Consider the following 72,089-nt stretch of genomic DNA (forward strand, 5'->3'; position numbering starts at 1 on the left):
CAAGGCATCCCAAGCCAAATTCAAGGACACCAAAAAGCCTAAGCTTGGGGATACCCCGGGAAGGCATCCCCTCTTTCGTCTTCAATCCATCGGTAACATTACTTGGAGCTATATTTTTATTCACCACATGATATGTGTTTTGCTTGGAGCGTCTTGTATCGTAGGAGTCTTTTCTTTTTGTTGTGTCACAATCATCCTTGCTGCACACCTTTATAGAGAGGCATGCACTCATCATGATTTTGCTAGAATGCTCATAGTGCTTCACTTATATCTTTTGAGCTAGATAATTTTGCTCTATGTGCTTCACTTAGATCTTTTAGAGCACGGCGGTGCGTGACTTGGTAGTTGGCTTATGCTATGAAAGTAATCCCAAAGGTGATAGGTAGCCAAAGAGGATACAAAAACCTCCATCTTCATGTGCATTGAGTAGAAAGAGAAATTTTGGTTCCTCTCAATTAGTTTTGAGACGTGGATTTGGTAATATTAAGAACTAAGTTAGTAGGGTGTTGTGAATCTAGAAATACTTGTGTTGAAGTTAGTGATTCCCATAGCATGCACGTATGGTGAACCACTATGTTAGGAAGTCGGAGCTTAATTGATCTATTGATTGTCATCCATTGTGTTGAGGTCGGGATCGCGCAATGGTTTAAACCTACCAACCCTTCTCCTAGGAGTATGCGTTTAGCACTTTGTTTCAATTACTAATAAAAACTTTCGCAACAAGTATGTGAGTTCTTCATGACTAATGTGAGTCCATGGTATAGATGCACTTTCACCTTTCACCATTTCTAGCCTCTCTAGTGCCGCGCAACTTTCGCCGGTACACAAACCCACTATATGCCTTCCTCAAAACAGCCACCATACCTACCTACTATGGCATTTTTATAGCCATTCCGAGATATATTGCCATGCAACTCCCACCGTTCCGTCTCATGGCTTGTGTCGTCACTCCCATATTGCCATTGCATGATCGTAAGATAGCTAGCGAGATGCTTCAACGTCATACGCCAAGCTAGATATTTGCACATCCCGGTACACTCCGGAGGCATTTCCTATAGAGTCAGCATCGTTCTAAGCTTTGAGCTGTGAGTAAATAAAAGTGTGATGATCATCATTATTAGAGCATTGTCCCATGTGAGGAATGATACGTCTCAAACGTATCTATGTTTTTTGATGGTTTCACGTTGTTATCTTGTCAACTTTGGATGTTTTATATACCTTCTTAATTCAGTGCCAAGTGCCAGTTCCTGTTTTTTCTATGTTTTTGACTCTTTTTAGATCTGATTTTCGAACGGAGTCCAAACGGAATAAAATCCCCAAAATAAATTTTTCGAGAACAGAAGAAGATCGGGAGGCTTGAGGGCCAAGGTAGGGGGCCCACAGGGAGCCCACAAGCCATGTTGCCGCGGCCAGGGGGGCCCGCGGCAACCAGGCTTGTGGCCTCCCTGGCGCTGCCCTGCCCTAGCTCTTTGGCCGATACATTCCCTAAAATCGCAGAAAAAATCAGGGCATCCACGAAAACACTTTTCCGCCGCCGCAAGCTTCCGTTTCCGCGAGATCTCATCTGGAGACCCTTCCCGGTGCCCTGCCGGAGGGGACTTTGGAGTTGGAGGGCTTCTACATCAATATCATCGCCTCTCCAATGACTCGTGAGTAGTCCACTTCAGACCTACGGGTTCGTAGTTAGTAGCTAGATGGCTTCTTCTCTCTCTTGGATCTTCAATACAAAGTTCTCCATGATCTTCATGGAGATCTGACTAGCACTCTCTAGCAATAGCTAGACGAATGTTGTTCTCGATTGCTCAACAATTAGAAATTGTCTTGCAATAACCCACCAGCGCGTGGGATCGAGGCAGTTTTCGAGGGTAGAGTATTCAACCCAAATTTGTTGATTCGCCGATTGGAAGTGAGAGGATATTCTCAAGTATTAGCAGCTGAATGTGTCAGACTCAACCACACCTGAAAGATTAATATCTGCAAGCAAAGTATCAATAACAAAGTAGTGTGATAACAACGGTGTCAGAAACGATCTGTTGACGGCAGACTATTCCTAACGATTGTATCAATGGCGCCAGAAGTTGCCCGTTGACGGAAATTGTCTTTTCCTGTCGATGACCAGCGAATCAAAATTGTAGCAGGTAACAGCAGTGTAACGAGTTGCGGCAGTGGCAAGGAACAACAGTAGTGACAACAGTATCAAGTAGCAACAGTAGCAAGTAACAACAGTGGCAAGTAACAGCAGCAGCAACAGTAGTAACAGCACCAGAGCAAAACAAGTAACAGCAGCAGTAGGACAAACTCGTAGGCAATGGGTCGGTGATTTGTTTGGATGATATTCATCATGCAACAGTTATAACACGGAGAGATATGTGGCTAGCTCCCGTTCGTCAATGTGATGTAGGCATGCATTCCGTGTGTCGTCATACGTGCTTAGAGAAAAGAACTTGCATAACATCTATTGTCCATTCCTCCCGTGGCAGCGGGGTCCAAATGGAAACTATGGGATATTAAGGTTCTCCTTTTAATAAAGAACCGGACCAACACATTAGCACTTGGTGAACACATGAACTCCTCAAACTATGGTCATCACTGGGAGTGGTTCCGGTTATTGTCACTCCGGGATTGCCGGGTCATAACACATAGTAGGTAACTACAACTTGCAAGATCGGATCTAAAACACACATATATTGGTGACAACATAATAATTTCAGATCTGAAATCATGGCACTCGGGCCCTAGTGACAAGCATTAAGCATGGCAAAGTAGTAGCAACATCAATCTCAGAACATAGTGGATACTAGGGATCAATCCCCGTCAAAACTAACTCGATTACATGATAGATCTCATCCTACTCATCACCGCCCAGCGATGCTACGAATAGATTACTCACGAACGACGAAGATCTTCATGGAATTGGAGAGGGAAGAAGGTTGATGATGACGATGGCGACGATTTTCCCTCTCCGGAGCCCAAAACGGACTCCAGATCTGCCCTCCAGATGAAGAACAGGATGTGGCGGCGCCTCCGTATCGCAAATGCGACGAAATATTCTCTCTTGATTTTTTCTGGGACGAAAGTGAATTTATAGAGCTGTGATTGGGGGCGGCAGAGCCACGTGGGCCCCACAAGCTTGCTCGGCGCCACCAGGGGGTGGCAGCTACAGGGCTTGTGGCCCACTGGCCCATCCCCTCCGATGGATCTTTGCGTAGGTATTTTTCATATTTTCTAGAAATATTCTCCGTAAATTTCCAGGACGTTCTGAGAACTTTCATTTCTGCACAAAAGGAACACCAAGGCAATTTTGCTGAAAACAGCGTCAGCCCAAGTTAGTTCCATTCAAATCATGCAAATTAGAGTCCAAAAAAAGGGCAAAAGAGTTTGGAAAAGTAGATACGATGGAGACGTATCAACTCCCCCAAGCTTAAAACCTTGCTTGTCCTCAAGCAACTCAGTTGACAAACTGAGAGAGAAAGAAAAACTTTGACAATCTCTGTTTGATCTTGTTGTTGCAACTATGTCTAACTCATAACCAGAATTTCAGCAAGATCACAACTTAACCACATAAGCAAGTGACACAAAGGTCTCACGGTAAACTAATAACAATGTCATAATCAGCTAACGAGCAAATAATAATGAGTTTCAAATACCAACACTTCAATCAAAACAAGCATGAAGCAATATGAATAGGTGGTATCTCGCTAGCTCTTTCTGAGACCGCAAAACATAAATGCAGAGCACTTTCAAAGATCAAGGGCTAACTAAACATTGTAATTCATAGCAACGAAGATCCAGTCATAGTCATACTCAATATCAATCAAAAGCAAAGCATAAAAATTACAGAGGTGATCTCTAATTGGTGCTTATATAAGAGGAGGATGACTCAACAGGAAAATAAATAGACAGGCCCTTCGGAGAGGGAAGCATTGATTTGCAGAGGTGCCAGAGCTCAAGCTTTGAAAACAGAGATAATAATTTTGGGTGGCGTGCTTTCATTGTCAACGCAATGACCAAGAGTTCTCAATATCTTCCATGCTACTCATGCTATAGGCGGTTCCCAAACAGAAAAGTAAAGTTTTAACTCCCCCACCACCAATCAATCACACTCCACGGCTAGCCGAATCCTCGGGTACCGTCCATACTAACATCAATCCGGGGGAGTCTTGTTTTACACTTATGTTTTCGATTTAAGCGTGGAACTGGGCATTCCAATTACCGGCCCCTTTCTCGTGAAAGACAGTGAATAAACACATGTCGAGGATAACACTCCTAGCATGGAAGATACCAATAGCCCCCTGTCACCACATGAGCGGTTCGGGCATGCAAAACAAATTATTTCTTGAAGGTTTAGAGAGTGGCACATGCAAATTTACTTGGAACTGTATGTAGATACCACAAATAGGTAGGTATGGTGGACTGTCATGGAAAAACTTTTGGATTTATGGAAGTGGATGCACAAGCAGTATTCCGCTTAGTACAAGTGAAGGCTAGCAAAAGAGTGGGAAGCGACCAACTAGAGAGCGACAACAGTCATCAAGATGCAATGAGTTTGACTAACATTGAATGCAAGCATGAACAAGATATAAATCACCATGAACACGAACATCATAGAGGCTATGTTGATTTTGTTTCAACTACATGCATGAACATGCGCCAAGTCAAGCCACTTGAATCATTCAAAGGAGAATACCATCCTATCATACTACATCATAGTCATCTCAAAATCTATGTTGGCATTCAAGACAAACCATTATAAGCTCTCAGCTAGTTAAGCATGGCATCAGAAACTATGATCTCTAAGTTGTCATTGAAAACATGGTTCTCTCACAACAAAGCTAAATCTGGGTCGACAAGCTAGTCATATTTACAAAAACAAAATAGATAGAGTTCATACCAGTTTTTCAGTCTCAATCACTTCATCATATATCATCATTATTGCCTTTCATTTGCACGATCAAACGATGTGAACAATAATAAGAGCGCTCGTGCATTGGACTAAGCTGAATCTGTAGGCAAACACAAAGGAGAAGACAAAGTAATATGGCTCTTTGAAAGCTAAACAGGTATGCATGCAAGAGCCACTAAACATTGTAACCAATATCTTCTACCTTGACCCAAATGAAAAGAAAACTATTTACACGGGAAAGCTCCCAACAAGCAAAAGAAGAAAGAAAAATCTTTTTGGGTTTTCTCAAAAGGACACAAAACAAGAAAACGAAAATAAACTAGCATGGATAATACAGTGGCAAAGTGTAAACGCCGGCTAACAAAGTGAAAGCATAGGCATGAATGTAAGGTCGGTGAGAACACGTACTCCCCCAAGCTTAGGCTTTTGTCCTATCTTGGTCTACTCCCAAGGATGGTCCTGGCGAAACCCAAAATCATAATGGGTGTTATACGGGAGTGTTGCAGCCACTGCATGAATAGCTGCCTCATGTAGTCGAGCAGCCGTCGCCTCCCTCTCATACTCCTCTGCCCCTCCTATGGTCATGTAGTATCTTCGTTTTACCTAAAAGTCAAAGAAAGCAGGAGCAGGAAGGGTAATATGGAAAACACGCTGCCGGTTAAATATCAAGCGGTATAGGAGGGATCCATGATCCCTCTCAAGGAACTGGTAGCGTGTTAGAGCGACACGATCAAGGTAGGCTGTACGGAGAGGAGGGTCTTCTAAACGGATGGATACTCCAAGAAAATTTGCTAAGCGTGTAGCATAAATTCCACCAAAGAAATCCTCCTCAATGGCATTATTATTCAGCCTCCTTGCTATTATAGCTCCCATATTGAAGTTCATGTCACCTGTTACTGCGCTCTTAAGGATACTAAGGTCGGAAGCGCATAGGTGACAATGTGCACCCTTGCCGTTAATGCACCTACCTATGAAGAGGGCAAAGTAGTGCAAGGCAGGGAAATGGATGCTTCCTATGGTGGCTTGCGTGATATCTCTGGTTTCTCCAACAGTTATACTGGAGACAAAGTCTTTGACCAAAGACTTAGAAGGATCATTAATACTACCCCCATCGGGTATCTTGCAAATCCTATTGAAATCCTCCAAATCCATGGTGTAGGATTTATCGTACAGATCAAACAGTATGGATGAGTCACGGCCAACTGAAAATTTAAATCTACGACGAAAGAGGCAGTGAGCATAGCATACTGTTCACATTTATCCGAGAGGAATTCTTCTAATCCGGCATTGCGGACAAGTGTATCAAACTCATCCTTGAAACCTGCTTCGATCATGAACTCATCGGAAGGCCATTCACATGGTTGTACCAGTGCGTCCCTTAGTTGATAAGGTTTGGGCTCCCAAAAAGAAAGACGGGGACCCTTCTTACTTGAGGAACCACCATGAAACTTTCTCCTGAACATAATTCCCTTTTGCTGAAATTTTTTGAAGTTCAAGAGAAAAGTGAATGAAGGCCAACCACACCTTGTAGCAACTACTCTTACTAGTGCCTAGAGACCGTATCACGTGCTAAAACTACTTGGGACCAGCTAAATCAACATGTCTAGCTCAAGAACAGGATCACTAAGGTAGCAAGAATACGTGAAGGATAAAGCACTAGAGCAAAAACTAATTGGACAAATGGAGGAGTCACTTACCAAGGAGTAATTTTCCCAAAATGGTTCGGAGAATGGTGCTTTAAGCAAGGAGATCGAAAATCACAGCCAAATGAGCAAGAACACGGGTTTGAGCTGCGAAACAATTTTTCCTGGAGGTGGAAGAAGAGGATGGGAGCTGGAATGAGTGGAGGGGCCCCTGTGGGCCCCACAAGCTTGCTAGCCGCCACCAGGGGGGCTGTAGGGCTTGAGGCCCACTGGTCTGGCCCCCAGGCCAGCTCTCAGGCCCAGTATTTTTCAAATATTCCAGAAAAAATCATACTAGATTTTCAGTACCATCGGAGAACTTTTATTTTCGGGGTATTTTTCTCTGGGACGCTAAAATAGAAAACAGGAAAAGCTAAACTAATTCTATCATTCTTCTTCTAAGCAACAGGAAATGAAAGCTCAAAACAGAGGTATGTGACTCTTTGATTCATCCATTTCATGGTCATCGAAAGAAATCCGTCATTGGGGTTGATCAATTCCTCATGACAAAACCTTCTCGAATCGCAAGAGAGAATGGAGAATTTTCGAATAGCCACTAAGTCACCTCAATGGGGATATGTATCTCCCCAACAAGCAAATCATACTTCATCTTGACACGAGGAATAGGGCATTCAAAGCTCTCAATAAGAACCGATGAAGTCTTTCCGATAGCATTGATGCAATGTACTTGATATCGTTTCTTCGGAAAGTGCACTGTGTGCTCATTACCGTTGACATGGAAAGTGACATTGCCTTCGTTGCAATCTATAACAGCCCCTGTCGTGTTTTAAAAGGGTCTTCCAAGGATGACAGCCATGGCATCGTCCTCAGGAATATCCAAGATAACAAAGTCTCTTAAGATAGTGGTGTTAGCAACCACAACAGGCACATCCTCGCAAATGCCGATAGGGAAAGCAGTTGATTTGTCGGCCATTTGCAGAGAAATTTTAGTGGGTGTCAACTTATCCAATTGAAGTCTACGATAAAGAGAGAGCAGCATAACACTAACACCGGCTCCAAGGTCACATAAGGCAGTTCTTACGTAGTTTCCTTTAATGGAACAAGGTATAGTGGGCACTCCGGGATCACAAAGTTTCTTAGGAGTTCCACCTTTGAAAGTGTAATTGGCAAGCATGATGGAGATCTCAAGATCTGGTATCTTCGGTTTATTAGTCACGATATCTTTCATGTACTTGGAATATGGAGACATTTTAAGCACATCAGTTAACCGCATCTGCATAAAGATGGGTCTTATCATCTCAACGAAGCGCTCAAAATCCTCATCATCCTTTTTCTTGGATGGCTTAGGAGGAAAGGGAATAGATCTCTGAACCCATGGCTCCCTTTCTTTACCATGCTTCCTAGCAGTGAAGTCATTCTTATCGTATCTCTTAGGTTGTGGGTTATCAGGATTAACCTTAGGTTCAATCTCCACATCCTCATCATTGCTAGGTTGAGCATTATTATGAACATCACTGTCCATATTGTCACCAGGTTCATGTTCATCACCAGATTGTGTTTCTGCATGAGACACAGAAATATCATTAGGTTCTTCAGGTGTGACAATATTTGGTGAACTGGCATGTAGGTTTCTATCATCCTTCTAATTCTCCTTAGGTTGACTAGGTGTATCAGCATTAATTCCTTGAGAATCTTGATCAATTCTCTTAGGATGACCTTGAGGATACAAAGGTTCCTGAGTCATTTTGCCTCCTCTAGTAATGACTCTGACAGAGTTGTCATTTAATTCATTGAGCAAGTCATTCTGAGCTTTAAGTACTTGTTCTACCTGAGTAGTAATCATAGAGGCATGTTTACTCAGAAGCTTCAGATCATTGACATTTCTGTCTACACAAGCACTTAAATGACTAAGCATAAGAGTACTTTGTTCCAAATGTCTGCTAACATAATCATTGAAACTCTGTTGTTTGGCAACAAAGTTGTCAAATTCATCAAAGCATAGGCTAGCAGGTTTGTCAAAAGGAATATCACTCTCATCAAACCTACGCAGAGAATTCACTTCTACTACTTGTATCGAGTTATCGAGACAATGGATCTCTTAAATAGGTGGTATATTTTTGACATCTTCAGACCTAATGCCTATCTCTTGCATAGATTTCTTGGCTTCTTGCATATCTTCGGGGCTGAGGAATAGAATACCTCTTTTCTTAAGAGTTGGCTTAGGAGGTGGTTCGGGAATAGTCCAAGCATTATCATTGATCAAGATGTTATTCAGTAGGATCTCAGCTTGTTCTATAGTTCGTTCCCTAAAAACACAACCGGCACAACTATCTAGGTGGTCTCTAGAAGCATCGGTAAGTTTGTTATAGAAGATATCAAGTATCTCGTTCTTCTTAAGAGGGTGATCAGGCAAAGCATTATGTAGCTGGACGAGCCTCCCCCATGCTTGTGGGAGACTCTCTTCTTGGAGTTGAGCAAAGTTGTATATTTCCTGGAAGGCAGCTTTCTTCTTATGGGCAGGGAAATATTTCTCACAGAAGTAATAGACCATATCCTGGGGACTACTCACACATCCAGGAGCAAGAGAGGTGAACCAGGCTTTAGCATCATCCTTTAGAGAGAAAGGAAACATCATAAGGATGTAGTAGTGGCGGATCTTCTCCTCACTAGTGAAAAGGGTGCCTATATCGTGTAGTTTGGTAAGATGGGCTACGACCGTCTCAGACTCATAACCGTGGAAAGGATCAGATTCGACTAGAGAGATTATCTCAGGATCGACAAAGAATTCATAATCCTTATCGGTGATAAAGATAGGTGAAGTGGCAAACTTCGGGTCGTTTTTCATCCTAGCTTTCAGAGATTTTTCCTTCCACTTGAGAAGTAATTTCTTAGCGTCATAGCCATCCTTACACGCAAGAAAATCCTCAGATATCTCTCCTTCCATAACGTAACCCTCAGGTATATCAGGCAATTCATATCTAGGAGAGCTAGATCTAATAGGAGCAAAAGCAGGTTCTATCTCAATAGTATCGGTAGTTTCATAAGTATCACAAGCATTGGCAGTAACTCTAGCGATATGAGCATCAAGGAACACGCCTAGTGGAACATCAGGCAAAGTAGTATCTCTAGCAGTATCAAGCATAGCATCATTAGGCATAATAGCATCTCTAGCATCATCAGGCAAAGCAGTATCAGGCATAGATTCTCTAGCATCATCAGGCATAGCATCTCTACTAGTATCACGCAAAGCATCTCTAGCAGTATCAGGCAAAGTAGTATCATAAGCATCATCAAGCATAGGTGACATATCAAGATTTCTAGCAGGAGGTGATGTCGCAAACTTACTCATAACTGAAGGTGAATCAAGTGCAGAGCTAGATGACAATTCCTTACCTCCCCTCGTAGTTGAGGGCAAGACTTTGGTTTTTGGATCCTTCAGATTCTTCATAGTGATCAGCAGATATAAATCCCAAGTGACTCAGAGAATATAGCAATACCTCTCCGGCAACGGCGCCAGAAAAATGCTGACTAGCACTCTCTGGGAATAGCTAGACGAATGCTATTCTCGATTGCTCAACAATTAGAAATTGTCTTGCAATAACCCACCAGCACGTGGGATCGAGGCAATTTTTGAGGGTAGAGTATTCAACCCAAATTTGTTGATTCGCCAATATGAAGTGAGAGGATATTCTCAAGTATTAGCAGCTGAATGTGTCGGACTCAACCACATCTGAAAGATTAATATCTGCAAGCAAAGTATCAACAGCAAAGTAGTATGATAACAACGGTGTCAGAAACGATCTGTTGACGGCAGACTATTCCTAACGATTGTATCAATGGCGCCAGAAGTTGCCCGTTGACGGAATTTGTCTTTTCCCGTCAACGACCAGCGAATCAAAATTGTAGCAGGTAACAACAGTGTAACGAGTAGTGGCAGTGGCAAGGAACAACAGTAGTGACAACAGTAGCAAGTAACAGCAGTAGCAAGTAGCAACAGTAGCAAGTAACGGTGCCAGCAACAGTAGTAACAGCAGCAGAGCAAAACAAGTAACAACAGCAGTAGGACAAACTCGTAGGAAATGGGTCGGTGATTTTGTTTGGATGATATTCATCATGCAATAGTTATAACACGGAGAGATATGTGGCTAGCTCTCGTTCGTCAATGTGATGTAGGCATGCATTCCGTGTGTCGACATACGTGCTTAGGGAAAAGAACTTGCATGACATCTATTGTCCATCCCTCCCGTGGCAGCGGGGTCCAAAAGGAAACTATGGGATATTAAGGTTCTCCTTTTAATAAATACCCGGACCAACGCATTAGCACTTGGTGAACACATGAACTCCTCAAACTATTGTCATCATCAGGAGTGGTTCCCGTTATTGTCACACCGGGGTTGCCGGGTCATAACACATAATAGGTAACTACAACTTGCAAGATCGGATCTAAAACACACATATATTGGTGACAACATAATAATTTCAGATGTGAAATCATGGCACTCGGGCCCTAGTGACAAGCATTAAGCATGGCAAAGTAGTAGCAACATCAATCTCAGAACATAGTGGATACTAGGGATCAATCCCCGTCAAAACTAACTCGATTACATGATAGATCTCATCCTACTCATCACCGCCCAGCGAGCCTAGGAATAGATTACTCACGAATGACGAAGAGCTTCATGGAATTGGAGAGCGAAGAAGGTTGATGATGACGATGGCGACGATTTCCCCTCTCCGGAGCCCAAAACGGACTCCAGATCTGCCCTCTAGATGAAGAACAGGATGTGGCGGTGCCTCCGTATCGCAAACACGACGAAATCTTCTCTCTTGATTTTTTCTGGGACCAAAGTGAATTTATAGAGCTGATATTGGGGGCGGCAGAGCCACGTGGGCCCCACAAGCTTGCTAGCCGCCACCAGGGGGTGGCGGCTATAGGGCTTGTGGCCCACTGGCCCGTCCCCTCCGGTGGATCTTTGCGCAGGTATTTTTAATATTTTCCAGAAATATTCTCCATATATTTTCAGGACGTTCTGAGAACTTTCATTTCTCCACAAAAACAACACCAAGGCAATTCTGCTGAAAACAACGTCAGTCCAAGTTAGTTCCATTCAAATCATTCAAATTAGAGTCCAAAACAAGGGCAAAAGAGTTTGGAAAAGTAGATACGATGGAGACGTATCAAGATCTATCCGATGTAATCCTCTTTGGCGGTGTGTTTGTCGAGATCCGGTGAATTGTGGTTTTGTGATCAGATTATTTTTGAATTATATCTGAGTCTTTGCTGATTTTTTTATATGCATGATTTGATATCCTTGGAAGTCTCTCCGAGTCTTGGGTTTTGTTTGGCCAACTAGATCTATGATTCTTGCAATGGGAGAAGTGCTTGGTTTTGGGTTCATACCGTGTGGTGACCTTTCCCAGTGACAGAAGGGGCAACAAGGCACACATCGTGTTGTTTCAATCAAGGGTAACAAGATGGGCTTTTATCGTAGATATGAGATTGTCCATCTACACCATGTCATCTTGCTTAAGGCGTTACTCTGTTCTTTTGGACTTAATACACTAGATGCATGCTGGATAGCGGTCGACGTGTGGAGTAATAGTAGTAGATGCAGAAAGTATCGGTCTACTTGTTTTGGACGTGATCCCTATAGATACAATCGTTGCCTTAGATAACGTCACGACTTTGCGTGGTTCTATCAATTGCTCGACGATAATTCGTTCACCCACCGTCTACTTGCTTTCATGAGAGAAGCCACTAGTGAACACTACGGCCCCCGGGTCTATTCACAACTATCGTCTCCACTTTCACTTTTACTTTGCTTTGTTTAATTTTTGCTTTCATTTCTCACTTTGCAAACAATGTATAAGGGATTGACAACCCCTTCATAGCGTTGGGTGCAAGCTCTTTGTGTTTGTGCAGGTACTTGTGACTTGAACGCTCCTCCTACTGGATTGATACCTTGGTTCTCAAACTGAGGGAAATACTTATCGCCGCTGTGCTACATCACCCTTTCCTCTTCAAGGGAACACCAACACAAGGCTCCAAGGCTGCAGGGAAATCCTTTGCATATTTGCCAAGGAAGTCCCTATATGCATAGCCGTAGCAGCATGATTCCTGGCGCCGTTGCCAGGGAAGGTTTGTTGTCGCAGTAGCAGAAGGATTTCTGGCGCCGTTGCCGAGGAGGAGAGATCAAGTCAAGATCTATCCAAGTAGGTGTCACAAACTCATCTCTTGCATTTACCTTTTTTGCGAGTTTCCTCTCGTTTTCCTCTCCCCCACTTCGCATTTTGTCGTTTTCATTTGCATTTCTCCCTTGCCGTTTTCATTTGCCTTTTTGCCTTTCTCCTTTGCCATTTCCTTTTGCATTTTTGTCGTTCTCTTTTGCCCGCTTCACTCGCTTACTTCCTGCTCGTTTGTGTGTGGGATAGTCCATCAATGGCTAGACCCACTACTCCAAACGATACCCCTGAGAACGAAGTTCTCAATTTCGGGCAAAATGAGGAAGAAAATTTAAAGGACGCTTGGTACAGGATTTGCAATGCTCAAAGTAGATCTACTCGTAAGCAATCCACTACCGTTCTTCTTCGCAGTTTTTTATGTTGGAATCTCTCCTTGGAATAGGTATATCCTTGATACCATCGTAGGCGGGAATTTTTTGGGGAGCCATACTATTGACTCCTATGGAGCTATCATGAATTTGGTAGGCTCACCCCCGCTCATGGTTAATGGAACTACCTTGACCTTGGAACACGTGATGCAAAGGCTTGACGCTATTGAAAACAAAATTGCCACAATTGAACTTATTGAGGGTTTGGACATAAAGATCCACAGTCAAATTACTCAGTACGGATCCAATGTGGGAATGGTCTTGAAAAATTTAAGGGAGAAGGAACCTATAGTTAATGATTCCTCTAGAATTGGCAAACTAGAAGATGTCATAACCAACTTGGGTTCCGCTTTTGCCGTTGTGCAAAATAATCCAAATCTCACTCTCAAAAAGACCGTCAAGTCTGTTTTTGCTCCTAAAGCTAGTGGTGGGTCATCCAATAAAGATGAAGATCTTAAGATGATAAATGATCATGCTACTTATGGTTTGAGCACCAAAGATGACTATACGTGATTCCATCACCTTTTGCCTAGCTAAGGGTGTTAAACAATAGCGCTTGTTTGGAGGCAACACAACGAATCTATCCATTTTCTTTCTGTTTTGTGTTTTCCACACTTTCATAATTCTGTTATGATTGTGTTTTTTGTGTTTCTTTTTGCGTTTGTGCCAAGCAAAACGGTTATGATTAGTCTTGGGGATGATTGTTTGGTCATGCTGGAAAAGACAGAAACTTTCTGCTCACGAAACGAATTTTCATTTTTTCTGTAAGATCTTTTGAGATTATTCTTTTTGCTGCTTATTGCTACGCAAATTCTTCAGAATGTAGTAATTTTTCAGAATTTTCGAAGTACCAGAAGTATACGAAGTATACAGATTGCTACAGACTGGTCTGTTGTTAACATATTCTGTTTTTGTTGAGTTGGTTGCTTATTTTGATGAAACTATGGATAGTATCGGGGGGTATTAGCCATGGAAGATTGCAAATACAGTAACCCAACATCAACATGAGTAGAATTTAAATTTGCTACAGTACCTAAGGAAGTGGTGGTTTGCTTTCTTATACTAATGTTATCACGAGTATCTGTTTAAGTTTCGTGTTGTGAAGTTTTCAAGTTTTGGGTGAAGTTCTTATGGACAAAAAGATAAAGAGTGGCAAGATCTCAAGCTTGGGGATTCCCAAGGCACCCCAAGTTGATTCAAGGATGTCGTAAAAGCCTAAGCTTGGGGATGCCCCAGGAAGGCATCCCCTCTTTCGTCTTCAATCCATCGGTAACGTTACTTGGGGCTATATTTTTATTCACCACATGTTATGTGTTTTGCTTGGAGCATCTCGTATTGTAGGAGTCTTTTTTTTGTTGTTGTGTCACAATCTTCCTTGCTGCACACCTAGATAGAGAGACATGCACTCACCGTGATTTTGTCGAGCTTCACTTATATCCTTTGGTTAGACAATTCAGCTCACATGTGTTTCACTTATATCTTTTGAGCTAGTTCATTTTGCTCTATGTGCTTCACTTATATCTTTTAGGGCACAGCGGTGCGTGGCTTGGTAGTTTATCTATGCTTTGATAGTAGTATCAAAAGGGGTAGTTATCCAAAGGGATATGAAAACTTCTACCTTCATGTGCATTGAATAGTTAGAGAAATTTGATTCATCTCAATTAGTTTTAAGTTGTGGTTGTGGTAATATTGAAGTTATATTAGTAAGGTATTGTGGATCTAGAAATACTTGTGTTGAAGTTAGTGATTCCCGTAGCATGCAAGTATGGTGAACCGCTATGTGATGAAGTCTGAGCATGATTAGTCTATTGATTGTCATCCTTTGTGTGGCGGTCGGGATAGCGCGATGGTTTATACCTACCAACCCTTCCCCTAGGAGTATGCGTTGAATGCTTTGTTTCGATTACTACTAAAACTTTCGCAACAAGTATGTGAGTTCTTCATGACTAATGTTGAGTCCATGGTTTAGATGCACTTTCACCTTCCACTATCACTATCTTCTTTAGTGCCGTGCAACTTTCGCCGGTGGACAAATCCACCCATATAGCCTCCCTCAAAACAGCCACCATACCTACCTACTATGGCTTTTTCAAAGCTATTCCGAGATATATTGACATACGACTACCACCATGACATGTGCCACCACTTCTACATTGCCATTGCATGATCGTAAGATCTTCTCTACAGTAATTCGTTCACCCACCGTCTACTTGCTTTCATGAGAGAAGCCACTAGTGAACACTACGGCCCCCGGGTGTATTCACAACTATCGTCTCCACTTTCACTTTTACTTTGCTTTGTTTACTTTTTGCTTTCAGTTCTCACTTTGCAAACAATCTATAAGGGATTGACAACCCCTTCATAGTGCTGGGTGCAAGCTCTTTGTGTTTGTGCAGGTACTTGTGACTTGAACGCTCCTCCTACTGGATTGATACCTTGGTTCTCAAACTGAGGAAAATACTTACTGCCGCTGTGCTACATCACCCTTTCCTCTTCAAGGGAACACCAACGCAAGGCTCCAAGGCCGCGGGGAAATCCTTTGCAAATTTGCCAAGGAAGTCCCTATAGGCGTAGCCGTAGCAGCAGGGTTCCTGGCGCCATTGCCAGGGAAGGTCTGTTGTTGCAGTACCAAGGAAATAAAAAAGAGAGGCCAAAGAGCCCAAAAATAAAAAAAATAAAAGAGAAAAAAAGAGGCCTAAGAGCCCAAATAAAAAAAAGAGAGAAAGAGAGAGAAGGGACAATGCTACTATCCTTTTCCACATTTGTGCTTCATAATAGCACCATGTTCTTCATGATTGAGAGGTTCTTCCTTTGTCACTATCATATCCTAGTGGGAATCTTTATCATATAACTTGGCTTGTATATTCCAATGATGGTCTTCCTCAAAATTGCCCTAGGTCTTCGTGAGCAAGCAAGTTGGATGCACACCCACTAGTTCTACTTTTGAGCTTTCACATACTTATAGCTCTAGCGCATCCCTTGTATGGCAATCCCTACTCATTCACATTGATATCTATTAATGGACATCTCCATAACCCTTTGATACACCGAGTCAATTTGACCATCTTCTCCTTTTTGTCTCACAACCACCACCACACTCTATTCCACCTATAGTGCTATATCCATGGCTCACGTTCATGTATTGCGTGATAGTTATAATTTTTTTGAGAAAGTAAGAGTGCGAAAACAATTACTTGGCCAATACCGGGGTTGTGTATGATTTACATTAGTTGTGTGAGGATGATGGAGCATAGCCAGACTATATGCTTTTGTAGGGATAACTTTCCTTGGCCTTGTTATTTTGAAAGTTCATGATTACCTTGCTAGTTTGCTTGAAGTATTATTGTCTTCATGTCAATAGCAAACTATTGTTTTGGATCTCACGGATCTGAACACTCATGTCACATGAAAGAAGTTGCAAACGACAACTATGCTAGGTAGCACTCCACATCGAAAATTCATTTTTATCACTTCCCTACTCGAGGATCAGGAGTTAAGCTTGGGGATGCTTGATACGTCTCCAACGTATCTATAATTTTTTATGGTTTCATGCTATTATCTTGTCAAACTTTGGATGTTTTGCATGCCTTTTATATATTTTTTGGGACTAACTTATTAACTCACTGCCAAGTGTCAGTTCCTGTTTTTTTCCATGTTTTTGACCCCTTTCAGAGGAGGATTTTGAACGGAGTCCAAACGGAAAGAAACTGCCAAAAAGATTTTTTTCCGAAATAGAAAAAGATCGAGAAGCTTGCGAATCAGGGCAGGGGGCCTGCAAGGACCCCACAAGGCCCCTAGCCACGGCCAGGGGGGCCCGCGCCTCCCTGGCTTGTGGGCTCCCTAGGCCACCTCTGCCCTAGGACTTTCGCCTATAAATTCCCTTAAATCACAGAAAAAATCAGGAGATCATCAGAAGTACTTTTCTGCCGCCGCAAGCTTCTGTCTCCGCAAGATCCCATCTGGGGCACGTTCTGGTGCCCTGCCGGAGGGTAGATGCGGACACGAAGGGCTTCTTCATCAACACCATGACCTCTCCAATGATGCGTGAGTAGTTCACCATAGACCAACGGGTCCATAGCTAGTAGCTAGATGCCTTCTTCTCTCTCTTGGATCTTCAATACAAAGTTCTCCATGATCTTCATGGAGATCTATCCGATGTAATCTTCTTTTGCGGTGTGTTTGTCGAGATCTGATGAATTGTGGATTTATGATCAAATTATCTATGAATCTTATTTGAGTTTCTTCTTATCTCTCTTATGCATGATTTCATATCCTTGTAATTCTCTTCGAGTTGTGGGTTTTGTCTGGCCAACTAGATCTATGATTCTTGCAATGGGAGAAGTGCTTCGTTTTGGGTTCATACCGTGCGGTGACCTCACCCAGTGACAGAAGGGGTAGAGAGGCACGCATCATGCTGTTGCCATCAAGGGTAAAAAGATGGGGTTTTCATCATTGATTTGAGATTATTCCTCTACATCATGTCATCTTTCTTAAGGCATTACTCTATTCGTCATGAACTCAATACACTAGATGCATGCTGGATAGCGATCGATGTGTGGAGTAATAGTAGTAGATGCAGAAAGTATCGGTCTACTTGTCTCGGACGTGATGCCTATATGTACGATCATTGCCTTAGATATCGTCATGACTTTGTGCGGTTCTATCAATTGCTCGAGGTTCTATCAATTGCTCGACAGTAATTTGTTCACCCACCACAATATTTTCTATTTTGAGCGAAGCCTCTAGTGAACACTATGGCCCCCGGGTCTACTCCACACCATATTTTCAGCCTACACTTTTCCTTCATTGCACTTTACGCCTTCAGATCTCACTTTGCAATCAATCTTGAAGGGATTGACAACCCGTTTATAGCGTTGGGTGCAAGCTCTTTATGTTTGTGCACGTACTCTGGACTTGACGAGATTCTCCTACTGGATTGATACCTTGGTTCTCAAACTGAGGGAAATACATACTGCTCCTGTGCTCCATCACCCTTTCCTCTTCAAGGGAAAAACCGACGCAAGCAAGTCTCCGTCAACGTGCCAATTTTTGGCGTTGTTGTTTGAGAAGTAGCAAGAAGAATTTTTGGCGCCGTTGCCGGGGAAGAATTTTTGTTGCCATAGCAAGTACCAATACGATTGTAGAAGTCAGGCGTCTTTTCAGTTCCTGAAAACTATGGTTGCATTGATGGGTCCAATCAAACTTTTTATCTTTCTTGAGGAGTTTAGTGAGAGGCTTTCTAGCCTTAGAGAAATTCTTGACAAAGCATCGACAATAGCTCGCTAAACCAAGAAAACTCCTGACTTGCTTAACCGATTCAGGTTGAGTCCAATCTAGGACAACTTGAACTCTCTCGGGATTGACAACAATACCCTTACCAAAGATTACGTGGCCTAGATAGGTCACTTCTGGCAACCAGAATTCACATTTAGAAAATTTGGCATAAAGACGATGCTCTTGAAGTTTCGTCAATACCAGCCTTAAATGCTCATCGTATTCTTGTTCATTCTTCGATTAAATGAGTATATCATCTAGGTAAACCACTATGGATTTATCCAGGTACTCCATAAAGGTCAAATTCATCAAGCGAGAGAAGGTGGCTAGGGCATTGATCAAACGGAAGGACATGAGGGTATACTCGTATTGGCCATAACGAGTGACAAAGGCCATTTTTGGAATGTTCCCTGTTCTTGAGCTTGATTTGATGGTATACCAACCTCAAATTAATTTTGGAAAAGATTGAGGATCCATCAAGCTGATCATAGAGGTCGTTGATCCTAGGGAGTGGATACTTGTTCTTTATGGTTAGCAGATTAACTAGTCGATAATCTACAACCATCCGATCGGTTCCATCCTTCTTCTTGACGAATAGGATGTGACAAGCCCAAGGAGAAGAGCTAGGACAAATAAAACCCTTATTCAACACCTCATCGAATTGTTTCTTAAGTTCGGCTAGCTCTAGGAGTGCCATCTTACAGGGTCTTCTAGCTATTGGGACAGTTCCTTGGACAAGGTCTATCACAAACTCTACATCTGTGTCAGGTGGAATGGCTTACAGTTCTTCTAGAAAGACATTCGAGAAGTCACGGACTAACGGGATATCTTCTAGCTATGGAAGAGGACCAACATAGAGAGAATAGAGTTGGCAATTGGCAACTCGACTTGAGACATTAACTATCCCACCCTATGAATGTGTAAGATGAACATTCCTAGTGTGAGTATCAATCTTGTCCTAATGAGTTGACATCGAGTCCATACCCAAGATGATATTAGTATCTGAAGATTTAAGGGCTATCAAAGAATCTAGGAAGATTAGCCCATCCACAAGAATTTCATTTTCATGGCTCACTCTAGAAGTTTGTCATTTGGATCCAGGAGTATGAACTACTAATGGAGTGGCCATATCATAAAATGACATGTTATGCAACTGTGCATAACTTTCAGAAATGAATGAATGAGATGCCCCAATGTAAAAAAGAACAGATGTTGGATGCTAATTGACAAGAAGCGGACCGAGGATGACTCGGGATAATCAGAAGCTTCTTCGTCTGAGACGTGATTCACACATCCATGTGCGGGGGTTGGCGTCACATAAAATGCCTTGCCTGATTTTCCACGGCCAACACACTTCCCAGGTTTGTTGGAAGCATTGTTCTGCATGCGCTCACGAGAGTAGTGACCTGGCTATCCACATTTGTAACAAATCGCTAGATTGGTGCGAGGTGGAGCATTGATAGCTCGACCACCATAAGTCTTGGCTGTAGGGTTGGTCTGATTTGCGTGAGGCGCCTCATAGGATGGACTCGAGGTATACCTTGATGGCAGAGAAGTGTTCAGGACCCACACCCTGTGCTTTTGAGTTTGAGAGCCGGATGAGGAACCGAAGTCATTAAACTAAATTTAACCGGAGCCTCACCCCACGTGTAAGTGACCCAAGGGGGTCAAACACGTGGTCAATAGGGGTTGGCTCACCGGCGTTGAGCCGCCGGCGACCACAGACATGTTGGAGGGGCCTCAGGTTTCTCCTATAGGTGACCAAATCTGCGGCGAAGAGCATCTACAGAATGGCCACACATGCGCACATCCATCTATGGCGTGGGGTGGCCGCGGGACTGTCGGAAACTACACCAGCATCGAGCTACGCGACGGCCGACGGTCGGGCGTCATAGGGATCGATGATGCAAGGCACAAAATGGCACGGGCTTAACACCTACATCATCTATGGAACCTCACGGAGCTAGCGGTAGTCTCAGGTGGACCCGAGGAGCACCGTAGCATCGCCGGATGATACGTCTCCAACGTATCTATAATTTTTGATTGTTCCATGCTATTATATTATCTGTTTTGGATGTTTTATATGCATTGATATGATGTTTTATTTTATTTTTGGGACAAACCTATTAATCGAGAGCCTAGTGCCAGTTTCTGTTTTTTCCATGTTTTTGAGTATTGCAGATAAGGAATATTAAACGGAGTACAAATGGAATAAAATCTCTGAAATGATTTTTCTTGGACCAGAAGAAACACATAAGACTTGGAGTAGGGGGAAGGGCACCTGCTGGGAGGCCAAAAGCCTACAGGGCGCGCCCTAGGGGGGCGCCCCCTGGCTTGTGGGTCCCCTACAGGTCTCCTAACACTATTCTTCGGCCTATAAATTTCCAAATATTCCCTCATCGCTAAAAGGAGCCACGAAAATACTTTCCGCCGCCGGGAGCCTCTGTTCCCGTGATATCCAATCTGGGAGCCTTTTTCGGTAATCTGCCGGAGAGGGAATTGATCATGGAGGGCATCTACATCAACTCCATTGCCCCTCCGATGATGCGTGGGTAGTTCACCACAGACCTACGGGTCCATAGCAAGTAGCTAGATGGCTTCTTCTCTCTCTTTGATCCTCAATACCATGTTCATCACAATCTTCATGGAGATCTATTCGATGTAATGTTCTTTTGCGGTGTGTTTCTCGAGAACCCATGAATTTTGAGTTTATGTTTAGATTATCTATGAATATTATTTGAATCTCTTCTAAATTCGTATATGCATAATTTCATATCTTAGCAAGTCTCTTCGAGTTATTGGTTTGGTTTGGCCAACTAGATTGGTAATTCTTGCAATGGGAGAAGTGCTTAGTTTTGGGTTCAATCTTGCGGTGTCATCACCCAATGACATAGTAGGGGTAGCGAGGCACGTATTGTATTGTTGCCATCGAGGATAAAAAGATGGGGATTTCTTCATATTGCTTGAGTTTATCCCTCTACATCATGTCCTCTTACTTAATGCGTTACTCTGTTCTTCGTGAACTTAATACCCTAGATGCAGGCATGAGTCGGTCGATGTGTGGAGTAATAGTAGTAGATGCAGAATCGTTTCGGTCTACTTGACACAGACGTGATGCCCATATGCATAATCATTGCCTTAAATATATTCATAATTATTCGCTTCTCTATCAATTGCTCGACAATTATTTGTTCACCCATCTTATTATTTTCCTTTATGGGAGAAGCCTCTAGTGAAACCTATGGCCCCGGGGTCTATTTTCCATATTATACTTTCCGATCTATAAACCAAAAATACCAAAAATATCTTGTTGCAATTTATTTACTTTTGTTTCCACAATCTTTTATATCTATCTCTATCAGATCTCATCCTTGCAAATAACTCTGAAGGGATTGACAACCCCTTTTTAGCGTTGGGTGCAAGAGTTTGATTATTTGTGTAGGTACTACGATTGGGGCCTTGCTTGTTCCTCCTAATGGATTGATACCTTGGTTCTCAACAAACCGAGGTAAATACTTATCTACTTCGCTGCATCACCCTTTCCTCTTCAAGGGAAAACCAATGCAATCTCAAGAGGTAGCAAGAAGGATTTCTAGCGCCGTTGCCGGGGAGGATACATAGCAAGATCAATCCTACCAAGTACCCATCACAAACTCATCCCTTGCATTTACATTATTTGCATCTCGTTTTCCTCTCCCCCACTTCTAAAATGATTTTGGGAAAATACCAAAAAGTTTTGCCGTTTTATTCGCCTTTTTTCTCGCCGGATCTCTTTTTGTCTAATTTTGCTACCATGTGCCTTCTATTTGCTTGCATCTTTTCTTGCTAAAAATCTATTGAGATGGATCCTCGTCCACTTGCTAATCTTTTCAAGAGGTCCAATTATGATGAACCAATTGCTAGTGAGTTGAGTGTACTTGATTATCTCTATGAAGTTTTGCTTGAGATTCCTGAATCTGAAAATTGTGATGAAGTGATTCACGATGTCTCCTTCATTGAAAAGCATGATTGTAGTGATGTTACTATAAATTCTATTAATGTCAATTATGCTAATGATATGCAAAACTGCAAGCTTGGGGATGATAATTTTGTCATGTTCACTACTTATTGTAATGATCATGATTGGGGTGATGCTTCTCATGATCTTAAAAATTTATTTAATCCTCATGATGAATATGTTATTGATAATAAGGTTTGAAATAGTATCGAAAGTGGGCTTGGAAGAGTGTCAACTTTAGGTAAAAAGAGTCCCACATATTTGGAGAGTGTTCAATCTTATGAATTTTTTTATAAAAGTGGGTTTGGAGAGGTCATGACTTTAGTAAATATTAATCCCACTATCTTGGAAGATTGTAAGACTTTTATGCATGTGGATCGTGGAAATAATTCTTTATGTGATAGTTATATTGTTGAATTTATTCATGATGCTACTGAAAGTTACTATGAGAGAGGAACATATGCTTTTACATATTGCAATAATATCCCGTTTCTTCTCTATGTGTTGGAAATTTTGAAGTTATACTTGTTTTGCCTTCCTATGCCAATTGATTCGTGTTCCCATAATTTGTTTGCTCATGAAATACCTATGCATGGGAAGTGGGATAGACTTAAATATGCTTGCCATGTGATTCATGACGCTCTATTTATGTTTCAATTCTTTACCTTTATGCGAGCATCATTGAAATCATCATGCCTAGCTAGGGGCGTTAAACAATAGCGCTTGTTGGGAGGCAATCCAATTTTATTTTTATGATTTTGTTTTTTGCTTCCGTTTTTGAGTGCTTCACACATTATTACCCGTGTAATAATTGTGATTTCTTGTTTTAATTAGTGTTTGAGCCAAGTAAGGCCTTTGGGATGGTCTATGGTGTTTGCAAGTTGATTTTGCTGAAAAACGGAAACTTTCGCTCTCAGTCTAGGAATTTTCTAAATTCACTTGAACATGCTTTTGATATGAATTTTGAAAAAAATATTTATTTACAAATTTCCCAGATTTTCCTAATTTTTTAGAATTTTTGCAGTTACATAAGTATTAGAAGTAAATAGATTTCTACACACTGTTCTCTTTCTGACAGATTCTATTTTCTTTGTGTTGTTTGCTTATTTTGATGAATCTATGGGTTGTATCGGGGGGTATGAACCATGGAGAAGTTGGAATACATTAAATATTACATAAATATAGATAAATAATGAGTTTACAACAGTACCTAAAGTGGTGATTTATTTTCTTATACTAACGGATCTCATGAGTTTTTTGTTGAGTTTTGTGTTGTGAAGTTTTGGGTAAAGATTTGATGGACTATGGAATAAGGAGTGGAAAGAGCATAATCTTGGGGATTCCCAAGGAACCCCAAACCATATTCAGGGATACCAAAGAGCCTAAGCTTGGGGATGCCCCGGAAGGCATCCCTTTCGTCTTCGATCCATCGGTAAATTTACTTGAGGCTATATTTTTATTCACCACATGATATGTGTTTTGCTTGGAGCGTCTTGTATGATATGCGTCTTTACTTTTTAGTTTGCCACAATCATCCTTGCTGCACACATATTTTTAGAGATACACGCTGAATCATCAATTTATTAGAATACTCTTTGTGCTTCACTTATATCTTTTGACCTAGGCAATGTTGCTCTAGTGCTTCACTTATATCTTTTAGAGCACGGCGGTGTTGTGTTTTATAGAAATTATTAAACTCTCGTTATTCATTTATATTATTTTGAGAGTTCTTTAAACAGCATGGTAAAAGGTTTAGGTTATGAATTTAGTCCTAATATAATGGGCATCCAAGAGGGATATAATAAAAACTTTCATATTAAGTGCCTTGAATATGATGAGAAGTTTAATTCCTTGCATATAGTTTTGGGATATGAAGATGGTAATATGAGAGTCATGCTAGTAAGTAATTGTGAATTAGAATAAATACTTGTGTTAAAGCTTGTGATTCCCGTAGCATGCATGTATGGTGAACCATCATGTGATGAAGTCGGAGCATGATTTGTTTAATGATTGTCAACCTTTGTATGGAGGTCGGGATCGCGTGATGGTTAACTCCTACCAACCCTTCCTCTAGGAGCATGCATCTAATACTTTTCTTCGATAACTAATAGGATTTTGCAATAAGTATGTGAGTTCTTTATGACTAATGTTGAGTTCATGGATTATACACACTCTCACTCTTCCACCTTTGCAAGCCTCTCTAGTACCGCGCAACTCTTGCCGGTACATTAAACCCACCTTCCTCAAAATAGACACCATATATTTTACTCAAAACAGCCACCATATCAACATATTATGGCATTTTCATAGCCATTCCGAGATATATTGCCATGCAACACCAACATCCCATTTTTATGACTCGCACCATCACTTTCATATTACTTATAGAGTCATATATTGTTCTAGATATCGAGTTGTAATCTTTGAGTTGTAAGTAAATAAAAGTGTGATGATTTGCATTATTAGAGCATTGTCCTCTATGAGAAAAGGATGATGGAAGCTATGATTCCCTCACAAGTTGGGATGAGTCTCCGGACTTTACAAAAAATAAAAGAGGCCAAATAAGCCCACCAAAAAAAGAAAAAAAGAGAAAAATAATGAGAGAAAGAGAGAAGGGACACTGATACTATCTTTTTTCACACTTGTGCTTCAAAGTAGCACCATGTTCTTCGTAGAGAGTCTCCTAGTTCGTCACTTTCATATAACTAGTGGAATTACATGTTTTGCACAACCACTTAGTTTCCTTTTTGAGCTATCATACTCTTATAGCTCTAGTGCATTTGTTGCATGGCAATCCCTACCGACTCACATTGATATCTATTGATGGGCATCTCCATAGCCCGTTGTTATGCCTAGTTGATGTGAGACTATCTTCTTCTTTGTTTGCAACCTCCACCATACTCTATTCCACATATAGTGTTATATCCATGGCTCACGCTCATGTATTGCGTGAGAGTTGAAAAGGTTTGAGAACATAAAAAGTGTGAAACAATTGCTTGATTTTCATCGGGGTTGTGCATGATTTAGATACTTTGTGTGGTGAAGATGGAGCATAACCAGACCATATGATTTTGTAGGGATAACTTTCTAAGACCATGTTATTTCGAAAGGAAGCAATTGCCTTATTAGTATACTTGAAGTATTATTGTTTTTATGTCAATATTAGACTTTTGTTTTGAATCTAATGGATCTGAATATTCATACCACAATAGAGAATATTACATGGATAAATATGTTAGGTAGCATTCCACATCAAAAATTCTCTTTTTATCATTTACGTACTCGAGGACGAGCAGGAATTCAGCTTGGGGATGCTTGATACATCTCCAACGTATCTATAATTTTTGATCGTTCCATGCTATTATATTATCTGTTTTGGATGTTTTATATACATTAATATGTTGTTTTATATTATTTTTGGGACTAACCTATTAATCTAGAGCCTAGTACCAGTTTTTGTTTTTTTCATGTTTTTGAGTATTGCAGATTAGGAATATTAAACGGAGTCGATACGGAATAAAATCTTCGGAATGATTTTTCTTGGACGAGAAGAAACCCAGAAGACTTGGAGTAGGGGGCAGGGCACCTGCCGGGAGGCCACAAGCCTGCAAACCCTAACCCTAATGCTACGGAGAGACGCCTCGAGACGGTGCCCAGAAGAGGAAGATTTCGGGGACATACCTTTTCTCCTTGTTCGTCGCAGTTCGCCGTTCCGATCGTTAACGCTATGGTCGAACACCCTCCTGTCGCCATTGACGCCGCGGAAGCAGAGAAAAAGCGGGGGAGGTGCCTCCTTGACTTCTGTGGTCGATGGGCTCCTTCGACTAGAAGGGGCACATAAGCCCGAGTACACAGGCTTTCTCATTGGGCCGGCCCAGCTTGAGCACGCCTAACAGAAAAAGAAAAAAAGACAATCCTCGCTCCCTGTTTGGGAAGGCCTTCAGGATTTAATTTAGACCGGGATTTGAAAGTTGAGAGTGCTGATTTTAGGAATTTAAATTTGGAGGATCGATTTCGCTAGGCTCTACGAGTTTAAGGTTCATTTTGGACTTCTTCATTTTTAAGGGGTGGGGGGAGGTGTGGGGTGGGTGGTCGTGTGGATCGTATCGTGTTCTTGATCACCGGAAAACCGAGCGCATGCGAGACGCGTGCAACGTACTCGGTGTCGCCGGCGAGGCGACCGTTGGGCAGAAAAATTCGATTACTCGTGGCATACATGGAAACTCCGCCGCGACAACCTGATCACCCAACCCAGCATTTCTCTACTGATTGATTGACAGTCAAAAAGACTCACGATTTCTGCGTCGGTCAATCAATCACAATGTCGTCTGGGATCCTTCCTTTCCGGTGAAAATCTTTCCTTTCTTTCCTTGACCTTCTGCCTCCTCTATATACGTAGGGGTGTCCCTCTGCATTGCACGTGCCACGTAAACCGAGAGCTCTGCCTCTCTCCATACACGCGAACGCGCCCTCGCCATCGATCGATCGCGCCGCCGTGCGTCGTGGAGAATGGTCAGGGCGGCGCAGAGGAGCGGCGGGGAGGAAGGGAGGACGAAGAAGCTGACGCAGGGGCGCAAGAAGATCCCGATGGAGCGCATCGAGGACGCCAACCGGCTGCAAGTCTGCTTCTCCAAGCGCCGGAAGGGCCTAGTCAAGAAGGCCTTCGAGCTCTCTGTGCTCTGCGGCGCGCAGGTGGCGCTCATCGTCTTCTCCCCCGCCGGCAAGCCCTACACCTACGGCCACACCTCCGTCGACGCGGTCCTCGATCGCTTCCTCCTCTCGTCCTCCGGCGCCGCGGAGGTGGAGGCGGAGGCGGCGAGCCAGCAGACGGAACTGAGCGAGCTCCTCCGCCAGGAGGAGGAGCTGATCAAGGCCAGGGACGCCGAGGCGCGCAGGGGCAAGGAGCTTCAGGCGGAGGTGCGCGCCGCCGGCGTCTGGATCGACGGCGACATGCGGCGCTGGGAGCTGCCTGAGCTGGAGGCCACGCTCGCCGCGCTCGAGAGGGTCCAGGCGGAGGCCGCGAACCGCGCGCACGAGATCTTCGCCCAGGACGCCATGATGCAGCAGTGCACGGCCGGCCCCGCCGGCCTGCTCGGCTACCTCGGCCCCGGCTCTTCGTACACGGCGGACCCGTCCGTCGGCGGTCATGAGGAGATGGCCATGGACAAGCTGACGGGCGGCTGCTACAGCAATAACATGTTCGACTACCATGGCTCCAGCACCTTCCCCGCCAAGGGCACCCGCAGCCAAGAGGTAGTCATGGACGCGACGACGATGAGGCTGACGGGCAGCGACGCCAGCAGCCTCTTCCACTACCTCGGCGGCTCCGGCCCGTTCACTGGTGACGGCAATGGGGGTGGCGGCAATGAGCTCTCCGTAAACACGACGATGCCGTTGATGGGCGGTAACGTCAGCTATGCGCTTGCACCAATGATGACGCCACCGCCGCCACCTCTTTCACTACCTTTCAACCATGGCTACGGCTACAATAACCTTGGCGCGGGCTATGGCTACAACCAAACCGATCATGGTGTTGGCCATGGCCGTGGCACCTTCTACGAAATGGAAGGTGTTTATGGCACAACGTGCAACTTCTTTGCATAGATTACTGGGTGGCTTTACTTTACATTCAATGATTTTAATCAAGTTTGTATTGAAATGTTAATTAAGATTAATACTATTTCACTTGATAATGAATAATACTCCAGTTTAATTGAGCCTTAGGTCCATAGCATGACAACTACTCCATAATAATAATGGGACATTATCAATATGTTCAAATGGTTCTTGAAGTGCTCGTTATCAATAATTTATCAATAATAACTAGGGAGTATATATATAGGTTTCTAAAAGAAGTTGGATGCTAACCGGATGGAAAGGAAAGAATAAAGCCACCCGTCAAAACGGAATCACATTGATTTTCAAATGACAAATTTGGCTTAAAAAATTATGTCAGTAACAAAAACTTGATGATCGATACTTGTAAAACAATATTTATTCTCAACTGGCATTTGTTCAAACAAGAAGAGGACAAGACTTAGGGCCTCTTTGATTTGCAGTATTTTAAAAACGCAGAAACAAGAAATATAGAGGGTTGGAATGGCAATGTCCATTTAAATCCTATAAAATTAGCACAGAGTGTTTGATGTCACGGAAAACACAAAAGAATTGTAAAAGGAGGTTGGAGTGGGTGTTAAATTTTTTATGAAATGTAGTATAAAAGATTCCATATGGAAATTCCTATGGGTTTCAATCCAATGAAACAAAAGACCAATGTAGGAAAAAATTCTAAGGATTTTAATTCTCTAAAAAATCTATGAAATTCCTTTGGATCAAAGGCGACATGGAATGGGTGAATTGAATTGAAGGAAAACGAGGAGGCGGGCAGGTGAGAAAGAAGAAGCAGGCTATGCACTTCCTCCCCTTAAGAATACGTGACAATTGATACGACAACTAGATGCTAACCGAGTGGTAGGGGAAAAAACTAAGAACACTCACCAAAACGAGACCACCATTTAGCCCGATTCCGGGTCACCTCACATGCGACTCGGAGGAAACCCTAACTCGCCGTGCCGCCACCCCTCTCTCTGGATCCACACGTCGCGCTGTGGGAGGAGGAAACTACCGGGCGAAGCCCGCGCGGCGGACAGCGACAGTGGGAGTTCTATATCGCGCGTGCGGCGTTGTTCTTGGTGGGGTGGGCTCTCGGTGGGGGAGGCTCAGCCTCCGGCGCTGCGGCCGTCGCGACGCTCCCCGATAGTCTCCCTTCCATCCCGGACCCCCTGCCGTCAACCCCTGCGCACCTCTTGAGTGGCTGTTTTCGACGTCCACCTGGTCCAGCGGCATCGGCGATTCCCCCTCGCTCGGCGTGTCGGGGAGGGATGACACTCCCCCCTCCTGCTTCCTTGTGGTTTGTGAGGCGTGGTTTGCCGCCTGACCAGTCATAGCGTCGGTGTGCTGGTGCTGGGGGCGCCAGATCTGGTTCACGCCCCCAATTTGGCCCGCTAGCTTCTGTTGGCGGCGAATAAGGTCGCTCCGGTGCAGTGGTGGCGCCGCCATCGCGTTGGAGGTGTTTGGGCTAACGGATTTGCAGGTCGACGGCGTTGTTGTCCGATTGCATGGGTGTGCGGAGTATGGATTGCTTCGGGCGAATGTGTGATGACGCACGTCCGTGGATGTCGCTTTCCCTGTTGGGGGTGAAAGCACAATTGCTCCCTAAGGTTTTTTCGGTAATTAATAACAACATGTGTGTCATTGAACTAATGATTCTATCCAATTATATTTCAGAAAAGTTCAAAGATGCATTGGCTAAAGGTTTGTGAGGAGAATCCCCTTGATGAAAGGAAAAGAATAGGATTGGCCAAGCTTCAAGCTACAAAGTCTATATTTTATATTTGTGAGAAATCACTTTTGAGTCCATAAGAAAGTCAATACTATTAAAAGGGGTGAGTAATCTATGATGAATTGGTTGCTCAAGTGCTTAGAGATAGCCACGAAAAATATTGAGCCATTCTCCCGCAAAATTCTTTGTCCAAAGCCTAAACATCAAAACCGGTGCCACCAACATTTCCACTCGGCCCTACCAATTTTTCCACAGACGGAACCTATGCCAAACCCTAGAATCTCGGTACCACCAACTTTCACTTCGGTGCCACCAAAAATCAGTGACCAACTTTTTGGTGTGTCGATTTCAAGAATCAAAATTTCAGAGTTTTGAAATCGGTCTCACCGAGATTTGGAAATTGCCCGAGGTCACCATATCGGTACCATCGAGATTCCTGTATCGGTCCCACTGAGAATTTGAAAGTTCCCACATTTAGTGCAAGTCGGTACCACCGAGATTCATGTGGGTGTCACCGAGCTGGGCAATAATGTTGTAACGGTTGGATTTTTGGAGATGCCTATATATACCCCTCTACAACCTCTCATTCGCAAAGGAAGCACTCAGAACACACAAACCCTTGCTATATCCATTTTTCTAAGAGAGATCCACCTACTCATGTGTTGAGATCAAAGTATTCCAATCCATCCACTAGAAACTTGATCACTAGCCTCCCTAAGTTGCTTTCCACCCAATTAATCTCTTCTACCCATGCCAAATCTATGAGAGAGTGATTAAGTGTTGAGGAGACTATCTTTTGAAGCACAAGAGCAAGGAGTTCATCGTTCTACCGCATCAATTACCTTTTGGAGGGTGGTGCCTCCTAGATTGGTTAGGTGGCACTTGGGAGCCTACTACTTCATGTTGTGGAGTTGAACCAAGAAGTTTGTAAGGGCAATGAGATCGCCTACTTCGTGAAGATCTACCCCGAGTGAGGCTAGTTATGTGTGGACGTAAGCCATGGTTGAATAGACAAGACCACTTCTTTGTGGACCCCTTGTGGGTGGAGCCCTCCGTGGACTCTCACAGTCGTTACCCTTCGTGGGTTGAAGTCTCCACTAACGTGGACGTATGATAGCACAACCTATCGAAACCATGCCAAAAATCGTCGTGTCAACCTTTGTGTTTGATCTTCCTATCCCTTCCCTCTACTTACATTTGCATACCTTTACTTTCCACTGCAATACTCTTAGATATGCATGTGTAGGGTGTGCTTGACTTGCTACAACTGCTAAAACTGGCCCACATACTTCGGATCCTACAAGTGATATCAGAGCTTTGGTCTCCATTGCATTGTTTTCACAACCTAGGAGAGTATGGCTTCTAGTGAGAGAAGTTACCACCATAGAGGTCCATATTTTGATGGTACAAACTTTGCTAGTTGGAAGCATAAGATGAAAATGCATATTCTTGGTCTTAACCCCGTCGTTTGGGTTGTTGTTCCTGTTGGATTGCAAGGTGATTTCTTCGGTGATGGCAAGGAACCGGATTGTGAAGCGACAATGGATGAATTGAAGATGTTGCAGTACAACTCTCAAGCATGCGGCATTCTATTCAATTGCCCGTGCCCCAAAGAATTCAACAAAATCAGCCGCCTTGAGAATGCCAAGGAAATTTTGGATACTTTGATTGGTATGCATGAAGGTACGTCATGGAATCTAAGTTGGATGAGCTACAAAGTCAGCTTGATAAGTTCAAAATGAAGGATGGTGAAGGAGTCGTTGAGATGTACTCTAGGCTAGGGATACGTCTCCAGTATCTATAATTTTTGATGGTTCCATGCTATTATCTTGTCAAACTTTGGATGTTTTGTATGCCTTTTATATCTTTTTTGGGACTAACTTATTAACTCAGCGCCAAGTGCCAGTTCCTGTTTTTTTCGTGTTTTTGACCCTTTTCAGAGGAGAATATTAAACGGAGTCCAAACGGAATAAAACCTCCGAAATTTTTTTTTCCCGGAACAGAAGATACGCAGGGAGCGTGAGAACCAAGGCAGAGGCCACCAGGGGAGGCCACAAGCCCCCTAGGCGCGGCCAGGGGGGCTTGCGTCTAGCAGGCTTGTGCGCCCCCTGTGGCTCTTCTTCCCTACTTCTTCCGCCTACAAATCCCCGAAAAATCCAAAACCACGGGAGAGATCCACGAAAATACTTTTTCGCCACTGCAAGCTTCTGTCTCTGCAAGATCCCATCTGGGGCACGTTCTGGTGCCCTGCCGGAGGGGGGATTCGGATACGGAGGGCTTCTTCATCAACACCATTGCCTCTCCGATGATGCGTGAGTAGTTCACCATAGACCTTCGGGTCCATAGCTAGTAGTTAGACGGCTTCTTCTCTCTCTTGGATCTTCAATAGAAAGTTCTCCATGATCTTCATGGAGATCTATCCGAGGTAATCTTCTTTTGCGGTGTGTTTGTCGAGATCCGATGAATTGTGGATTTATGATCATATTATCTATGAATCTTATTTGAGTTTCTTCTAATCTCTTACATGCATGATTTCATATCCTTGTAATTCTCTTCGAGTTGTGGGTTTTGTTGGGCCAACTTGATCTATGATTCTTGCAATGGGAGAAGTGCTTGGTTTTGGGTTCATACCGTGCGGTGACCTCACCCAGTGACAGAAGGGGTAGCGAGGCACACATCGTGTTGTTGCCATCAAGGGTAGAAAGATGGGTTTATATCTATTGCATGAATTTATCCCTCTACATCATGTCATCTTGCTTAAGGTGTTACTCTGTTCATCATGAACTCAGTACACTAGATGCATGCTAGATAGCGGTCAATGTGTGGAGTAATAGTAGTAGATGCAGAAAGTATCGGTCTACTTGTCTCGGACGTGATGCCTATATGTATGATCATTGCCTTAGATATCGTCATGACTTTGCGCGATTCTATCAATTGCTCGGCAGTAATTCGTCCACCCACCGTCATATTTGCTATTTTGAGAGAAGCCTCTAGTGAACACTATGGCCCCCGGTTCTACTTCACATCATAATTCCCGCCTTACACTTTTACTTTGTTGCACTTTCCGCCTTCAGATCTCACCTGGCAATCAATCGTGAAGGGATTGACAACACCTTTGTAGCGTTGGGTGCAAGTTTGCTGTTTTTGCGCAGGTACATCGGTGCTTCATCTTGATACTCCTACTGGATTGATACCTTGGTTCTCAAACTGAGGGAAATATTTATTGCTATTGTGCTGCATCACCCTTTCCTCTTCAAGGGAAAAATCCAACGCAAGCTCAAGAGGTAGCAAGAATAATTTCTAGCGTCGTTGCCGGGGAGCATCAAGTGAAGCTTATCCAAGTAAGTGTCGCAAACTCATCTCTTGAATTTACTATTTTTGCCTCTCGTTTTCCTCTCCCCCACTTCTGAAAAACAAAAAATTACAAAAATATTTGCCTTTTTCGTTCGCCCTTTTCTTTCGCTTGCTTTCTATTTGCTTGTGTGCTTGGATGCTTGCTGAAGTCACCATGACTGAAAACACCAAACTTTGTGACTTCTCGAATACTAATAATAATGATTTTATTAGTACTTCGATTCCTCCCGCCACTACTGCGGAATCATATGAAATCAATGCTGCTTTGCTGAATCTTGTTATGAAAGAGCAATTCTCCGGCCTTCCTAGTGAAGATGTCGCATCCCATCTTAATACCTTCATTGAGTTATGCGATATGCAAAAGAAGAAAGATGTGGATGATGATGTGATTAAATTGAAGTTATTTCCGTTCTCATTGCGAGATCGAGCAAAAACTTGGTTTTCAACTTTGCCCAAAAATAGTATTGATTCTAGGAACAAGTCCAAAGATGCTTATATATCCAAGTATTTTCCGCCGGCTAAGATTATCTTTGTCCGTAATGATATCATGAATTTTAAGCAACTTTATCATGAACGTGTTGCACAATCTTGGGAGAGAATGAAATTGATGATTAGAAATTGTCCCGCTCATGGCTTGAGTCTTTGGATGATTATACAAATCTTCTATGCTGGTTTGAATTTTGCTTCTAGAAATATCTTGGACTCCGCCTCCGGTGGAACTTTCATGGAAATCACATTAAGAGAAGCCACAAAACTCCTAGACAATATCATGACAAACTATTATAAGTGGCACACTGAAAGGTCACCTACTAGTAAAAAGGTACACGCTATAGAAGAAATTAACTCGTTGAGTGCTAAGATGGATGAGTTAATGAAATTGTTTGCAAGTAAAGGTGTTGCTTTAGATCCAAATGATATGCACTTGTCTTCCTTGATTGAGAGTAGCAATGAAAGCTTGGATGTTAATTTTGTTGGTAGGAATAATTTTGGCAACAACAATGCTTTTAGAGGAACCTATATTCCTAGGCCTTTTCCTAGTAATCCCTCTAATAACTTTGGCAACTCCTACAACAATGCTCATGGAAATTACAGTAAATTACCCTCTAATCTAGAGAGTAATATCAAAGAGTTTATCAACTCGCAAAATATTTTCAATGCATCCATATAAGAAAAACTACTCAAAATTGATGATTTGGCTAGGAGCGTTGATAGAATGTCTATTGATATTGATGCTTTGAAAGTTAGATGTGCTCCTCCCAAGATCAATATGGATGAATCTTTGAAAGCTATGTGTGTTTCCATGAATGAGAGTAAAGAAAGAACCGCCCAAATTCGTGCTAGACATGAATGGCTTAAAAAGGCGTGTTCTCGTGATGAGAATCACGAAGATCTTAAAGTGCTTGGTGCGACTCCCATTGAATCCTTGTTTTCTAGTGCCAAACCTAATGATGATGGGGCTAGATATGAATCCACCTTGGTTGAAAAATGCCCCAATGATTCGGAGTCTATCTATCTTGATGCTAAAAGCATTGAAAGTGGAGTAGAGGATATCAAAACTTTGAGTAGTAATGAAACTACTACTTTGGATTTCAAGAAATTCAATTATCATAGTTGCTCTTTGATTGAATGTATTTCCTTGATGCAATCCATGCTAAAATCTCCACACGCTTATAGCCAAAACAAGGCCTTTACCGATCATATCGTCGAAGCTATGATGAAATCTCTTGAAGCGAAACTTGAATTCAAAGTTTCTATTCCTAGAAAACTTCATGATGAGTGGGAACCTACTATGAAAATCAAGATCAAAAACTTTGAATCCAACGCTTTGTGTGATTTGGGTGCTAGTGTTTTCGCGATTCCAAAGTCTTTATGTGATGTTCTAGGCTTTAATGAGATTGATGAGTGCTCTCTTAATTTGCATCTTGCAGATTCTATTGTTAAGAAACCCATGGGAAGGATCAATGATGTTCTTATTATTGCAAATATGAACTATGTACCCGTGGATTTCATTGTGCTTGATATTGATTACAATCCTACATGTCCTATCATTCTTGGTAGACCTTTCCTAAGGACTATTGGTGCTGTCATCGATATGAAGGAAGGGAATATTAGATTTCAATTTCCATTAAAGAAGGGCATGGAACATTTTCCTAGAAAGAAAATAAGATTGCCTTATGAATCCATGATGAGGGCTACTTATGGTTTGAGTATCAAAGACGACGATACGTGATTCTATCACCTTATGCCTAGCTAAGGGCGTTAAACAATAGCGCTTGTTGGGAGGAAACCCAATGAATTTATCTTTGCTTTTTTGCTTTCTGTTTTGTTGCGTCCACACCATCATAATTCTGTTATGATTGTATCTTTTGTGTTTGAGCCAAGTAAAACGTTTATGACTAGTTTGGTGATGGTTGTTTGATCCTGCTGGTAAAAGACAGAAACTTTTCGCTCACGAAATGATTTTTCATTTTTATCCAGAAAGAGATTTTGAGTTGATTATTTTTGCTTCTGGTTGATATGCCAATTGCCCAAACTGTAGTAATTTTCCAGAATTGTTGAGATACCAGAAGTATACGAAGTATACAGATTGCTATAGGTTGGTCTGTTTTTAATAGATTCTGTTTTTCTTGTGTTGATTGCTTATTTTGATGAAACTATGGATAGTATCGGGGGTATTAGCCATGGAAAAGTGAGAATACAGTAATCTAACACCAATATAAATAGAAATCAAATTTTCTACAGTACCTAAAGAGGTGGTAGTTTGTTTTCTTGTGCTAATGATATCACGAGTTTCTGTTTAAGTTTTGTGTTGTGAAGTTTTCAAGTTTTGGGTGATGTTCTCATGGACAAAGGGATAAAGAGTGGAAATAGCTCAAGCTTGGGGATGCCCAAGGCATCCCAAGACAAATTCAAGGACACCAAAAAGCCTAAGCTTGGGGATGCCCCGGGAAGGCATCCCCTCTTTCGTCTTCAATCCATCGGTAACATTACTTGGAGCTATATTTTTATTCACCACATGATATGTGTTTTGCTTGGAGCGTCTTGTATCGTAGGAGTATTTTTTTTGTTGTGTCACAATCATCCTTGCAGCACACCTTTTTAGAGATACATGCACTCATCGTGAATTTGCTAGAATACTCTATGAGCTTCACTTATATCTTTTGAGTTAGGCAATTTAGCTCACATGTGCTTCTCTTATATCTTTTGAGCTAGATAACTTTGCTCTAAGTGCTTCACTTAGATCTTTTAGCGCACGGCGGTGTCATATTTTGGAGAAATAAGAACTCTCGATCTTCACTTATATCTTTTAGAGAGTGCTCTCTCTGAGTAACTTGGTAGTTGGCTTGTGCTATGAAAGTAGTCCCAAAGATGATAGGCACCCAAAGAGGATACAATAAAACTTCCATCTTCAAGTGCATTGATTAGAAATAGAAGTTTGATTCCTCTCAAATAGTTTTGAGACATGGATTTGGTAATATTAAGAGTTATGTTAGTAGGTTGTTGTGAATCTAGAAATACTTGTGTTGAAGTTAGTGATTCCCGTAACATGCACGTATGGTGAACCGTTATGTTAGGAAGTCGGAGCATAATTGATTTATTGATTGTCATCCTTTGTGTTGCGGTCGGGATCGCGCGTTGGTTAACACCTACCAACCCTTCCCCTAGGAGTATGCGTTTAGCACTTTGTTTCAATTACTAATAAAAACTTTCGCAATAAGTATGTGAGTTCTTCATGACTAATGTGAGTCCATGGTATAGATGCACTTTCACCTTCCACCATTGCTAGCCTCTTTAGTGCCGCGCAACTTTCGCGAGTGCACAAACCCACCATATACCTTCCTCAAAAGAGCCACCATACCTACCTACTATGGCATTTTCATAGCCATTCCGAGATATATTGCCATGCAACTCCCACCGTTCCGTCTCATGACTTGTGCCGTCACTTACATATTGCCATTGCATGATCGTAAGATAGCTAGCGAGATGTTTCAACGTCATACGCCAAGCTAGATCGTTGCACATCCCGGTACACTGCCGGAGGCATTTCCTATAGGGTCATCATCATTCTAAGCATTGAGCTGTGAGTAAATTAAAGTGTGATGATCATCATTATTAGAGCATTGTCCCATGTGAGGAAATAAAAAAGAGAAAAGAGGCCAAAAGTTGCCCACAAAAAAAGAGATATGGAAAGAGGCCAAAGAGCCCAAACAAAAAAAAGAGAAAGAGAGAAGGGACAATGCTACTATCTTTTCCACAATTATGCTTCATAATAGCACCATGTTCTTCATGATTGAGAGTCTCTTGTTTTGTCACCACCATATGCTAGTGGGAATCTTCATTATATAACTTGGCTTGTATATTCCAATGATGGGCTTCCTCAAAATTGCCCTAGGTCTTCGTGAGCAAGCAAGGTTGATGCACACCCACTAGTTCTCCTTTTGAGCTTTCACATACTTATAGCTCTAAGTGCATCCATTGCATGGTAATGCCTACTCTTTCACATTGATATCTATTGATGGGCATCTCCATAGCCCTTTGATACGCTGAGTCGATGTGACCATCTCCTCCTTTTTGTCTCACAACCTCCACCACACTCTATTCCACCTATAGTGTTATATACATGGCTCACGCTCATGTATTGCATGAGAGTTGAAAAAGGTTTGAGAAAGTAAGAGTGCGAAAACAATTACTTGGCCAATACCGGGGTTGTGCATGATTTAAATTAGTTGTGTGGGGATGATGGAGCATGGACAATCTATATGATTTTGTAGGGATAACTTTCTTTGGCCTTGTTATTTCGAAAGTTCATGATTACCTTGCTAGTTTGCTTGAAATATTATTGTTTTCATGTCAATAGCAAACTATTGTTTTGAATCTTACGGATCTGAACATTCATGTCACATGAAAGAAGTTACAAAGGACAAATATGCTAGGTAGCATTCTGACGTCAGATGTGCTTCCCTGGCAATGGCACCAGAAAAGTGTTGATCCTGCAATCTCTAGTGTTAGCTAGACGAATGCTTATGACAACAAACCTTCCCCTGCAAAGGCACCAGAAGAATGCTGAAAGCACTCCCCAGTAATGAGACTAGAAGAATGTTGTTGATGGCCCACCAGCGCGTGGGTTCGCAGCAGTTTTCGAGGGTAGAGTATTCGACCCAAATTTGTAGGTAAGCCAGCAGGAGGTGAGAGTATACTCTCAAGTATTAGCAGCTGAATTTGTCGGATTCAACCACACCTGAAAGATTAGTATCTGCAAGCACAGTAGTAACAGCAAAGTAGTATGATAACAACGGTGTCAGAAACGATCTGTTGACGGCAGACTATTCCTAACGATTGTAGCAGGTAGGTGAACCAACAGTGTAGCAGGTAGTAGCAGTGTAACGAGCAATAGCAGTGGCAAGGAACAACAGTAGTGACAGCAGTAGCAAGTAGCAACAGTAGCAAGCGACAGTAGTAGCAACGGTAGCACCAGAGCAAGACAAGTAACAGCAGTAGCAACAGTAGTAGCAGCAGGAGAGCAAAACAAGTAACAACAGTAGCAACAGTAGGACAAACTCGTAGGCAATGGGTCGGTGATTGGTTTGGATGATATTCATCATGCAACAGCTATAACACGGAGATCTATGTGGCTAGCTCCCGTTCATCAACGTGATGTAGGCATGCATTCCGTGTGTCGTCATACGTGCTTAGGAAAAAGAACTTGCATGACATCTATTGTCCATCCATCCCGTGGCAGCGGGGTCCAAAAGGAAACTACGGGATATTAAGGTTCTCCTTTTAATAAAGAACCGGACCAACGCATTAGCACTTGGTGAACACATGAACTCCTCAAACTATGGTCATCACCGGGAGTGGTTCCGGTTATTGTCACTCCGGGGTTGCCGGATCGTAACACATAGTAGGTAACTACAACTTGCAAGATCGGATCTAAAACACACATATATTGGTGACAACATACTAATTTCAGATCTGAAATCATGGTACTCGGGCCCTAGTGACAAGCATTAAGCATGGCAAAGTAGTAGCAACTTCAAATCTCAGAACATAGTAGATACTAGGGATCAATCCCCATCAAAACTAACTCGATTACATGATATATCTCACCCTACTCATCACCGCCCAGCGAGCCTACGAATAGATTACTCATGAACGACGAAGAGCTTCATGGAATTGGAGAGGGAAGAAGGTTGATGATGACGACGGCGACGATTTCCCCTCTCCGGAGCCCAAGACGGACTCCAGATCTTCCCTCCAGATGAAGAACAGGAGGTGGCAGCGCCTCCGTATCGAAAACGCGACGAAAACTTCTCCTTTTATTTTTTCTGGGACGAAAGGCAACTTATAGAGCTGGAGTTGGGGGCGGCAGGTGCCTGTGGGCCCCACAAGCCTGCCCACCCCCACCAGGGGGGATGGTGGCGGAGCAGGGGTTTGTGGCCCACTGGCCCACCCCCTGAGGTGGAACTTGGCACAGATATTTTTTATATTTTCCAAAACTGCTCCCCGTAAATTTTCAGGACGTTTGGAGAACTTTGATTTCTGCACAAAAATAACACCAAGGCAATTCTGCTGAAAACAGCGTCAGTCCAGGTTAGTTCCATTCAAATCATGCAAATTATAGTCCAGAACAAGGGCAAAAGAGTTTGGAAAAGTAGATACGTTGGAGACGTATCAACTCCCCAAGATTAAAACCTTGCTTGTCCTCAAGCAACTCAGTTGACAAACTTAGAGAGAAAGAAAAACCTTGGCAAACTCGGTTTGATCTTGTTGTTGCAACTATGTCTAACTCATAACCAGAATTTCAGCAAGATCACAAGTTAACCACATAAGCAAATGACACAAAGGTCTCACGGTAAACTAATATCATTGGCATAATCAGCTAACGAGCAAATAATAATGAGTTTCAAATACCAACACTTCAATCAAAACAAGCATGAAGCAATATGAATAGGTGGTATCTCGCTAGCTCTTTCTGAGACTGCAAAACATAAATGAGAGCACTTTCAAAGATCAAGGGCTCACTAAACATTCTAATTCATAGCAACGAAGATCCAGTCATAGTCATACTCAATATCAATCAAAAGCAAAGCATAAAAATGATAGAGGTGCTCTCTAATTGGTGCTTATATAAGAGGAGGATGACTCGACAGGAAAATAAATAGACAGGCCCTTCGCAGAGGGAAGCATTGATTTGCAGAGGTGCCAGAGGTCAAGCTTTGAAAACAGAGGTAATAATTTTGGGTGGCATGCTTTCATTGTCAACGCAATGACCAAGAGTTCTCAATATATTCCATGCTACTCATGCTATAGGCGGTTCCCAAACAGAAAAGTAAAGTTTTAACTCCCCCACCACCAATCAATCACACTCCACGGCTAGCCGAATCCTCGGGTACCGTCCATACTAACATCAATCCGGGGGGAGTCTTGTTTTACAGTTATGTTTTCGATTTAAGCATGGAACTGGGCATCCCAAATACCAGCCCCTTTCTCGTGAAGGACTGTGAATAAACACATGTCGAGGATAACACTCATAGCATGGAAGATACCAATAGCCCTCTGTCACCACATGAGTGGTTCGGGCAAGCAAAACAGATTTATTTCTTGAAGGTTTAGAGAATGGCACATGCAAATTTACTTGGAACGGCAGGTAGATACCGCAAATAGGTAGGTATGGTGGACTCTCATGGAAAAACTTTTGGGTTCATGGAAGTGGATGCACAAGCAGTATTCCCGCTTAGTACAAGTGAAGGCTAGCAAAAGACTGGGAAGCGACCAACTAGAGAGCGAAAACAGTCATCAAGATGCAATGAGTTTGACTAACATTAAATGCAAGCATGAACAGGATATAAATCACCATGAACACGAACATCATAGAGACTATGTTGATTTTGTTTCAACTACATGCATGAACATGCGCCAAGTCAAGCCACTTGAAACATTCAAAGGAGAATACCATCCTATCATACTACATCATAGTCATCTCAAAATCTATGTTGGCATTCAAGACAAACCATTATAAGCTCTCAGCTAAATAAGCATGGCATCAGAAACTATGATCTCTAAGTTGTCATTGAAAACATGGTTCTCTCACAACAAAGCTAAATCTGGGTCGACAAGCTAGTCATATTTACAAAAACAAAATAGATAGAGTTCATACCAGCTTTTCAGTCTCAGTCACTTCATCATATATCATCATTGTTGTGTTTCATTTGCACGATCGAACGATGAAAACGATAATAAGTGCATTGGACTAAGCTGAATCTGCAGGCAAACACAAAGTAGATGACAAAATAATATGGCCCTTTGAAAGCTAAATAGGTAAGCATGTAAGAACCACTAAGCATTGTAACCAATATCTTCTACCTTGACACAAAGAAAAAGAAAACTATTTACACGGGAAAACTCCCAACAAGCAAAAGAAGAAAGAAAAATCTTTTTGGGTTTTCTCAAAAGGACACAAAACAAGAAAACATAAAGAAACTAGCATGGATAATACAGTGGCAAAGTGTAAACACCGGCTAACAAAGTGAAAGCATAAACATGAATGTAAAGTCGGTGAGAACACGTACTCCCCCAAGCTTAGGCTTTTGGCCTAGCTTGGTCTACTCCCAAGGTGGGAAATAACCAGCTCCGGGATACTCCGGAGCAGACTGTGGATGCCACTGCTGTGTGAGCTCCTCTGGCTCCCACTGATAAACTTGTGTCTGGTACTCGACTGGCGGCTCGGGCACGGGCGCCTGTGGTTGGGCCAAGCCCCAATATGTGTAGATGTCCGCGGGCATAATAGTGTACCTACCTGCATGAAGATCAAACAAAGAAGGAGCAGGCAAAGTAATAGTCTCTCGAGTACCCTAACTAAACACCAGGTTATAAATCATCCGTCCACTAGCATCTCTATCCAGAAAATCATGGCGAACCATGCTGTCATAATCCAGATATCTCTCAGGGAGAAGCATCTCTCCTTCCTCTCCTAGTCTAATGGGTATCTCAAAGTGTCTGGCAAGACGAGTAGCATAGATACCTCCATAGACAACACATTTAGAACGGTTCAGGTTCAACCGTTGAGCTACTATAGCACCCAAGCTATAAGTCTTATCGTTATAAAGGTCTTCGCGCAAAACCGCAAGGTCTGGAGAACTAAATGATCCAGCCTCCCCACGGCCAATCAAACATTTTCCCACAAATAGTGAGAAGTACCGAAGCATAGGAAAATGTATGCTAGCAATTCTAGCGCGAGACACTCCTCTCTCCTCTCCAACAGCAATAGAACCAATAAAATCCTCCAAGTCCCATGGACGAGGGTCACGGATATCCTCAACATAAGGTAATTTGCATACATTGCAAAAGTCCTGCAGTGTCATGCACTGGGGGATCTCGTAAATCATGAACTCAACCATGGGAGGATTCTTCCTCGGATAAAAGTTGAAGCTTTGAACGAAAATATTGGTCAGGAGGAGGTATTGTGGGCACTTATCTTCAACGAACGTAGTAAGACCTACGTTCTCCACCAAGTAATAAAAGTCTTCATAAAGTCCGGCGGCGCGCAAAAATTCATCACTTGGCCACTCGCATGCTCGAACTTCTGTGACTCGAGGGACTATGTACTTGGGGTGGTTCTTCTCATCCTCCTTGGTGTTACGGCTTGAAGAGCCTCTCAAGAACCTCCTCATCTTTTCCTTTTTCTAGCTCTGAAAAATTCTGAAATTTTTAGAGACTTCGAAAGAAAAGTGAATAAGGATTAACCCAACTTGTAGCAACTACTCCTACTAGTGCCTAGAGACCGTATCACGCGCTAAAACTACTTGGGACCAGCTAAATCAACATTTCTAGCTCAAGAACAGGGTCACCAAGGTAGCAAGAATTCGCGAAGGATAAAGCACTAGAGCAAAAACTAACTGGACCAATGGAGGAGTCACTTACCAAGGAGTAATTTCCCCAAAACGGTTCGGAGAATGGTGCTTTGAGCAAGGAGATCGAAAATCATAGCCAAATGAGCAAGAACACGGGTTTGAGCTGCGAAACAATTTTTTCTGGAGGTGGAAGAAGAGGCTGAGAGCTGGAATGAGTGGAGGGGATGCCTGTGGGCCCCACAAGATTGCACCCCGCCACCAGGGGGTAGGTGGCGGTGGGGGGGGGGCTTGTGGCCCACTGGTTAGGCCCCCTGTCCAGCTCTTAGGCCCAGATATTTTCAAAAATTCCAGAAAAAAATCATACTAAATTTTCAGGACCATCGAAGAACTTTTATTTTCGAGGTATTTTTCTCCGGGATGCTAGAACAGAAAACAAGAAAAACTAAACTAATTCTATCATTTTTCTTATAAGCAAAATAAAATGAAGACTCAAAACAGAGGTATGTGACTCTCTGATTCATCCGTTTCATGGTCATCGGAAGAAATTCGTCAATGGGGTTGATCAAGTCCTTATGACAAAACCTTCTCGAATCGCAAGAGAGAACGGAGAATTTTCGAATAGCCACTAAGTCACCTCAATGGGGATATGAATCTCCCCAACAAGCAAATCATACTTCATCTTGACACGAGGAATAGGGCATTCAAAGCTCCCAATGAGAATCGATGAAGTCTTTTCGATAGCATTGATCCAATGTACTGGATATCGTTTCTTTGGAAAGTGCAATGTGTGCTCATTACCGTTGACATGGAAAGTGACATTGCCTTTGTTGCAATCTATAACAGCCCCTGCAGTGTTTAAAAAGGGTCTTCCGAGGATGATAGTCATGGCATCGTCCTCGGGAATATCCAAGATAGCAAAGTTTGTTAAGATAGTGGTGTTAGCAACCACAACAGGCACATCCTCGCAAACGCCGATAGGGAAAGCAGTTGATTTGTCGGCCATTTGCAGAGAAATTTCAGTGGGTGTCAACTTATCCAATTCAAGTCTACGATAAAGAGAGAGCGGCATAACACTAACACCGGCTCCAAGGTCACATAAGGCAGTTCTTACATAGTTTCCTTTAATGGAGCAAGGTATAGTGGGCACTCCGGGATCACCAAGTTTCTTAGGAGTTCCACCTTTGAAAGTGTAGTTGGCAAGCATGGTGGAGATCTCAAGATCTGGTATCTTCCGTTTATTAGTCACGATATCTTTCATGTACTTGGAATACGGAGACATCTTGAGCATATCAGTTAACCGCATCTGCAGAAAGACGAGTCTTATCATCTCAACGAAGCGCTCAAAATCCTCATCATCCTTTTTCTTGGATGGCTTAGGGGGAAAGGGCATAGGTCTCTGAAGCCATGGCTCTCTTTCTTTACCATGCTTCGTAGCAGTAAAGTCATTCTTGTCATATCTCTTAGGTTGTGGATTATCAGGATTAATCGTAGGTTCAATCTCCACATCCTCATCATGGCTAGGTTGAGCATTATTATGAACATCACTGTTCACATTGTCACCAGGTTCATGTTCATCACCTGATTGTGTTTCTGCATGAGAGGCAGAAATATCATTAGGTTCTTCAGGTGTGATAGTATTTGGTGACCTGGTATGTAGGTTTGCTATCATCCTTCTTCTCCTCCTTAGGATGACTAGGTGTATCAGCATTGATTCCTTGAGAATCTTGATCAATTCTCTTAGGATGACCTTCAGGATACAAAGGTTCCTGAGTCATTTTGCCTCCTCTAGTAATGACTCTGACAGAGTTGTCATTTAATTCATTGAGCAGGTCATTTTGAGCTTTAAGTACTTGTTCTACCTGAGTAGTAATCATAGAGGCATGTTTACTCAGAAGCTTTAGAGCATTGACATTTCTATCTACACAAGCACTTAAATGGCTAAGCATACGAGTACTTTGTTCCAAATGTCTGCTAACATAATCATTGAAACTCTGTTGTTTGGCAACAAAGTTGTCAAATTCATCAAAGCATAGGCTAGCAGGTTTATCAAAAGGAATATCACTCTCATCAAACCTACGCGGAGAATTCACTTCTACTACCTGTATCGGGTTATCGAGACTATGGATCTCTTCGATAGGTGGTAGATTTTTGGCATCTTCAGATCTAATGCATTCCTCTTGCATAGGTTTCTTGGCTTCTTGCATATCTTCGGGATTGAGGAATAGAATACCTCTTTTCTTAGGAGTTGGCTTAGGAGGTGGTTCGGGAATAGTCCAAGCATTATCGTTGATCAAGAGGTTATTCAGTAGGGTCTCATCTTGTTCTACAGTTCGTTCCCTAAAAACACAACCGGCACAACTATCTAGGTGGTCTCTAGAGGCATCGGTAAGTCCGTTATAGAGGATATCAAGTATCTCGTTCTTCTTAAGAGGGTGATCAGGCAAAGCATTTTGTAGCTGGACGAGCCTCCCCCAAGCTTGTGGAAGACTCTCTTCTTGGAGTTGAGCAAAGTTGTATATTTCCTGCAAGGCAGCTTGCTTCTTATGGGCAGGGAAATATTTCTCACAGAAGTAATAGACCATCTCCTGGTGACTACGCACACATCCAGGAGCAAGAGAGGTGAACCAGGCTTTAGCATCATCCTTTAGAGAGAAAGGAAACAACTTAAGGATATAGTAGTGGCGGATCTTCTCCTCATTAGTGAAAAGGTTGCCTATTTCGGATAGTTTGGCAAGATGGGCTATGACCGTCTCAGACTCATTACCGTAAAAAGGATCAGATTCGACTAGAGAGATTATCTCAGGGTCGACAGAGAATTCATAATCCTTATCGGTGACAAATATAGGCAAAGTGGCAAACTTCGGATCATTTTTCATCCTAACTTCCCGAGATTTTTCCTTCCACTTGAGAATAATTTCTTAGCGTCATAGGCATCCGTACACGCAAGAAAATCCTCAGCTATCTCTCCCTCCATAACGTAACCCTCGGGTATATCAGGCAATTCATATCTAGGAGAGCTAGATCTAGCAGGAGCAAAAGCAGGTTCTATCTCAATAGCATCAGCAGTTTCAGAAGCATCACGAGCATTGGTAGTAACTCTAGCAATATGAGCATCAAGGAACACTCCTAGTGGAACATCAGGCAAAGGAGTATCTCTAGCAGTATCAAGCATAGCATCATCAGGAAAAATAGCATCTCTAGCATCATCAGGCAAAGCAGTTTCAAGCATAGCATCTCTAGGAGTATCAGGCATAGTATCAAGCATAGCATCTCTAGCAGGAGGTGATGTCGCAAACTTACTCATAATTGAAGGTGAATCAAGTGCAGATCTAGATGGCAATTCCTTACCACCCCTTGTAATTGAGGGCAAGACTTTGGTCTTCGAATCCTTCAGATTCTTCATAGTGATCAGCAGATATAAATCTCAAGTGACTCAGAGAATATAGCAATACCTCCCCGGCAACGGCGCCAGAAAAATGCTGACGTCTGTTGTGCTTCCCTGGCAATGGCACCAGAAAAGTGCTGATCCTGCAATCTCTAGTGTTAGCTAGACGAATGCTTATGACAACAAACATCCCCCTGCAACGGCACCAGAAGAATGTTGAAAGCAATCCCCAGTAATGAGACTAGAAGAATGTTGTTGATGGCCCACCAGCGTGTGTGTTCGTAGCGGTTTTCAAGGGTAGAGTATTTGACCCAAATTTGTAGGTAAGCCAGTCAGGAGGTGAGAGTATACTCTCAAGTATTAGCAGCTGAATTTGTCAGATTCAACCACACCTGAAAGATTAGTATCTGCAAGCACAGTAGTAACAGCAAAGTAGTATGACAACAACAGTGTCAGAAACGATCTGTTGACGACAGACTATTCCTAACGATTGTATCAATGGCGCCTTCGTTGCCGCGTTGACGGAAGTTGTCAATTCCCGTCAATGGTAGGTGAACCAATAGTGTAGCAGGTAGTAGCAGTGTAACGAGCAATAGCAGTGGCAAGGAACAACAGTAGTGACAGCAGTAGCAAGTAGCAACAGTAGCAAGCGACAGTAGTAGCAACGTAGCAGCAGAGCAAGACAAGTAACAGCAGTAGCAACAGTAGTAGCAGCAGCAGAGCAAAACAAGTAGCAGCAGTAGCAACAGTAGGACAGACTCGTAGGCAATGGGTCGGTGATTTGTTTCGATGATATTCATCATGCAACAACTATAACACGGAGAGATGTGTGGCTAGCTCCCGTTCATCAACGTGATGTAGGCATGCATTCCATGTGTCGTCATACGTGCTTAGGGAAAAGAACTTGCATGACATCTATTGTCCATCCCTCCCGTGGCAACGGGGTCCAAAAGGAAACTATGGGATATTAAGGTTCTCCTTTTAATAAAGAACCGGACCAACGCATTAGCACTTGGTGAACACATGAACTCCTCAAACTATGGTCATCACCGGGAGTGGTTCCGGTTATTGTCACTCCGGGGTTGCCGGATCATAACACATAGTAGGTAACTACAACTTGCAAGATCGGATCTAAAATACACATATATTGGTGACAACATACTAATTTCAGATCTGAAATCATGGCACTCGGGCCCTAGTGACAAGCATTAAGCATGGCAAAGTAGTAGCAACATCTAATCTCAGAACATAGTAGATACTAGGGATCAATCCCCATCAAAACTAACTCGATTACATGATAGATCTCATCCTACTCATCACCGCCCAGCGAGCCTACGAATAGATTACTCACGAACGACGAAGAGCTTCATGGAATTGGAGAGGGAAGAAGGTTGATGATGACGATGGCGACGATTTCCCCTCTCCGGAGCCCAAGACGGACTCCAGATCTGCCCTCCAGATGAAGAACATGAGGTGGGAGCGCCTCCGTATCGAAAACGCGACGAAAACTTCTCTTTTTATTTTTTCTGGGACGAAAGGCAACTTATAGAGCTGGAGTTGGGGGTGGCAGGTGCCTGTGGGCCCCACAAGCATGCCCACCGCCACCACGGGGGTGGCGGAGCAGGGGCTTGTGGCCCACTGGCCCACCCCCTGAGGTGGAACTTGGCGCAGATATTTTTGATATTTTCCAAAACTGCTCCCCGTAAATTTTCAGGACGTTTGGAGAACTTTGATTTCTGCACAAAAATAACACCAAGGCAATTCTGCTGAAAACAGCGTCAGTTCAGGTTAGTTCCACTCAAATCATGCAAATTATAGTCCAAAACAAGGGCAAAAGAGTTTGGAAAAGTAGATACGTTGGAGACGTATCACATTCCACATCAAAAATTTAGTCTTTATCACTTCCCTACTCGAGGATGAACATGAGTTAAGCTTGGGGATGCTTGATACGTCTCCAACGTATCTATAATTTTTTATGGTTCCATGCTATTATCTTGTCAAACTTTGGATGTTTTGTATGCCTTTTATATCTTTTTTGGGACTAACTTATTAACTCAGTGCCAAGTGTGAGTTCCTGTTTTTTCCGTGTTTTTGACCCTTTTCACACGAGAATATTAAACGGAGTCCAAACGGAATAAAACCTCCGAAAAGACTTTTTCCGGAACAGAAGATACGCAGGGAGCGTGAGAACCAAGGCAGAGGCCACCAGGGGAGGCCACAAGCCCACTAGGCACGGCAAGGGGGCCCGCGTCTAGCAGGCTTGTGGCCTCCCTGTGGCCCCTCTGCCCTACTTCTTCCGCCTATAAATCCCCGAAAAATCCAAAACCACGGGAGAGATCCACGAAAATACTTTTCCGCCGCCGCAAGCTTCTGTCTCCGCAAGATCCCATGTGGGGCACGTTGTGGTGCCCTGCCGGAGGGGGCATTCGGACATGGAGGGCTTCTTCATCAACACCATTGCCTCTCTGATGATGCGTGAGTAGTTCACCATAGACCTTCGGTTCCATAGCTAGTAGCTAGGTGGCTTCTTCTCTCTCTTGGATCTTCAATACAAAGTTCTCCATGATCTTCGTGGAGATCTATCCGATGTAATCTTCTTTTGCGGTGTGTTTGTCGAGATCCGATGAATTGTGGATTTATGATCAGATTATCTATGAATCTTATTTGAGTTTCTTTTGATCTTTTATATGCATGATTTCATATCCTTGTAATTCTCTTCGAGTTGTGGGTTTTGTTTGGCCAACTTGATATATGATTCTTGCAATGGGAGAAGTGCTTGGTTTTGGGTTCATACCGTGCGGTGACCTCACCCAGTGACAGAATGGGTAGCAAGGCACACATCGTGTTGTTGTCATCAAGGGTAAAAAGATGGGGTTTATATCTATTGCATGAATTTATCCCTCTACATCATGTCATCTTGCTTAAGGCGTTACTCTGTTCGTCATGAACTCAATACACTAGATGCATGCTGGATAGCGGTCGATGTGTGGAGTAATAGTAGCAGATGCAGAAAGTATCGATCTACTTGTCTCGGACGTGATGCCTATAAGTATGATCATTGCCTTAGATATCGTCATGACTTTGCGCGGTTCTATCAATTGCTCGACAGTAATTCGTTCACCCACCGTAATATTTGCTATTTTGAGAGAAGCCTCTAGTGAACACTATGGCCCCCGGGTCTACTTCACATCATATTTTCCGCCTTACACTTTTACTTTGTTGCACTTTCCGCCTTCCGATCTCACCTTGCAATCAATCGTGAAGGGATTGACAACCCCTTTGTAGCGTTGGGTGCAAGTTTGTTGTTTTTGCGCAGGTACATCGGTGCTTCATCTTGATTCTCCTACTGGATTGATACCTTGGTTCTCAAACTGAGGGAAATACTTACTGCTACTGTGCTGCATCACCCTTTCCTCTTCAAGGGAAAAAACCAACGCAAGCTCAAGAGGTAGCACTATGGTCCCAGTTATGGAAGCTCAAGGTTTTGCCAAGGGTGAGAGTGTTCTGGTGGCGGGTTCTGCATGGGATTCTTCCAGCGAAAGCTACTGTCAAGCACTGTCACATTGCTATTGTTGGCACTTGCAAACTCTTCCTTCATGCGGAGGAAGATATGAAGCACGCCTTATTAGATTGCACCCATGCCATGCGTTTCTAGAGTGCCGCGCCGAACTGGCTCGACATCAAGTGGTCGGAGCTGCACCCGCTCACTTGGTCTCAGGACATTCTTTGTGACCCCAGGTTCTTGGAGTCTAAGAGAGCAAAATTGGTTACTGTCATGTGGGCGATATGGACCTCGAGGAACAATGCTACACACGACAAGCGAGAGCTTGATCCAGTTTTGTCTATGCAGAAGACCCGAGAGGCTCTAGCTGATCTCGAGCTACCTCGGGACCATGCTCGAATTCTCCCGGGCCATGGCCGGCACCCACCGGACGAGGGTTGGGTCAAGATCAACACGAATGGCAGCATTGCTACGGAAGCTAAAAGGGCCGAAGTAGGTGGGGTAGCGAGAACCCGTTCCTCCTTAGCTGCTTGGTGCAAACCTTACCCGAAAATCACTAACCCTCTCATCGCAGAAGCTCTATCTCTTCGAGATGGTGTGTTGTTCGCGCATTTGAGAGGCTACGTCGAAGTGGTCTTCGAGACTGATAATTTGAAGATTATGAATCTTTGGAACTCACGTCACAGCGATCACGCGGTGGTGACGTCTATCTTGTTCGAAATTGAAGAGCATGTTTCTTTCTTTAAGTCATTTGTAATTCAGCATGTTGATAGATCGGCTCACGTTTTCGTCCATCTTTATGCTAAGCAAGCTAGCACTTTAGATGTCGGGGATTGCTGGCTTGATTCTACACCGTGTTTACTTGTAAGTTGTAACCAGCCTCTGAGCTGATTATGCTGGAGCTGCTTGGGTTGAATGAAGAGCTCTCAAATTTCTCCCAAAAAAAGAATCACCACAGCTCCATGCGATTGCGGTTTGCGAGCATGGCTCCGCCGCGGCCTTCTCCTCCCCTTCCGGCATGGGCGGCGGCCAACGCCCTCTTCCGACGCCACCGACGCCTTCTCCCGCTCCTCCTTCCTCCCGCCTCCCTCTGCCCTTTCCTTCCCGTCCTCTCCCACTGCATCGTCTCCGGCCTCGCCGGCAACCCCTTCGTCGCCTCCCGCCTCATCCTCGCCTCCTCGCGCCTCTCCCTCACATTCTCGCTCCTCCTCCTCTCCCACCTTCCAGCCTCCTCCTTCTCGCCCTTCTCCTTCAACTCGCTCATGCGCGCGTCACCTCCAATCGTCGCCCTCAACCTGTTCGAGCAAATGCGCCGCCGAGGCGTTCCCGCGGACAACTACACCCTCCCCTTCTTGATCCATGCCTGTTCCGGCGGCGACACTCCACTGGGACAATCCCTGCACGGTAAAAGCGTCCGTCTTGGTTACAGCTCCCACATCTTCACGCAGACGGCGCTGATGAACATGTACTTTGGGTGCGGCTTGGCGGTTCCCGCTGGCAGGGTGTTCGATGAAATGCAGGCGAGGGACGTGGTTGCATGGACCGGCATGGTTTCCGGTTATGTGGACTCTGGAATGCATCTTCAAGCCGCTGAGATCTTCAGGGAAATGAGACGTGGTGAGGAGGTTGCAAGGCCTAACGTGGCAACGTTGGTGTCGGTTGCTTCTGCGTATGCCGGTCTTGGCTCCCTGGAGTATGCTAAGGGGCTGCACGGCTATGTGGAGAAGGTGGGACTGCGAGGCGATTTGATTGTGACGAATGCACTGATGGATATGTATGGAAAGTGTGGTAGCATGGAGTCGGCTCGTGCTCTGTTTGATTTCATGCATGAGAAGGACCTACTTTCATGGACAACGATGATTTCAGGGTTGGCTTCTCATGGACATGGCTATGAAGCAGTTGCTTTGTTTTTAAGCATGCGAGAGGCGGGGGTGGTGCCGGATTCAACCACCTTCATTGTTGTTCTTTCTGCTTGTAGCCATGCTGGACTGGTGGATGAGGGGATTTCAATCTTCAATTCCATGGCGAGCGAGTACAAGGTCAATCCGGGTATTAAGCACTATGGTTGCATGGTGGATCTTTTCAGCAGGGCAGGGCTTCTTTCACGTGCTTATGAGCTTATCGACAGCATGCCTTTTGAGCCAAACTTGGCAATTCTTGGAGCATTGCTGAGTGCGTGTAGTGTCAATAATGAACTGGAGATTGGGGAACTAGTTCTCAAGAAGATTGATTCTGTTTGCTCCTATAAAGGAGGTGCTGGTGTGCTTCTGTCCAACATCTATGCTAACCAGAACCTATGGCATGAAGTTGATTCCATTAGAACGAAGATAAGAAATGGTACCATTCCCAGAAAGCCACCAGGTCAGAGTTCGGTGGCATCAGAAGTTCCCTTCATGACTTTGTGATTTGGAGGTGAGCGTGCCCGTTCTCAGTGAGTTGCTCTTATCACTGTATGGATTAGGAAGTCATCACATAAATACATAGTAATCTTAGCAAATGTTGCTTGTTTCAAGATGTCATGATTCTCATGGTTAATGTTTTTGAGAAATGAATATGTAAGTTGCATAATACATGCCACTACTCTTCTAGAAACTAGATTTTGAGCATGTTGATTGCTGGATAGAGATCAATATTAGTATAGGCAATAAGAATGAGTGAATGACGATATCGTTTTTTGACAGAGCAAGTTTGGATGACACAAATGCCTATACTTCTGTTATGTAGCAAGACATACATTCTTGTGCTCCAAAACTTGACTTATGTGCATGCTCTCCTTTCTTGATGAGCATCAGTTAGGGCTAGTAGGACCTTCTAAATCCTATGATTCTACTAAATATTATGTCCTCGTATGGGGTTTGATTTTCACATGTTTCCACTTGTACTTTGTGCTAATATTATTTAGCCTATCAAATATTTCATGACATTTCTTTATTATCATGCCAGTCATTATTGGTTTCCGAATCTTGGTTAGCTGACCTTTCTTTTTTGTATTCTTTTCAAATGCAGCTTTTTAAGAGAAATCCACTTTATTGTCAGTATTAACCTTGACTGGCAAAATGGCCGATTTCCGTGCGAACTGGTAAGGAAGTTTCATCAATTGCTTTTACAACAAGGCAGCACTATCTCTTCTTTACTTATGAAGTACTCCCTCTGTCCCATAATATAAGAGCGTTTTTTACTCTAGCGTAGTGTCAAAAACGCTCTTATATTATAGGACGGAGGGAGTAAATATCAGCGTGTCACCCATTTTGTTTTACTGTGTTGAAATTGCTGTAGCTTTTACTATTGAGTATAAGTAGTGATCATATGATACTTGTGGCATCTTAAGTATGTTGATTGACTGAACTTCTGTTCACTTTATCTAACAGGAGATGTGGTCTGTGGGCAGCATATTTTGCAGATTAGCTTTCCATAGAGCGCATGGAAACACTACACTTCAGTCGCAAACTTCTTCCCTGCTAATGAAACAGCACGGTAAGCACACCAACTTCCCATTGTCATTTAGGAAGTAAGACAAAGTATACCATCTTATTCACCGTTTCCATCTGAACAAATACATATACACACCATGCACTCACACACCCAGGAGCGATGCCTTGTTGCAGCATTTTCACCGAAAAAGCCTGAGGCTGAACCAGTCAAATGGATTGTACGTAAACCGCCTTATAAATCGCCCGGCTGGGGATGGAAATGCGTGGACAGGGCCAGGGCTAGGGCTCATGCGTGCCGTGTAACTTTGAGCTTCTTCATTAGCAATACAGTGACGCCCAGAACATGTCCTTCAGGTAAAAGAATGCATGTTCCTGAACTGAACTGGAGAAGTATGCCATCAGAGTCCCCGAGCATGTTACTACCTCCTTTCCGGTCTAAACCCACTCGCATCCCTATATTGGCAATTCTACAAATGTAATACTAATCGTACATCACAAAAGTTATACCACTAAAAAAATTACATTTGAAGTTTCTAATGTATATTTTTGTGATATATAACTCGTGTTACATTGCTCTTTTTTTTTTTTAGGTATACGATGCTCAAATTGTTGACCTGGGTATACATGTGGCGGTGTGGGCCTTTTAAACCAGGAAGGAGGCAGTAGCATGTATCCCTACTTCCCTAGCATGTGTGTGAGCTCAACTCTGGCACTGCCCACTTGAATGCTGCTGATGCTGCATTCCGGTGGCAACTTGTGGGCATCTTGCTTGGACACTTATTTTGGATAGGAGAGAGTAATGTTTGATGCTGAGTTATCCTTTTCTTGTGTGGTGTTGTAATCCATTGCCGAAATGTGGATTAGATTTTTCAGTTATTCGTATCACCCATATCCATGTCCATGTGTGCGTGCATGCTAAGCTGCAAGGCAAGTAGTGTGGGTAGGGACAAGGAATAGAGAAACAACCGGGTGAAAGGTGCCATCAGCAGCCTCCTCTGGCTGCGGTGGGCAAAAAGCAATGGGTTCTTCCTTTCCATCCTGTATTCAAACAGTACTGCATATGTGGCTCTTGGACGCCCCTCAAAAAGAAAAAGAAAAAAAAAAGTGGCTCCTGGGTTGGTGAGGAGGCATGTTCCTTTCTGGAGATTCTGCCTTTGTTTGGCAAAATAAGAACTTCGCTCGAAGCTCTTCTGAAGAAGAAGGGAAATTTTTTGCTCATAGTCATAGAGTGTCACTCCTATCTGTGGAGTCTAGCCTTGTCTGGATTTCTTAGTCACCTGATACGGTTATGGTGCCTACTTGATGTGGCAATTGGGTAATCAAGCTGCCCACGCTTTCTTAGGGCCAGTTCTTTTATAGCCTTTTGCCAAAATAAGCTAGAAGCTGAAAAGAACTGGTTTAGAAAAAGTTACCTTAGCTTATTTTCACCTCGCACGCAAGTGCAATGGGAAAAAATTGCTCGCTCGTGGCTTCCCGCAGCTTCCCGCAAGTGAAACGAACAGGTATGACGAAGGGTCATATTGTTTGATGTTATTTACGGTCGAATTGCCACCGAGAGAAAAAAAAACTGTTGCAGCGCTCCTCCTGCATCAGCTCGCACCTGCGCGAGCGCCTCTCCCTCTCACCTCTCGGTCTGTCTGCTCTCTCCTATCTCCCTAGGGTTCCCCTACGCTGCCGCCACCGCCCCGTCGTCGCCCCAACCCACCGCCCCGACCCGCCGCCCCTCCCTCGGCCCGGTCCAGTTCCTCCCGCGGCTCACCCACTCCGTGAACGCCCCCTCCGTCCCCGCGGGCGGCACCCCTCCCTCCCGTCGACCCGGTCCGGTGACACACTCCGGCGACCCACTTCTCCGGCGCCCCACCACCGTTCCCTCTCCCCTCCTGTGAGGCAGCAAGGTGAGCAGCTCATATGTGGTATATTTTGGGCTTTTTTACAGCAGTTCATATGAAAGAAATTTGATATAGATTGTGTGGTTGAGTTCTGCTGCCGTGAGCAGCTCATATAGATGTATTAATATGACAGAAATGTACATATTGTTTGTACTATATATTAATTATTTCAATTCTTTTGTATTGGCATGATGAAAAATAGATGAAAGCACATTGGGATAATATTGGTCTTAGAACTTTCATTGATATATGTGTGGAAGAAGTGAATGCCAATAACCGTGGCAAAGAAGGAACATTGACACCACTTGGATATGACAATGTGGTCAGAAAGTTTTTTGAGCGCACGAGGAGAGAATATAGCAAAAAACAATTCAAGAATAAGTGAGATGTGCTGAAAAAAGATTATATTGTTTGGAAAACATTAACCCAAAAAGCAACATGCATTGGGTTTGATCCTATTACCAAGACTGTTGCAGCTAGTGATCAATGGTGGGCAAATGAGATACAGGTCTGCATTAACACGACCATTGTTTGGAATTTGTTGCTCTTGCAATTGTCTAAGGTCAACTTGCAACATGTCAAGCAAAGAAGCATTAGCACATTTCTTGTGGACTTTGGGGTCACGTCAGACCACAGATGAAATGGAGAATCCTGCTCGGCATCACACGGTACAAACCTGCTACGCAAACAATGATCATTACTGCATGCGCGTGTCTTCATAACTTCATACATGAAAGCAAACTAAGTGATCAACACTTTGACATGGTTGAGAGTGGATCTTATGCTCACGAGGAGAGCCTTTCTCATCACTATGCATCCATTGATGATGGTACTATGGGTTCCATCCGTGATGCTATTGGGACAAGTGTTTTCCCTTAATGCTTAGCTCTAAGGTGTATGCTTTTGTTGGGAGTATCATGTAATAATTTAAAGATATTTTTTATTCAGTACTTCTTCTCAAGTACTCGTACTCGTACATGAGACAATGATGCATGTATGATATTCGTATGCGAGACAAGGATCCTCCTTTATGTTCGATTATGACATGTTGTTGTGTTTCAAAGTCGAATTTATATTAACACGGGCAACGAAATAATAAATAATACCGCAGTATCAATTAATCCAAATGCTCAAAAGAACTGAAGGGCATTACAGACTTTTCCCTGATCATACCACAAATAAGTTGAGAAAACAGGCACTCAAAAGAGCTGGCTAGCTTATTATCTGGAGCTTATTTTCACAGCATCTTATTTTCAGCTTATTTTCACGGGAGCTTATTTCCACATCTATGCTCAAAAGAACTGGCCATTAGAGCAACTCCAAACGGACGTATGTTTTATCTGAATTTTATCCGTTTGGATAGGTAAAACAGACGGCCTAGTCCAATTTTATCCGCCCGCCTACTAGGACACCCAAGCGGGTGGCCGTACTGCATTTTGTTCGGCTCGCGATATATAATAAAAAGGTCGGCCATACATTTAAAAACACAAAAGTAAACTTAATTAAACAGTGTATGTTTAATTTTTTTTAAACAAGTCTTGACCCGAAAATGCCTTTTGGAGCTCGACCTTTATGGAGGTTGGTTTTTGAAAAATCTAAAATTCATATTTTTACAATTCAAAAAAATCTGAAAAAAATACAGATCATAACACACATGTGTGTATTTTTAGGACGAAATATGTTGAAATGAGGGTTGTGCAAAAAAGATAAATCCAAGGTTTTTTAACACATGATACTATTCATCCTCAAAGTCTAGAAATTTGTTTTTTTACATGTCGCATTTAAAGGTATTTCATCCTGAATATTTACACAGTAGTTTTTTTAAGAATTTTTTGAAGTAAAAAAGTTCAAATTTTGAATTTTCAAAAATAAAGGGCCCCATCGAGCTCGGTCACCAAAACGCCTTACTCGTCTTGATTGCACATTAAACTTAACTTAGAACTTAAAAAAACTTGATGTCGTCGCCATGGTCGTCCTTGATGTCGCCACCGTCTTCATGCGCCATCGTCCTCTTCCTGCTCGTCCCTGTGAGGTCGATGTACGTTGGTGGCTGCCAAAGGTGGGCGATGGTGAACAACGGAGGGGGTGAAGGGATGGAGTTGTTGTGGTGGCTGGAGGATGACCCGTCCTTGTGGTCGTGCCTCCCCTTGCAGATGGAGATCCAATGCCAACCCATGACCGACGACGAGGAGGTGAAAGAGTGGCGGCCAGAGCTAGCTAGGGTTTGGGTGTGTCAGGTTTTGAGGTGGCACGCTTCGCCGGGAGTGAAAGTGTGGACTGATTGGTCCACGACTTCCACATTAAAAAGGTCGATGATCATGCGTCTCGGAGATTGATAGGCGGGTCTGCCACGCGCGTGCATTGTAAATGCGGGCGGTGGGAGATAGGTGCCCGACTGCGATGTGTGTCCGTTCGCCGTTCGTCTGGACGCAAACTAGTCACAAGTTTCCGTCAGAAATGGGGCCGTCCGGACATCAAATGGACAAAATTTAGGGATGGGGTTGTACGTTGGGCCGCAATGTATGCCGTTTGGGGCAAAACGGACACACTCAGACCGGATGGGGCAGAGCGTTGGAGTTGCCCTAAGAGCAACTCCAACGCGCCGACCCAAACTGTCAGCGAGTGTCTGTTTGTGCCGGAACGGACCAAAAAAAACGATCAATGCGGCGACCCAAATGGACGAGGGTTTGCTTTTTGTCTGTGCCCGACCCATTTCAGGCCCAAATTTAGGTTGCGTTTGCGTCGGCGTGTACACGCAGCGGACACGCGGAACGTCCGCCCTTGTCCTTCCCCTGGCCTATCAGTCGATGGCTCATCCACCCCCTCATTTCCCTCACTTTCCAAAAAACTCCTGCCCCGCACGCTCTTGGTTGCTCGCCATGGATGACGAGTCGATGCTCGATGTCGTCGCCGACCTATCCTTCCTAGCCTCCACCAGCTGAAAGCCTCGTGTCACCCGTAAAACGACGACACCAACCAAGAAGAAGGAGCAGACGGATGCACAGCGAGCCATGCAGTCGGACAATAGGGCTGATCAGAGGAAGGTGGAGGCCGACAAGCTCCAAATAGCGACGGCCGCCACCCTCGCCTTCGCAACACAACACGAGGCCACCATCGTGGAGAACAACACTGTCAGCGTTGCGTCCACGAAGCAGGCCCTACTCTACCTAGGGTTTGACAACCCAGGCCAGCACGGGCTCGTCGGCCATTCGTTCGCCACAGCCAAAGTCATCGCGCACGTCCATTGCGCCGCAAACGCCCAACTTTGATCCTCGCCCGCAAGCCTCCCGTTTCTCCACCTCTCTTGGGGACTATTCATCGAAGGTGAGCGTGGTCGCGTCGGCTACTCCTGCATTGCATCCATGGCCATCATCCACCGGGGACCAGGAAATGACCTCGCGAGATCCATGCTGACATGCTTCCCGACGCCCACAACTTGTTCGATACAATGTCAGCCACAAACAATGACACGACCAACCTTTTCATCATTGTGAACATCATCTTTCAGGGTGGTGTGGGCGACAGTGTGGGTGGCGCGACCTACGATCCCAACGAGACCCAAAGCCAAGACGGTTGAGGCCCCTTCATGACCGGCTATGAGGGCACGACCAACACCTTCGCTCAAGGCCATGGTGGCCCGGCCTCCCCCTTCATGCAAGGCCAAGATGGCATGGGTAACACTTTCCCACCCCGCCCACGAGTTTTCGGACGACTACAACCTAGAAGAAGAAGAAGAAGTGGACATCAAGGGGAGCCTTTGTTTTTTGCCAACGAGCTCATCAGCCAAGTAAATGCAAACAAGAAGTGCCAAAGCATTTGAAAGAATGCATACACAAAGGATGAGGACAAACTCCTTTGTTAATGTTGGAGGGATATTGGACAAGACCCCAAGATCGGCGCCGAGCAAAAGGCATCAACCTTTTGGATAAGAGTTCATTGCCAATTTCATGAACACAAGAAGTTTGCGCAATACAAGATGAAGAGCAAGCGTGGGTGGGTTGTTGGATCGATAGAAGGGATGTCTAGCCGGGGGGGGGGATGAATAGACTATTTGCATAAATTAAAATCCTAGCCTTTTCCAAGTTTTAATGGTTGGCAGATTTTAGCAATTCTAACAAGTCTAGTGAACCCTACACATGCTAGTCAACAAATATGACAGCGAAAAGTAAAGACATTGCACATGTAAGTAAGGAATAGAGTTTAGGAAGACCAAACGCAAAGATGAACATGATGATTTTGGCCTAGTTCCGATAGGTGGTGCTATCGTACATCCACGTTAGTGAAGACTTCAACACATGGAGGGTAATGGTTGCATGAGTCCACGGAGGGATCCACCCACAAGGGGTCCACGAACAAGCGTCCTTGTCTATTCCACCATGGCTTACGTCCACACAGGACTAGCCTCACTCACGGTAGATCTTCAAGAAGTAGGCGATCTCCTTGTCTGTACAAACTTCTTGGTTCAACTCCACAACACGAAGTAGGAGGCTCCCAAGCGACACCTAACCAATCTAGGAGGCATCACCATCCAAATGGTAATAGATGCGGTAGAATGATGAACTCCTTGTTGTTGTGCTTCAAAAGATAGTCTCCTCAACACTCAGTCACTCTCTCATAGATTTGGCATGGGTAGGAGAGATTGATTTTGTGGAAAGCAACTTGGGGAGGCTAGAGATCAAGTTTCAAATGGATGGATTGGAATATCTTGATCTCAACACATGAGTAGGTGGCTCTTTCTCAGAAATATGAATCTCGCAAGTGTGTGTGTGTGTGTGTGTGTGTGTTCTGAGTGCTTCCTCTACGGATGAGAGGGGGTGGAGGGCTAAATATAGGCATCCCCCAAAATCCAACCGTTACAACATATTGCCCAACTCGGTGACACCGAAATGAATCTTGATGGTTATGAGTTGCACTAAATGTGGCAACTTTTGAATTCTCGGTGAGACCGATATATAAATCTCGGTGGAACTGATACGATGACCTAGGGAAGCTTCCAAATCTCGGTGGAACCGATACGATGCCCTAGGGCAGCTTCCAAATCTTGGTGGAACCGATACGATGCCCTAGGGAAGCTTCCAAATCTTGGTGGAACCGATACGATGACCTAGGGCAGCTTCCAAATCTCGGTGAGACCGGTTTCAAAATCGGAAATTCGATTCTTGCTGCTCAACAGAAAGTTTGTCACATGCTTTCGGTGGCACCGATATGAAACTTGGTGGTACCGAGAGATTATGGTTTGGCAAAGGATTTGTCACTGGGAAAATCAGTAGGACCGAGTGGGAAAACTTGGTGGCACCGATTTTGTTGTTTTGGCTTGGGACAAATATATTTGTGGGAGAATGACTAAATATTTTTGGTGGCTATCTCTAAGCTCTTGAGCAACCAATTCATCATAATACCTCATCCCCTTTTAATAGTACTGACTTTCTTATGAATTCAAAAGCGATTTCTCACAAATGTAAAATGTAGAGTCTTCTTGCTTGAAGCTTGAGCCAATCCTATTCCTTTCCTTGGATCAAGGGGCTTCTCCTCACAATCCTTTAGCCAAAGCTCTATGTGGACTATATCTGAAATATACTAGGTAAAGGTGTTAGTCCAAGAGACAATGTATGTTGTCATGAATTAACAAAACCACCAAGGGAGCATATGTGCTTTCAATATCCCCCTTTCTGGTAATTGATGACAACATACAATCGAAGCTTCAAATAAAAATAGGCATTAGAATATGACAGCTTTGAAAGATACATGACTAATTCAAGCTCCCCCTAAATGTGTGCAATCCCTTTTTAAAGGATAGTTGCTTTGTACTGCATGGGCACACATAAGGTAGAAGGACAGGGCAAATCATGTAAATCTTGGCTATATGCATCAAACATATGTGAATGAAGGATTTCCATGTTCAAGACTCACTCTTGAAAACAATATGTGCAAGAAACAAGAGATCATCTTGAAGAAGGATATGATGCATATACTTACCTTGAGGTTCTTGAGCGTCTTAGCAGTAGAAGTACACTTGGGAAAGCAATTAGATAACATGAGAGTACTCTATTGTAAAGATGCAAAGAGCTTTAAAAGTACCAAGATATGGAGAGCATATGAGAAATCAGATTCGATGATAGATATGTCTCCAAGAATATTTAGAACTTTCTCCCTTAAGGATGAATATGTGAAATTTCCTCTCCCCCTGAATCGTAGCATATAGATATTAGGAGTAGGTAGGGTGACAAAAGTTCAAACCAAAGATGGCAATAAGACAATGTATTTGAGTTTTATGTGTCCCCCTTAATGGTATTTCTCTCCCTGAGTATATATGTCTCCCTCTTTGAGTCAAGCTTATTAGAAGCTTTGATATTTCTCCCCCTTTGGCATTAATTTCCAAAAAGGTCAGAGGGTAAGCGTTCATTGAGAGTAAGGGATCCTGAATATTTGATAAGGGTTCCTTGATTTTTATCCCCCTATTAGTGTTGGAAATATGCCCTAGAGGCAATGATAAAATAGTTATTGTTATATTTCCTGTTTCAAGATAATCGTTTATTATCCATGCTATAATTTTATTGATTGAAAACATAGATACATGTGTCAATACATACACAAAACAATGTCCATAGCAAGACTCTAGTTGGCTAGTCAGTTGATCAAGGATAGTCAAGGTTTTCTGACTATATGCAAGTGTTGTCACTTGATAACTAGATCACATCATTAGGAGAATCATGTGATGGACTAGGCCCAAACTATAGACGTAGCATGTGATCGTGTCATTTTATTGCTATTGTTTTCTGTGTGTCAAGTATTTATTCCTATGACCATGAGATCATATAACTCACTGGCACCGGAGCAATACCTTGTGTGTATCAAACGTCGCAACGTAAATGGGTGACTATAAAGGTGCTCTACAGGTATCTCCGAAGGTGTTCGTTGAGTTAGTATGGATCAAGACTGGGATTTGTCACTCCGTGTGACGGAGAGGTATCTCGGGGCCCACTCGGTAATACAACATCACAAACAAGCCTTGCAAGCAATGTGACTAAGTGTAAGTCACGGGATCCTTTATTACAGAATGAGTAAAGAGACTTGCCGGTAACGAGATTGAAATAGGTATACGGATACCAATGATCGAATCTCGGGCAAGTAACATACCAAAGGACAAAGGGAATAACATACGGGATTATATGAATCCTTGGCACTGAGGTTCAACCGATAAGATCTTTGGAGAATATGTAGGATCCAATATGGGCATCCAGGTCCCGCTATTGGATATTGACCGAGGAGTGTCTCGGGTCATGTCTACAAAGTTCTCGAACCCGCAGGGTCTGCACACTTAAGGTTCGATGATGTTTTAGTATAGTTGAGTTATATGTGTGGTTACCGAATGTTGTTCGGAGTCCCGGATGAGATCACATATGTCACGAGGGTTTCCGGAATGGTCCGGAAACGAAGATTGATATATAGGATGGTTTCATTTGGTCACCGGAAGGTTTTGAGCATTTTCAGCAGTGTACCGGGAGTGACGAATGGGTTCCGGGTATTCACCGGGAGGGGCCCACCCACCCGGGATTGATCCCAATGACCCTAGGGTGGTGCACCAGCCCTTAGTGGGCTGGTGAGGTGATACGTCTCCAACGTATCTATAATTTTTTATGGTTTCATGCTATTATCTTGTCAAACTTTGGATGTTTTGTATGCCTTTTATATCTTTTTTGGGACTAACTTATTAACTCACTGCCAAGTGCGAGTTCCTGTTTTTTCCGTGTTTTTGACCCTTTTCAGAGGAGGATTTTAAATGGAGTCCAAACGGAACGAAACTTCCAAAAAGATTTTTTCCGAAACACAAGAAGATCGGGCAACTTGAGAACCAAGGCAGGGGGCCACCAGGGACCCCACAAACCCCCTAGCCGCGGCCAGGGGGCCCGCGCCTCCCAGGCTTGTGGGCTCCGTGGGCCACCTATGCCCTAGGTCTTTTGCCTATATATTCCCAAAAATTCCAGAAAAAATCAAGAGATCAACGGAAGTACTTTTCTCCCGCCGCAAGCTTCTGTCTCCGCAAGATCCCATCTGGGGCACGTTCTGGTGCTCTGCCGGAGGGGGGATTCGGATACGGAGGGCTTCTTTATCAACACCGTGACCTCTCCGATGATGCGTGAATAGTTCACCATAGACCTACGGGTCCATAGCTAGTAGCTAGATGGCTTCTTCTCTCTCTTGGATCTTCAATACAAAGTTCTCCATAATCTTCATGGAGATCTATCCGATGTAATCTTCTTTTGCGGTGTGTTTGTCGAGATCCGATGAATTGTGGATTTATGACCAGATTATCTATGAATCTTATTTGAGTTTCTTCTGATATCTTATATGCATGATTTCATATCCTTGTAATTCTCTCCGAGTTGTGGGTTTTGTTTGGCCAGCTTGATCTATGATTCTTGCAATGGGACAAATGCTTGGTTTTGGGTTCATACCGTGCGGTGACCTCACCCAGTGATAGAAGGGGTAGCAAGGCACGCATCATGTTGTTGCCATCAAGGGTAAAAAGATGGGGTTTTCATCATTGGTTTGAGATTATCCCTCTACATCATGTCATCTTGCTTAAGGCGTTACTCTGTTCGTCATGAACTCAATACACTAGATGCATGCTGGATAGCGGTCGATGTGTGGAGTAATAGTAGTAGATGTAGAAAGTATCGGTCTACTTGTCTCGGACGTGATGCCTATATGTATGATCATTGCCTTAGATATCGTCATGACTTTGCGCGGTTCTATCAATTGCTCGACAGCAATTTGTTCACCCACCGTAATATTTGCTATTTTGAGAGAAGCCTCTAGTGAACACTATGCCCCCCGGGTCTACTTCACACCATATTTTCAGCCTTACACTTTTACTTCGTTGCACTTTCCGCCTTCAGATCTCACTTTGCAATCAATCTTGAAGGGATTGACAACCCCTTTATAGCGTTGGGTGCAAGCTCTTTTGTGTTTACGCAGGTACTCTGGACTTGACGAGATTCTCCTACTGGATTGATACCTTGGTTCTTAAACTGAGGGAAATACTTACTGCTCCTGTGCTGCATCACCCTTTCCTCTTCAAGGGAAAAACCAACGCAAGCAAGTCTCCGTCAACGTGTCAATTTCTGGCACTGTTGTTTGAGAAGTAGCAGAAGGATTTCTGGCGCCGTTGCCGGGGAGGATCAAGTCAAGAACTCATCCAAGTAAGTGTCGCAAACTCATCTCTTGCATTTACTTTTTTTCCTCTCGTTTTCCTCTCCCCCACTTCTAAAAAACAAAAATTTACAAAAACATTTGCCCTTTTCTTCGTTTGCCTCTTTTTCGTTTGCCTTTTTCGTTTGCCCTTTTCTCTCGCTTGCTCTTTGTTCGCTTGTGTGCTTGCTTGCTTGCTGAAGTCACCATGACTGAAAACACCAAACTTTGTGACTTCTCAAATACTAATAATAATGATTTTATTAGTACTCCGATTGCTCCCGCCACTAGTGCGGAGTCATACGAAATTAATGCCGCTTTGCTGAATCTTGTTATGAAAGAGCAATTCTCCGGCCTTCCTAGTGAAGATGCCGCATCCCATCTTAATACCTTCATTGAGCTTTGCGATATGCAAAATAAGAAAGATGTGGATAATGATGTGGTTAAATTGAAGATTTTTTCCTTTCTCGTTGCGAGATCGAGCAAAAACTTGGTTTTTTGTCTTTGCCCAAAAATAGTATTGATTCTTGGGATAAGTGCAAAGATGCTTATATATCCAAGTATTTTCCGCCGGCTAAGATTATCTCTCTCTGTAATGATATCATGAATTTTAAGTAAATTGATCATGAACATGTTGCACAATCTTGGGAGAGAATGAAATTAATTATTAGAAATTGTCCCGCTCATGGCTTGAGTCTTTGGATGATTATACAAATCTTCTACGCTCGCTTGAATTTCGCTTCTAGAAATATCTTGGACTCCGCCTCAGGTGGAACGTTCATGGAAATCACGTTAGGAGAAGCCACAAAACTCCTAGACAATATCGTGACGAACTACTCTCAGTGGCACACTGAAAGGTTACCTACTAGTAAGAAGGTACACGCTATAGAAGAAATTAACTCGTTGAGTGCTAAGATGGATGAGTTAATGAATTTTGTTGCTAGTATAAGTGCTGCTTTAGATCCTAATGATATGCCCTTGTCTTCCTTGATTGAGAGTAGCAACGCTAGCTTGGACGTTAATTTTGTTTGTAGGAATAATTTTGGCAACAACAATGCTTTTAGAGAAAACTATGTTCCTAGGCCTTTTCCTAGTAACTCCTCTAATAACTTTGGCAACTCCTACAACAATACTCATTGAAATTACAATAGATTACCCTCTAATATAGAGAGTAATATCAAAGAGTTTATCAACTCGCAAAAGATTTTCAATGCATCCATAGAAGAAAAACTACTCAAAATTGACGATTTGGCTAAGAGCGTTGATAGAATGTCTAGTGATATTGATGCTTTGAAAGTTAGATGTGCTCCTCTCAAGATCAATATGGATGAAACTTTGAAAGCTGTGTGTGTTTCCATGAGTGAGAGGAAAGAAAGAACCGCCCAAATTCGTGCTAGACATGAATGGCTTAAAAAGGCGTGATCTCGTGATAAGAATCACGAAGATCTTAAAGTGCTTGGTGTGACTCCCATTGAATCTTTGTTTTCTTGTGTCAAACCTAATGATTATGGGGCTGGATATGAATCCACTTTGGTTGAAAAAAGCCCCAATGATTCGGAGTCCATCTATCTTGATGCTAAAAGCATTGAAAGTGGAGTAGAAGATATTAAAACTTTGAGTAGTAATGAAATTACTACTTTGGATTTCAAGGAATTCAATTATAATAGTTTCTCCTTGATTGAATGCATTTCCTTTATGCAATCCATGCTAAACTCTCCACACGCTTATAGCCAAAACAAGGCCTTTACCGATCATATCGTCGAAGCTATGATAAAATCTTTTGAAGAGAAACTTGAATTGGAAGTCTCTATCCCTAGAAAGCTTCATGATGAGTGGGAACCTACTATCAAAATAAAAATCAAAAGCTATGAATGCAATGCTTTGTGTGATTTGGGTGCTAGTGTTTCCGCGATTCCAAAGTCTTTATGTGATGTTCTGGGTTCTAATGAGATTGAAGAGTGTTCTCTTAATTTGCATCTTGCGGAATCTACTATAAAGAAACCTATGGTAAGGATCAATGATTTTCTTATTATTGCAAATAGGAACTATGTACCCGTGGATTTCATTGTGCTTGACATTAATTGCAATCCTACATGCCCTGTTATTCTTGGTAGACCTTTCCTAAGGACTATCGGTGCTATCATCGATATGAAGGAAGGGAATATTAGATTTCAATTTCCTTTAAAGAAGGGCATGGAGCACTTTCCTAAAAAGAAAATAAGATTGCCTTATGAATCCATGATGAGGGCTACTTATGGTTTGAGCACCAAAGACGACGATACGTGATTCTATCGCCTTATGCCTAGCTAAGGGCGTTAAACAATAGCGCTTGTTGGGAGGCAACCCAATGAATTTATCTTTTTGTTTCTGTTTTTTTGCGTTCACACCATCATAATTCTGTTATGATTGTGTTTTTTTGTTTCTTTTTGTGTTTGAGTCAAGAAAAACCTTTATGACTAGTCTTGGTGATGGTTGTTTGATCCTGCTGGAAAAAGACAAAAACTTTTCGCTCATGAGATAATTTTTCATTTTTATTCAGAAAGAGATTTTGAGTTGATTCTTTTTGCTGCTGGTTGATATGCCTTTTGCCCAGGCAGTCGTAATTTTTTAGAATTTTTGAGATAAGAGAAGTATACGAAGTATACAGATTGCTACAGACTGGTATGTTTTTGACAGATTCTGTTTTTGTTGAGTTGGTTGCTTGTTTTGATGAAACTATGGATAGTATCGGGGGGTACTAGCCATGGAAAAGTGAGAATACTGTAATCTAACACCAATATAAATAGAAATCAAGATTTCTACAGTACCTAAAGAGGTGGTAGTTTGTTTTCTTGTGCTAATGTTATCACGAGTTTCTGTTTAAGTTTTGTGTTGTGAAGTTTTCAAGTTTTGGGTGATGTTCTCATGGACAAAGATATAAGGAGTGGAAAGAGCTAAAGCTTGGGGATGCCCAAGGCATCCCAAGCCAAATTCAAGGACACCAAAAAGCCTAAGCTTGGGGATGCCCCGGGAAGGCATCCGCTCTTTCGTCTTCAATCCATCGGTAACATTACTAGGAGCTATATTTTTATTCACCACATGATATGTGTTTTTCTTGGAGCGTCTTGTATCGTAGGAGCCTTTTCTTTTTGTTGTGTCACAATCATCCTTGCTTCACACCTTTTGAGAGAGACATGCACTCATCGTGATTTTGCTAGAATGCTCATCGTGCTTCACTTATATCTTTTGAGCTAGATATTTTTGCTCTTTGTGCTTCACTTAGATCTTTTAGAGCACGGCGGTGCGTGACTTGGTAGTTGGCTTATGCTATGAAAGTAGTCCCAAAGGTGATAGGTACCCAAAGAGGATACAAAAACCTCCATCTTCATGTGCATTGAGTAGAAAGAGAAGTCTTGATTCCTCTCAATTAGTTTTGAGACGTGGATTTGGTAATATTAAGAGTTATGTTAGTAGGGTGTTGTGAATCTAGAAATACTTGTGTTGAAGTTAGTGATTCCCGTAGCATGCACGTATGGTGAACCGCTATGTTAGGAAGTCGGAGCATAATTGATCTATCGATTATCATCCTTTGTGTTGAGGTCGGAACCGCGTGATGGTTAACACCTACCAACCCTTCCCCTAGGAGTATGTGTTTAGCACTTTGTTTCGATTACTAATAAAAACTTTCACAACAAGTATGTGAGTTCTTCATGACTAATGTGAGTCCATGGTATACATGCACTTTCACCTTCCACTATTGCTAGCCTCTCTAGTACCGCGCAATTCTCGCCGGTGCACAAACCCACCATATGCCTTCCTCAAAACAGCCACCATACCTACCTACTATGGCATATTCATAGCCATTCCGAGATATATTGCCATGCAACTCCCACCGTTCCGTCTCATGACTTGTGCCGTCACTCTCATATTTCCATTGCATGATCGTAAGCTAGATCGTTGCACATCCCGGTACACTGCCGGAGGCATTTCCTATAGAGTCATCATCGTTCTAAGCTTTGAGTTGTGAGTAAATAAAAGTGTGATGATCATCATTATTGGAGCATTGTCCCATGTGAGGAAATAAAAAAAGAGGCCAAAGAGCCCAAATAAAAAAAAAGAGGCCAAGAGCCCAAATAAAAAAAAAGAGAAGCGAGAAAAAGAGAGAAGGGACAATGCTACTATCTTTTTCCACACTTGTGCTTCATAATAGCACCATGTTCTTCATGATTGAGAGCCTCTCGTTCGTCACCACCATATGCTAGTGGGAATCTTCATTATATAACTTGGATTGTACTCCCTCCGTCCCGAAATATATGACGTTAAAGGGTTTGCTGTGTAAATTTTTTGACACTACCAACATTTTCCACTTTCCAGAAATGCCCTCCCACCACCGCTCGCTTTCTCGTTCCCCTCGTTCACTCTCGTTCCCCTCTCACCCACCCCCTGTCGCTCCCTCTAGATCCACGCCGTCGCCGGCCTTCCCTCGCCGTCGTCGCTGTCCTCTCCTCTCAGTCGTCACCGGCCTCACGTCACCTTCCTTTCCCCCAACCACCGCGCACCCTGTTTCCTCCCACCGTGCACCCCGTTTCCTCCCACTGCTCACCCTGGTCAAAAGTTTGATTTTTTTGGCGCCGACGACGAGCTTCTTCCTCGACGGAGTAGATGGCGGACGGTGCTGGTGGAGAAAGACTGCTAGAAGGAGGGGCACCTCGTTTCTTCCTCATCTTGAATCTAGCAGCAGGAGCAAGACTGTTGGTGGAGCAAGACTGTTTGCAGATCCGGCGGGCGGTGTGGCTTGCAAGAAGGTTGGTGGGAGGTTGATGGAGAGGCTGCTAGCAGGAGGGTCCAGCGCGCGCTGCTGGTGCTGGGTCTGGTGAGGGTCCAGCGCGCGCTGCTGGGTCTGGAGCCGCAGTTTGACCGGCCGTACCTGTCGGCGTCGCTGCGGGATTTCTGGGGCCGGCGCTGGAACCTGTTGATGCCTGCCGTGCTCCGGCCGTGCGTGTACCCCCCCCCCCCCCCCCCCCCCCGCGCGCGCGCGCCTGGTCCCGGCCGCCGGGGTGCTCGCGGCGTTCGTGGTGTCCGGGCTTCTTCGCGCTGCACGGCCGCCCACAGGGGAGGCGACGGCCTTCTTCGCGCTACACGGCGGGCGAGGCACCCCATCAACAGCTGGTGGGCAAGGCACCAAGGGTGGTGGCGCCTGCCGCGGCTGGTTGCCACCCCATCAACAGCTTCCCCACACCGCAGGTGCAAAGCTCGCCCGTAACTGAATTTTCATGCTTGCCCGTAACTGAATTTGCATGCTTGCCCGTAACTGAATTTGCATGCTTGCCCGTAACTGAATTCCGTGTCTGAATTTGCATGCTTGCACCCCTCTCTTGTCAGCAGCCTCTGCGGCATCGTCGTTGTGATTTCTTCCCAGCAGCCTCCGCGGCATCGTCGGCTACCGGGTACGCTTGCACCCCTCTCTTGTCCTTGTGATTTCATCGTCGTTGCAGCAAGGATTGATATGAATGGTGCATGTTAATTTTTGAGCTTAGCACATCAGCACACCGCACACTGTACCTTGCTCGACAGCACACTGCCAATTGCTGATATGAATGTCCAGCTTAGCACATCATATAGTACAGTCTACCTTGCTCGACAGCTCGACAGCACACTGTACCTTGATTGATTTGGTAAGCTTACAATTTGAATGTCTAGCCCAAGAAGATTTGGTAAGGATTGATATGAATGCTCTTCGCTCCCAATTTGCTGCATGCCCAGGAAAATTGTTGGAGGGCTCCTCTCTTTGCTGCATGTCTGAATTTGCTGCATGTCTGAATTTGGTAAAGAAACCAACCATTTTGCTGCAGCAGTACTCCTCTCTTCTCTCCATACAACAGTAGTTGTAGACCTGTTTTGGAGTAGTGTAGGAGTAGTGTAAGAGTAGCTTAGTTCCTTATTTTCTCTTCTCTTATTTCCAAGTACCCCTCTTGTGCCCTCCATTATTTTATTTTTCTTTAATTAAAATTAAACTAGAAGATTTTCTTTAATTAAAATTAAAATTAAACTTGAAGAGTCCAAATGATCATAAAAATGAGAAAATTCAAAAACTTATCATACAAACAAGGAGTTATACACACGAGGAGTTCAAATGATCATACTCCACATGAGCTCATAATCACAAGGATGCAACACAACAAGAGAATGTCTCATCACAAAATACAACAAGGAATAGAAATGATCACAACAAGCCTCATCTCACTCCTCAAGCATCTGAACAAGCGTCATCTCACTCCTCAAGCATCTGAACAAGCGTCATCTCACTCCCAAAGCATCTCAACAAGCCTCATCTCAAGCATCTCAACAAGCCTCATCTCACTCCTCAAGCATCTCAACAAGCGTCATGTTAAGCACTAGTGAACTCTCTCCATTAGCCCTAAATTGTGTAGGGCATTTGCATACACCTCTCGAGGGCATGAAAGCCGTAGAGGTAGAATTCCAAGATTCTCCAGCCTTTCTTTGTTCACATGGGGTATTTTATACTCATTGCCACCAGCATTGTTCAAGATCTCTATCATGCAAGCCTGTAGAGATAGGAAAACTCTGTTCAGTTTGTAAACCTCGTAGTCTTCAAATTCCTCCAACACTCCATTAATTAGATCTTGAAGTGTTTTAGGGCTCAGGCAATCTCTCATAGATTGCAATGAGTTGAAAAACCCAAGGTCAAGCGCATTCAAGTCAGGACTGTTGGAGGGCTATTGTATTATTCTGACGTCCATTCCAGTTCTTGAAATGGCTTCTAAAAACTCTGGGTCAGTAGGCAGTATGTGGGGCTTAGCATTGTCCTGTTGTATATAGATTGTCTGCCCAACATCACTTTCAGGCCAAACAACTTGTATTGCTGCCAAGACGTTCTCTATCAAGAATTCCCGCATCACCTTTCTGTCGACTTTTATTGATTTTGTCTCTATTGTGCCTCTAGGTCTATTATCACTTTTCCTCTGAGCTGGAACTTCTTTCACGAATGGCCAAATACCAATTTTCCCAGAGAACATCACATTTCCTTCACTATCCCATCTTGGCCTAGCAACTGCCGTTAAGAACATGATTTTTCCAATACAGTTGTTGTTTTGTATAGTTCTTGTAGGCTCTTCCTCCCCATCCAAGAGATAATAGTTCCTGTTTCTCTTTGTCATATAAAACCATTTCTCGTCAATATGGACAATGTTGTGCATAGATTTGAATTTAAGCCTTGGTGTTTCTATCATTGTCTCATCAAGCATTGACAAACAGAATTTCATCCTACTAATCTTATTCTTGTCCTTCAGAACAGGCTTCACGGTATTTGTATGTCTCTTTATGAGCTTCAGCTTGAACTTCCTATCAAGTGTGCTAGGGCTGCAACCGAGTTGCCAAGCTAGTGATCTTATAGTCGACCTCTTGTTCAGTGGTATTGTTGGGATCTGCTCTAGGTTGATGTTCTTTGGCTTTCTTCCACATCTTCCCTTTTTTTGTTGGAAACATCTACCTCCAAACCATCTGCAATTTGCTTCATGGCCTTCTGCCAAACTCTTTGTATACTCCTCACATCTACCTTAAAAAATTGTGCAACGTCTTTCTTGTCATTTCTCTTGAACTTTCCGCCTCTACTCATACACAATGTATGCAGTGCTACATAAGCAGCATATTTTTCCTGGTCGCTGAGGGTTTTCCTTTTTGTAACTCCTTGCTCAACAACTGTAACAGCCAAGAAA

At 43.3% G+C, this 72,089-nt stretch overlaps 2 protein-coding genes across 6 annotated transcripts; both read left to right on the plus strand.

Annotated features, from left to right (window-relative positions):
- The first annotated feature begins 26,937 nt into the window (after window positions 1-26,937).
- On the plus strand, window positions 26,938-28,032 carry LOC123405163 (agamous-like MADS-box protein AGL14). The gene has a single exon (XM_045098960.1). It carries the CDS (start codon window positions 26,938-26,940, stop codon window positions 28,030-28,032), a length of 1,095 nt encoding a protein of 364 aa, XP_044954895.1.
- A 22,594-nt stretch (window positions 28,033-50,626) lies between these two features.
- On the plus strand, window positions 50,627-54,182 carry LOC123404502 (pentatricopeptide repeat-containing protein At4g21065-like). Of its 5 annotated transcripts, XM_045098438.1 has the most exons (6): window positions 50,636-51,266; window positions 51,364-52,274; window positions 52,869-52,941; window positions 53,231-53,336; window positions 53,449-53,647; window positions 53,884-54,182. In XM_045098438.1, exons 1-2 carry the CDS (start codon window positions 50,881-50,883, stop codon window positions 52,265-52,267), a joined length of 1,290 nt encoding a protein of 429 aa, XP_044954373.1. In that variant the 5' UTR covers window positions 50,636-50,880; the 3' UTR covers window positions 52,268-52,274; window positions 52,869-52,941; window positions 53,231-53,336; window positions 53,449-53,647; window positions 53,884-54,182. The 5 variants fall into 5 exon arrangements, with proteins under 5 accessions (XP_044954372.1, XP_044954368.1, XP_044954371.1 ...); XM_045098437.1 differs by having other exon boundaries at window positions 50,627-52,274; window positions 53,251-53,336; XM_045098433.1 differs by having other exon boundaries at window positions 50,628-52,274.
- Window positions 54,183-72,089: the final 17,907 nt, after the last annotated feature.

This window comes from Hordeum vulgare, chromosome 6H, assembly GCF_904849725.1.
Source record: "Hordeum vulgare subsp. vulgare chromosome 6H, MorexV3_pseudomolecules_assembly, whole genome shotgun sequence".
Taxonomy (NCBI): Eukaryota; Viridiplantae; Streptophyta; class Magnoliopsida; order Poales; family Poaceae; genus Hordeum; species Hordeum vulgare.

Coding starts and splice junctions, on each gene's coding strand:
- LOC123405163 (XM_045098960.1), top strand. CDS start 26,938: ATGGTCAGGGCGGCGCAGAGGAGCGGCGGGGAGGAAGGGAGGACGAAG.
- LOC123404502 (XM_045098437.1), top strand. CDS start 50,756: ATGCTGGAGCTGCTTGGGTTGAATGAAGAGCTCTCAAATTTCTCCCAA.